General features: G+C 38.7%; 4 protein-coding genes across 11 annotated transcripts in view; 1 reads left to right on the top strand and 3 right to left on the bottom strand.

Moving 5' to 3' along the window:
• Window positions 1-31,099: 31,099 nt before the first annotated feature.
• Window positions 31,100-42,532, bottom strand: LOC149227422 (ran-binding protein 1 homolog c-like). Of its 8 annotated transcripts, none has more exons than XM_089377785.1 (4): window positions 42,111-42,525; window positions 36,102-36,261; window positions 31,585-31,677; window positions 31,100-31,412 (listed from the first exon to the last, which is right to left on the bottom strand). In XM_089377785.1, the coding sequence occupies exons 3-4, from the start codon at window positions 31,594-31,596 to the stop codon at window positions 31,215-31,217; spliced, it is 210 nt and encodes a 69-aa protein (XP_089233911.1). In that variant the 5' UTR covers window positions 31,597-31,677; window positions 36,102-36,261; window positions 42,111-42,525; the 3' UTR covers window positions 31,100-31,214. The 8 variants fall into 8 exon arrangements, 6 of the variants coding, with proteins under 6 accessions (XP_089233911.1, XP_089233910.1, XP_089233912.1 ...); XM_089377784.1 differs by lacking the exon at window positions 36,102-36,261 and adding an exon at window positions 31,771-31,857 and having other exon boundaries at window positions 42,111-42,524; XR_016247799.1 differs by having other exon boundaries at window positions 31,273-31,412; window positions 42,111-42,532.
• LOC149227423 (uncharacterized) lies at window positions 37,315-41,746 on the top strand. The gene is made up of 6 exons (XM_089376853.1): window positions 37,315-37,904; window positions 38,525-38,688; window positions 40,211-40,431; window positions 40,664-40,713; window positions 40,850-40,924; window positions 41,143-41,746. The coding sequence occupies exons 1-6, from the start codon at window positions 37,315-37,317 to the stop codon at window positions 41,744-41,746; spliced, it is 1,704 nt and encodes a 567-aa protein (XP_089232979.1).
• A 27,155-nt stretch (window positions 42,533-69,687) lies between the features above and the next one.
• On the bottom strand, window positions 69,688-70,911 carry LOC149227421 (uncharacterized). Its single transcript, XM_089380496.1, has one exon. It carries the CDS (start codon window positions 70,909-70,911, stop codon window positions 69,688-69,690), a length of 1,224 nt encoding a protein of 407 aa, XP_089236622.1.
• Window positions 70,912-71,063: 152 nt separating this feature from the next.
• Window positions 71,064-72,089, bottom strand: part of LOC149227420 (uncharacterized) — a 1,789-nt gene continuing 763 nt past the window's right edge. The window contains exons 1-2 of the mRNA XM_089380495.1: window positions 71,736-72,089; window positions 71,064-71,320 (exon numbers count right to left, since the gene is read on the bottom strand). The exon at window positions 71,736-72,089 is cut by the window's right edge and continues 763 nt beyond it. Coding sequence (XP_089236621.1) covers window positions 71,064-71,320; window positions 71,736-72,089 — 611 coding nt within the window. The remainder of the gene's footprint in view (window positions 71,321-71,735) is intronic.

Here is a 72,089-nt window from a genome sequence, read left to right as displayed (position 1 = left end):
TTTGATCCTAGGCCTTGCGCAAATTACTCCAAAAATTACCAATTCACCATGGTAATTTCTTTTCTTTACTAATAAACAAAAGAGTTATCATCGTGCATGGTAATATAAGGTATGGACTTGGACTAAACAAAAAAGAGGTATCATCGTGCATGGTAATATAAGGTATGGACTTGGACTAAACAGAAAATAGGTATCATTGTGCATGGTAATATAAAGTATGGAATTTGACTAAAAAAGAAAAGAGGTATCATCGTGCATGGTAATATAAGGTATGAACTTGGAGTTATGAGTACATCAACTTGCTCAGAGGGTTCAACGCACACAATTTTCAAGTCTTCCTAGTTTCTACCGTATGTCCTTATAGTTTTAGTAGGTTCTCCCTTATCCTATCTCTAGCTAGTATGTGCTCTCCTAAATATATGGTAAAACATAGGTCACTGAATCGACATAAACAATTGAATCCACTTATGTTGTCTCAATGGCTTCGTTGTGGCTTCATTGAAAGAAACTGCTATTGCATCCATTGCTAGACCACCTAGTTTTGTCTATGGGAATGTTTATATAAATAAGGATACTTCCCAACACCCCAGATTCCTAGGGTTATGGATATATTTTAGTGTGATCTAATTCACAATGTTCTTAAACACTCTTTTATGGATTGATATAGGATAGTGGAGACCAAAATGGATTCTTCAACAATTTAAGTGTGACTTCAAAGTATCTTGATGACTATGGGTTGGTCGTTGTCATCCATCATGGCGGCGAGAAAGAACACTCCGTCTGATTTGATTCCCATATTAATATCCTACAATTCTTACATTTTTTAAGTGCTTGTATGCTAGGTGTGTTTATGTAGGATATGCCTTGAATAGTCCCTATTGATTGTTAGTGTTTATTGGTTTTCAGTGGCTACCAGTTCGCAGTGATGAGTTGCTATAGGTAATACTTGGTTATGCATCTATACAGTTGGGAAGTGTTAATTTGGTGGCATTGTTGCAGGAAACTATTTTAGGATATGGAGAGACATATTGGATTCTACATGATTTTTTGTTTAGGGTTTTTGTTAAGATTAAACTCTATGACTGAAAATCACAATAGGTTATTTTGAAGAAAATTGATTCAACTTTATTGTATTAACTAAAACAATCTAATTTAATTTAGTTTGTTGTCTGAGCTAGTGTTATAGATGTTATTAATTTGTGGGATTTTCTCTATCTCTTAAGTCATTTCTCCAAAGAAATTAGCTTGCCTCAACAGTCCGGTTGTTGTAACTTCCCTATTTGTTGCTAGTAGCATTAGTATTTCCTTACTAGATACACGTTCTTTGACATGGAAATTGACCTACTAAGCCTAGAGTATTTTGTACTAGTATTAAGTGTCAAGTAATGAAATTAAAATGGTAGACACTATACAAAAATAGGCTATCAAACAAACTTATACAAATCCATTGAAATGTTAAGGAATTGTTATAACTAGAATGATCGAAGAATGAAGACCTAAATACAACATTGAATTTCATGAATCATTTGCATATTTGCAAATTATTTATCTAGTAGAGATTGCTACATCTAAAGAAAGTAAGCTACTTGTTGGAACATACTACATCTGTTGCTATAATTTTGCACATGATTAAGAATATTGTTGAATTATGGTGAACCGGAAGTAGCCCCTTGCAAGGAAGTAATGGGTTGTAAAAATCCCCAATACATTCATATTAGTAGTGGCCTTTCTTTCATATCATTGGCCTGAATGTAATTGGATTTCAATGACCAATTGAAAAGTTCGACATAGAAGAAATGTCCAATGCATAAATTAAATGTTATGTAGGGTTTCTAAAGTTATTAAATGTACAGATCATAAAGCCACAATAACCATCTAAAATTATCGATCCTTCGTGCTCTTTCCATCTCTAGCATTTTTCCATCGTTCTACTAAATATAGCCATGAACTCCATTCCAACTAATTTTTTATTTCTATAGATTTCATTACTCTTCTTACACACAAAAGGAAAGAATGCGTGCCTATCTATTACAAAGTACACTTCTGATGCAAAAAATCATTTTGTCACTCATGGTGACAAGCTAAACGGTATAAGGCTAGGTGATTGAAAAGGAATGACCACCTTTCCCATAGGAACATACAAATGTACTAAAAAATGACTATCAGTTACATGCTTCTTTTTCCCTAAGTCATTTAGTTTTTATTTGTGTTTCAATTCAATGATTATAAAGTTCGATAAAAATTGGACAGTTAAAATTTTGAAAATAAAATTTGATATTAAATTTTACATACTAAAAAATTTAAAAATAAATAAATAAATATATATATATATATATAATGATAATGCTAAAGATTGTTGTAACTCTTCTTATTTCCAAAGAAAAAAATCTTTGTATTTCATTTATAATCGAAATAAAATACATTCCACACATGCTTTAAATCATTCTCATGGTTTGTAGCCCGTAGAGTTTCAGTTGCAAGGTTACAATATTTTGAAAGTTTATAAATTATTTTGTGTACAAAAAGCCCAAAGCGTGTGACATATCCAGTATGTTTCTCCACTCTTGTTTCCCCTATTTGCAATGTTTCAAGAATGAATTTGAGGAGATCAAACCCTTTTGAGTTTCTACTATTCATAAAATCGCAGGAGCGTAACTATGTATGCCTTCAATGATACTATAAACAAGTTATGAGCAAAATTTATTTATTGTATAACCCAAAATCGCCACTTGTGTGAACATCATCTCACAACAGTCAAATGATGTTCTCGGATGTGTTGTGAAGTGGTTTGTACAAAAAAACAACATGTAGGAACCAAAAAAAGGTTTGTAAAATCCATTGTTGAGTATATAATATATGTTATGTTTTCATCCTATTGGTCATGCATAATAGATTAGTTATGCCTAGGGGCATAGCTAGAGAAAGTTGAGCACACCTTCTTTGGCTTCTTGGATTTCCCACTGACCTTAAGCCAATGCCAATATTTTTGAAAGTTCATTTTCCTCTTGGTTATTCTTCCTATAAACATGAGTAAAGGAATAGCAAGTAAAGGTCCTCAACCTATATACAATATTTTAATAAAGGGGAAGAAGAGTGCGATTATTCAATTTTGATTTTTCATTCAACTAATTGATGAGGCTCATTAATGGGTAAATTATATGGACCTTAATGCCACTCTCTAGCTTACTAAAATCAAATTTCTCACATTTCTTTACATTTTTTGTTATATTTTGCTTAATGAGAAGGGTAAAGATGAGATGTCATGTCTTGCGGTCTAATGTGCATTAATTGTAGGTTTTGGAGCAAATTTTGGCTAATTAAAGTGCAGGAACGCGAAGTAGACAAGAAAGAGGGATTTTAGGAGATTGGATCTCCCTCCTTAACTCCTCACTCACTCTAATATTCCTCCACCAAATCTCATCAGCTTGGAGTTCCAAGCAGCCGAGCCATTAAGATCATTGGCAACCAAACTAGTGATAGTTGAACACTAGTTGATCTCGAGTTTGGCAGCTAAGCCTCCCTAAATTTAAGGAATTTGTTGGTAACTTTAGTTGTATAAATAAGAAGTCCTAGAGCCTCATTAGGATTCGACTTTTTTGTTGTATCTAAGAGACATTTTCGAGCTAAGACAATGTGACTAATGACTCTTATGTCTTTTAGATATTTTAATGAAAATGAGAAGCATTACCTTGATCCAGCACTAAGTTGACTCAGAGGGTTGAAGCTCTTGGGTTAGGGCCAAACCCTGGTAGCAGAGGTTCCTCTTTTTGTACATGTATGCGTAGATTACATTCATAGTTAACTGTTGAAGTAATTTATGTTTTGTTAATTTTCAAGTATTTGGATGATTAATTAGTTTTCTTCCATTTGTGGATAGTTAGATCAGTGGTATCATAGTGACAAAAGACACTTCAAAAAATTTGGTGACAGTGACTTTCACCTCATCTCCCTTATGGGATCATGACTTGAGGGTTCTATTCATCGAGCCAAAAAATAGATTTCTTGCTTTGCTACATAATCTAGGGTTTCTTGATGAGTAGGTCATTGTCTTTGAGTTTCTTAGGATGAGTTAAAATTGTCATTTTTTATCTCTTAAGTTTTTCATTGGTTTCAAAGAACTTCCATTCATGAACTTAGCCACTAGATGGTAATAACTCTGTTTTCTTCCATTTAATAAATTTTTCCCATGTATAAATGAATTTGTGCATAAATGCAGACAAGAATGTATGTTTTTGCAGGAGCTTCTAAATTGCAAGGAGACCTCATCTCATTCACCTCCTCCATACCTTATTCCCCCATCACATATGTTTCCCACACTTCATTTCACCTTTCCTACCATCTCCTAAGCTTTCGACATGTTTCTTGTAGTAAAATAGGGCATCCTGTAGTAGAACTAGGACATCCTGTAGTAGTACTACAGGAAACCTTGTAGCAGCCTGTTTTGAGCCTAAATTTAGCAAAATTGTCATTTAAGCTTGGATTAGGCCTCCACTTGGCTTCCATACCCTTAAGACCAGTCTAGACCTCTTCCTCCATACATGTCTCCCCTACCAAAGAACAAGTAAAGATTAGCATTTGCATTCATAAAATGAAAACATCAAAAAAAGATCTTTTTCTACAACTTCTAAATTAGCACATGCATGCAGTAGTTATAATACTCCCTAGATCAAATTCCATTCTCAGTTAGGTCAGATCATCACATGTTATAAATAAGGATAAGCTAGGTTTCCTTTGCAAGCAAAAGGTGTCAATGAGTAGCTAAAGGATTTCATGTCACTTTACAAGAATCTTCCAATTCAGTATTTCATTCCATAAAGTAGGCAGCATCCCTTCTCTTTCATTAAGGATAATTTTCCCTTCTCCATTTGGTATTCAGACTTCTTCTAGTTAATAGAGGACCGGTTTGAGAAACCCTAGTGCTCTATCAGCCCAGTCGAAAAGTGACAAAGAGTATACCATTACATCTATTTGTGTATACAGCATTGTCACCTCCAAGTTTGTACAAAGCCCGAGTTGATGAAGGAAATTTGGTAGTCCCAGGAGTTGTAGCATTCTTGCTACAAAACTGGCACTCATCATTAATTTATCACATTCATAAAATCCCCATAAATATTGATGTCTGAGATATGCGAAAATTCAACAAGTTGTAAGGAGTTTCAAAGTGAAAAACTCAACATAATTGTTTGAATCCAATCTAATACTACAAGAGAAATAAAAATAGTGTGAATCTAATAAATATAGTTGATTACCAACTCCCCCAATAGAAGGGTTTTGTTGGGAATCCCAGTGAAAGAATGCCCTAAGCTTGTCCTTTAGTATGATATGATATGGATGATCATGATTTTTTTGTATCATTTATTTTCTAAGCATGGAATCTTGAATAGACAACGTGTTTAAAGCCATTATGATTGAAGATTGTCCTTGGTCTTAAAAGATGACTATGTTCCTTTCCAACCATATACCCCAGTAGACTACTAGGGGAGATCCTTTTGAGTATCCTTGGGTTTGTGCTCTAACCATGCTTTTAGGCAGTCCTCCATTGAGTCTCCATCCTAGTAGGGACCACCCCAACAATCTTGCAAATTTTGGAACAAATGCTTCTGGATAAAGGGCATTGAATAAAGATGTGAGAGATAGAATCAGAATTAGATAACCAAGGAGAAAATGACTAGGTCCATGGAAAGATATCTTTGGGAGAACATCCCAGGTGGGAGCTTTGTTTTTCAAAAGGAGCCACATGAAGAGCTTTGATTTTTGTGGGTGGAAAAAATTGAATTCCATGTTTTCTTTTCCCATTAGGGGGAGGATTTGTAGTAGGATATTGAGCTAATGAAAGGTAATCATATTTTAGCTTGTATGTTCCATATGGAGCCAAGGACCATACTAATTGGTCCTTAGAAGGAGATAGAGAAACTAAACTATGTTCCAATGTTTTTGTATAACATTCCCATTCTTTAGAAAAAAAAACTCCTTGCAGCAACAGGATTTGAGCCCCCAACCACTACTAAGGTCCAAAGTATGTCGGTCGATTGGAGATTTGGTGTAAATATAAAATCCTTTTTCATTTAATGAATGAATTAGCATACTTGATAGGATGTGTGAATCTACACTTCCAATCCAAAGGTCCCTACCAATGAGGACTTTTGTATCATCCGCAACTTTCCACCAGAGGTCATTTATGGTGACATCGATAGAGTTTACAATAGCCTTCCACATAATAGATCCATTGTGTGTTATTTTCCTAGGCCTTCTTAGTCAGTCCAACATGGAATATGGATAAATGTACTTTTTCCTCATGATCTAAGCCCAAAGTAAGTCCTTTTCCATCATGATTTTCCAAGCACCTTTAGTAGCTAGTTCTTTCGAGAACCAAGATAGATATTTTAAACCCCAACCATTGAGAGCTTTTGGGAGAGATATGGATGTCCAAGTTGTTAAAGCAAAGGGCATGTGATCTTTCCTTCCAAGCCATAGGAACCTCCATGTGATTTGATTTAATTTTTTGAGTGTTCCTTTTGGAATCCACACTAAGGAAGCCCAGTGGACCGGAATGGGTTCCAAAACTGCTTTGCATAGAATAAGCCTTACTTCCCTAGAAAGTCATTTATTCCACCAATTCTTATTCTGAGTTATATTTTAGAAATAATCCAAGCCCAACCTTCCTTATTGTAATTGTTTGGTTTTAAATAGAAGCCTAGATATTTCATGGGATCCCCCAGTGGAGTAGGAATTTTTGAGAGGGATTCATGAAATAAATCAGAATGATTTTTCTCCAGCGCATTCCCGAAGAGATTTGATTTATCATGATTTATCATTATAAATGTGGTCATAGAGAAAGTGTCCAGTATATGTTTCAAAACTTGTAAACTTCCATAATCCAAATCTACAAAGATGAGATGTGATAGTGAGCAGTTCTAAGAAATACCAATTCCTTTTATTGTGTTTCTTCTTCATGCATCTAATAATGCCCTACTTAGAGCTTCTATAATTAGGAGGAAGAGGAGGGGAGAATTTGGACACCCCTACCTTGGTCCTTTATGTGGATTGGGTCCTTTGAGCCATTAATAAGAATTGCCATGGAGGAGGAACTTATACAACTAAGGACCCAATCCACAAAGGAAGGGTTCAAACCCAAATGAAGGATTAGTCTAACATAGTGTCAACACACCCTATGAAATCCCTTGGAGAAGTCCACTTTGAGAACAACGGCCTTTTGTTTTTGTTTATGAAGGGATTGGAGGTTTTCTTGTGCAAGCGCTATGGCTTCATGAATATTCCTATCTTTCGGGAAACCCAAATTGCTCCAATGAGATGTTTTCAAAGAGAATGGGCTTTAATTTGAGAGCAATAATTTTTGAAATAATTTTGTAGAAATTATTGCAAAGGGATATGGGCTAGAACTGATCAAAAGTGGAAGGCTTATCAGATTTTGGAATGAGCACCAAAAAGGTAGCATTTAAAGGTGCTAAAATTCCTCCATGGATCCTAGAATATTCAATCACATTTAATAAGTCATCCCTAATAAACTTGGAGCATGCCCAATAGAAGTTGATCGGGAGATCGTCAAGCCCAAGGATTTTTTCTTTTTGAAAAATTTGCATCACCATTTCAAGTTTTTCCTTAGTTACTTCTCTCATCAGTTCTTTTAATCATCTTCATTAATAAACCTCAGAAAGAAGCTAGTCATCTAAAGAATTTTGTCAATATTTTCTCAATATTAGTTTTTTTTAATGGGTTTGAATTATGAGTAGCCTTCCTTTGCAATAACCTTTAAATTTGTGGCGTTGGAACCATATGCAGGATTGATTTCCCATATATTGTTAATGTCTTTCCTATGGTTGTCTATTCTATGAAAATATTTGTTTTCTCATCACCCGCCTAGAGCCACAGTGCTCTGCTTTTTAGTCTCCGTTCCTTTTCTTTATCAATCAAGATGTTCCTCCTTTTCTCCTCTAGGGTTTTGAGATTTAACTTATGTTCCTTCGAGAAAGAGGAGTGATAAGAGTTGGATAGGATGTCTTGGAACTTACTTTAAACTTCCAAGAGTAGTTTTTCATCTTGTGATTTTTTCTCCTTTTCCCAAAGAGACATGATCCTTTTATCCTTTTTCTAGATTTTCCTAGAATTGTAAAGGGGGAGAAGATCCACAGTATGGGTTGAATGGAATCCACTCTCCCTTGATCCTTTCCATGAGATAAGGATGTTCCAACCAACCAAGATTCAATTTGAAAAGGCCCATAGGCTTGGAGGGCCTCTTTTCCAAGTTGAAGATAATAGGATTGTGATCAAAGTCACCATTGGTAGTAGTCCATAGTCACATTTGTAGATTCATATCCAAAAAAAAAAATCTGAAATAAGGAAAAAATCAAACCTTTTAGCTACATATGCATCCCGTGTTCTATTTTTGGCCCAACTTGGAAGGATCTTTATAGGGAGAGGATCAACCAAGTTGGTAGATTCAATGCTATCCAAAAATAAATTTTCCAAAGGGTCTAGTCGAGCAGAAGGCGCCCATATTTTTTAGTGGCCAACTATGATATTTAGGTATCCCCTTATACAGATGCGGTCATAATCAAAACAAGGTAGTTTGAAAAAAATTTGCTAGAAAGGCTTCCCATCCATGTAAAGACCATATACATTTATTCCATAAAAATATATGTATGAGTCCCTAAAAGTGAAAATTGTAACAATACAAGCCCATGAGGCCTAGGCCTAAATACACCACAACGTTGTGGCCTGCCACCCTGTAATAAGGCCTCTTGATCCTCCCAAGGCATCTGTGTGATGAAAGGACCAGGAGGGGAGGTGAGCAAAAAGGATGGATTATGCCCTAGATTCTTCCCCCATGGTTTCCTGTAATAAAATGACCTGAGGAAAGAGAGTGTTTATTATTCTACGAAGGCCAAGGGATTTTGAGGGGTTGGTGAAGCCCTTGATGTTATGAGAGAGAATCCTTTTTCCAAACCATTTGAAGGGGTCGATGATTTGAACGCCTTGACAATCGATTTCCTTTCCCTAAGTTTAATCTCTATAGAATCTTATTGATGTTGCAATGTCTCTTGCAACTACACAGACAAAATCTACACATGTTCAATCCTAATCCGATATGGTCATAAATTTTATTGAATGCGTTTAGCACATCTAATAGCAAGTTCATTATATCCTGGATAAATCCAATAAAAAGTACAAATTATGTCATGATCAGCATTAGGTGCCACATAAATTTCAAGTGGGCGACAAGGCCTAGTTGCATTTTTAGAAGGAACACCTTGTTGAAACCCATCAGAAGCTTCGACCACTCTAATATGATCCTTACAACATCACCAAGGTTGTGGGTGACAACTCTTTTGAGCTAAGTATCCCCCCATTCCTTGGCCCACACACAGTATTTAATGTGGACTGCCTTTGACCATACTTTCCACCATTATTGGACACATCAGACATTTTTGAGCAATTGACGCCAACAGAGCTCAATCCATATTGCATTGAATAGACCACAGTTGATCAAATCATGGGCATATGTATTAAGAACACTCACCAATAGAGTATCTAGTTGTATCAGGGTTCCAAAGTCGGCCAGCTCTCGCACCAAGGCAATTGGCTCACCAAGGGCCAAGTTCAGTAGAAGTTTCCCCATCTCATGGAGGCGCTCAACGTAATGGGTACCATTGCTTCCTAAGTGGGAGGACTAATCTAGGTGGATATTGGTGGCCAACCACCTATTCCACTTGGACCCCCGACACTATTTCCTTTCAGTTTTCTATTTTTCACAGTTTTTCGGGTCTTAAAATTTTGGAGCCATTTTAAGACCCTAAACAACATCTTTAGGGAAAACAAGAAAACATTACGTATGGATTGATTTTTGCAGTCAAAATTCATTTTCCTGGGATAGAAATTTCTAATGAGATATTTTGTGCGCCAAAAAAAATCGTATGCCAAAGTTACGACCCTGGAAAATTGATGTTCCAGCTAAACCCATCGAGGCCCACAATATTTTGGCACTCCATCTCCTAGGGTTAGGTTTTTGGATGTTTAGTGTTTCCCATTGTTTCTTCATGATACAAATGCCTCAAATCCTCATTGTAACTCAATTTAGAATGAATTTAGTTGTCACATCTCTTGTTAGAGATAAGCTACCATCTCCCAAACTAGTTTGTTTTGATTTTGCATGTAAACAATTTTCAACATTTTCTATTTATTAATTGAAGTTTTGTTTTGTTGTATCTTTGTGTTGTTGTTTAAATATGTATTTCATTTCAGCCCTTCACAATTTTAGATCAATACTATAGCATGAGAAACCATCTACTTTAATTGATATGGTTCCAAAGTTGTCAAATGATAGAGGAATGTTGTATGTTGATGATTGCTTAAAATCAAGCTTCGATGTCATCCACATATTATTGGTCCCCTAATCCAATAAAAATTGTTGGAAAGTCTCCCTTTTTCATGTTGTGCATATATTCCATGGCTTGATGATTGCTCTCTTGAAGGCATGACGATTTTGATGAGAGGCAAGAGAGAAACTCCTCGGTCTTGGGCTCTAGTATATGCTCTCCATTGATTTTCTCCTATAACTCTTCAATTTATTTGATATATTGACAAGGATGGTCAAGGAAGGCTCCTAGGTATTCTTCTTGATACATATCTACTTTTGGATGTTGTCCTCAAATCTCTTTCCCTTCTCTTTCTCCTTGAGCTGTAGTTATATTCCTTGTGTCTATTAAGATTTTCTCTTACGATATGCCTTGGCTCAATATTCGAGAGATCCCTTGGAATAGAAATTCTTTTAAGTATTCTTAGCACCCTTCTTCTGCTATCTAGTAGATCCTGTCAACACGTAAATTAGCATATAAGGGAGGGTTCTTACATCCCCCTAAAAATTAAAACCATTTAAAGAAATAAATAAAATATGCAAAAAGGGAATAAATTCAAGGAGAGATATGTCATGTACTTGGAGGCTCTCACGTTGTCAAGCCTTTATTGACATGAATTAGCTTATATTTTCCATGAACCAAGCACACTTTTCATAAAAACAACAAGAGATAAAAGAATCAAACCAGTCTTCTACTCCTGATGATTCTGACTCAGTTAGCATCAATAGGACTGTATTTGCCACTGAAAATCACACCAGCCTGGAAAAGGAAAAACTCACTTGCAGGAAAAGTAAAAGAAGAAAACTAGACTGCTAGCTCCTAATGATTTTGACTTAGTTAGCATCAATATAATGTTGTTTTCTTGAATCAAACCACATTGTGATACCAGCACAACAAGGGCTTGTGGGGCGCACTTGAGGTGGTAGTAGCGCAGGTTCTTACATCTCACATTACCTCCCCTCCTCCTATGAGTCTTAAATGTTAGGGAATTCAATCAAAAAATTTCAGGTCGCTAAGGTTCTATCCCTCTAGCACCTCCTCGGAAATGACACCAAAATGTTGGGTGGAATAATTTGCAAAAGGATCACTCAACATTTACTTTTCCAATCTTGGGTCTTATACTTAGAGACAATACACATTTTTTGCGAAGATGAGAACCACGGAGACCTGCTAAGCTAAGGACCTATTTATATAACTAAGGAAGTTTCCCATAGGACAACATCAAAACTTATGTCATATGTGTTTTCATTAAAGAGTCATGTCTTGGACTACAAATGATTGAAGTACCTTCAGTGACAGTCCCTTACTCAAAAAAATCAAAGACTCTAAACAAAGTAGCAATTAACCCTCATTGTTGACTCCTATTGGGTTAATTACCTACCGTCTTCTTGATTCTCTACGTGAAAGAGGACTTGGGACTCAATGCGAGTTCTAAGTGTTGGCTCCTTCTAGGCAGATTGACCTACTGTACTTTGGTTTCTCTAGTGGACAAAGGACTTGAGACTCACTATGGGTTATAAAATCAAACTGCAAGAAAGGGAGCCTAAGCTTAGCAAATATCTCCTAGATAAGTAGTGTTGTTGTAACACATGTAAAAGAAAGGATGAATTAGCCCTAATTTTCCCCCAAGGCTGCACTCATTGATGATCTAGCTTATAAAATAGACAAATCCATATGTGCATAGTCTACAAAAAACCCTATATCAAAACACCAATCATATCCACAAATTATCATTTATATATTAGCATACATTGATTTCTTTTTACAGTAAGGAAACAGAGCATTAATATTGTCTTGAGCTTAGATCTATCTTTTAACCACACTCAGTACTTATAAATATAATGCAGTCTTTGTCCTTAGAGTACAAATCCACAACAATTATAAATAAAGATCTCATATAAAAAGTGTGCAACATTTCTTAAAAGTTCTTATGTGTTAATATATGCAATAATTAAGTATATATAAGCTTCGTGAGGTTATATGTTATCCATGCATGCATAATCCATGTGCCCGTCGAAATACATAGAGACATAGGAGTTCAAGTTCCATTATGTAGAAAATATAAATGATTCAAGTTGCAAAAATGTGTTAAACAAGATCTTATATCAACAATAAATTTGTTGTAGAATGCTAATGATGACTACAAGTGTTAGGTTTGAAGGTTGTAGATGATGTTGTAGCTTATAGGGAATAGAACACTCGCCCATCAATCAAGAACACATTGCAACGACTTGTAATCAACTATACAAAATATGTGCTCCTAAACAAAGAGATCATTCATTAAATTATTGTTGATCAAAGGACAATTAAAACATGCAAGTTTTAAAGCTTAGATTTGAGACAGAGATCAAAAGTGCTATGATTTCAATCTGCATACACTCAATTGTAGCATTATATGATCCAAGTCAACATAAAATAATCCATGTTCAAGTAACACATATGAAAACTGATCCAATTTGTGATTTGTCTTTCATATAAATGATCTATTTGAAATAGATTAATTTCTACAAGATCCCAACCACACGCAAACTTAACATTCAATAAAAAAAATGAAGGGGAAATGTGTTGGGTTGGTCGGCCCTTTCCAACCAGCAATGTTTCCTCGTGTAGAAAAACTAAATAAAAATGAGATTAGACACAATGAATAGAAGCCTGAACATTAGCAATTGATATTTAAAACTTCACAGTTTGCATCAGAAATAATACAACAGGGCCTAATCCCAGAGGTCACCACTTGGTATCATCCCACATCCATGAAATAGTGACAAAACCTCTCCTTTAGAAGCCCCAAAATCTGGATTTTACTCATGAATTTATACACGAAATATCAAAGGCAAATTGAAACAAATTCCCCTAAAAATGGTCAATAAAATCTTAATTGATCAGCAAAGGATTTTAGTTGATACATGCGTAGTTAACGATATGATTACATAGGGTTTGTTTGGTATGGAATCTATTGAGAATAACTTGATCTAGTGAATTTGGCTAACTGGTGAATTGGTTTGGGGCGTAACTAATTAATGGCCTAACTAGAAATTACCCCTTTGAAAGAACCACAAATATCTCCCAATATGCGCACTTTTTGGAGAAAATTCTTCTTAGAAACCTAATTGGGGATGTCATGAACAAATATGAGTTTTATTTTTTCCAAATTCTACTCCATTTTCTTAGAAATCGCATCTGAAGTTGATGGCTCAATTATGCCTGGTACAATCGTTTTTAGTTGTTAATCCTTAACTTGAGCCTTCTAAAATCGACATGGGTGCAATGTGAATAACATAAACCTATTTTGTTAACACTAAAAACAAAATGCACATTCTGAAAATTCCCTTGGAGTGGCGCAGATATGCAAACCTCAAAGGGTAGTTAGCGAACTTGCATAGTGGTTACAAGAACTAGCTAGACAAAACCTTCATTAGTAATAAAGCATGCATTATCATTTCTAATATGTTAAAAATAAAGGAAATGACAATAATTAACTACTTAGCATTCTTAGGATCTTTTCGACCCATTCATGGGAAAAATGGGTAAGAAAGGCAATGAATGGGCGACAACATGTGGTAAAATTGCAAAGAAAAGATGATTTGAATGGCAAAAGAAATAGAAAATCAACAACCCAATAGATATAATGTGAATAGATGGGGTAATTGTTGCTTTGTTGAGGGGAACTTTTAATGCAAAGGAAAATAGAGTCCAAGAAAGTGATTATCTTGATTAAAACAAACAACTCTGGATGAGGGATCTTAACATAGTTAAAGGTAAGCTAAAGAACTCCTATCCAAAGGAAAAATGGAAAATTAGATTGGCCAAGGAGGAATTTCCCTAGTGGATCTTAGCTCAAACAAAATTCAATTTGTTTTATGAGGGAGCATCCAAAAGAAACCTAGGAGCAAGAGGAGTGGGGGGAGTGATTAATCATTCTGTGAGCAAAGTTGAATACAAATTCGCATATGGCTTTAGCACAACTACAAATAATATGGAAATCATATCCAATGTATCAAGTTATGGTTCAATTGAGAAAATTTTGAGCTCAATAAGTGCTAATCATTGAGGATGTTGCAACTCCAATCTATCATTTATTTGCACTACAAGGAAAATACCTTCTAGCGGAGGTTATAACATAGGATTTTAGTGTTATAAAATTGGCAAAATTTGTCAAAAAAACATCTTCTAAAACATTCATTTGTGATAGCGGATGTTTTAGTGGAGATTATAACAGAACTTCATCACAACTAAAAAAATATGGGTGACCAAAGGTTTTAATGGATGTTTTTTTCGCAGTGCACTTCATGGAACAAGTAGCACTGGTGCGCTACATATATAAACGCATTGAGTCGCATAACTAAAATCACCGAGGCACTAAATGAAAAGAATGTTGGTGTGTAATAATACATATCGCACCAGTGCATAATAATACATATTGCATCGGTGCTAATAGAAAATAATAAAAAAAGGCTCGCGTCATTCTTGTAGGGAACGACATCGGGGCACGCAAAAAATAATTGTTGTGTCGGTGCTTTTGTTTAATCTTGTAGCGTCGATGCATATCATTTGTATAAATGCACCAGTGCATTAGTTATATAAAAGGACCGATGTTTTTAGTTTTCATAATGCACCAGGCCTGGAAATAATATTTTGTAGGACCGGGGTATTAGTTCTATGAAATCACTGGTGCGTTAAGAATTACAATACATTGGAGTGTTAATTGCAAACAATATCGCTGCTTGAAGAAATTAAACACCCCAGTGTTTTCATTTTCCTAAAAGGCATCAGTCATACAAAAAAGATGTTGGCATGGTGCTTTTATATAACATAACACAACGATGCATTTTTATGTTATGGACGCACCAACTTTTTGTATGATATCTTCTCTTTTTTGGAAACATCAACCTGTGATAGTGCAATTATTGTAATTTTTTTAATTCATTATTCCTCGAAAATTTGACATATATCTTTTTTTAAGGGTGGTTCACGAACACTGAGTGGTCGCTACATCCACAGGAAAATCCAGGTAAATCAACCCAAAGGGATCTACTCGCCGACCAAACTAGAAAGGCCTAACCCCAAGGGCGTCGAGGAGATTTGACCCCGTGACCTCCCGAAAGGTGAGGTACTTAGCAACATGAACTCAACCAACTAAACTATCCCTTGAGGATAATTTGACATACATCTTATAATAATATTCATATAAATTAAAATTTGATTAGTGCCTTTGTATATCATGTTTGAATTAATTTGTTGTATTACCAGATTTCACATCTCTTCATTATAATATTTAATCATCCATATATTTAATCAACCATGTAACATTTCACAGCGACATTGGATAACACAATAGAATAAATTAAAATGTATTTTATTATATATCAATAAGAGGCTCTTTTTCATACAAAATGGGATTGTTATTGGTAACCCCTTATCTTTCAATTGGGACACTATGTCCATTACATTAAATAAAATGTCTGATTTTCACAGACAATTATTTAAAAAAATACAACAGGTTGCATTGATATCCAAATAGATCATCATTCTTTGTTGCAACTATTGTCAGTGCTCGAGCTACTTCCATGACTTGGGTTATTTGTGATGAGCCCCAATTTTGGTACAATTTGGGCTCATTTTGGCCTATTCTACTTGCTCAAACCATTCATTTTTTATTGCTTATGCATGCATTTCTTAGTTTATTCATGTTGTTTGTAGGAAGAAGGGTAGGCACTCTCTCTACGTGACTAATGCATTATGATTCCAGGTTTTGGCATTAAAAGGGAGCAAAAGACAACGAAAAAGGAGATAAGGAGACAACGAGGTGGCACTGCGGGTTTTAGGAGAGGTTGTCCACGGTTCTAGGGACATCCCTCGTGATTCCCACCAAGAACTCCGAGCTCTAATCCATCTCCCCTCCGAGCTTAAAAGCAGCCAGTTGTTCTACAGGAACAGCAGTTATAAACTGCTCTACAGGAACAGCAATTATGACCATCCTACAGGATCAGCAGTTAAACTCTAGTTGGACAGCCGAGCTCCTAAAATGAAGGACACTTGTTGGATCATCATTTTTGTATAAGTATGGAGGCCTTAGCCTTAGATAGGTTGTTGAAACTCTCGTATTGCTATTGTAATTTTGGAGCACAACTCAGTTTTCGTTCCTTTTTGTAAGCCAATTTGGCATGATATCAGATTATGAATAAAGAAGGCAGATTCTGATCTAGTTCTGAGTTTTTCTTAAGGAGACTATAGCTCTTAGGTTAGGGCCCAACCTGAGAGCCATAGATCCCCTCTGCTGTAGTGTTTTTTCCATTTCATTTCAGCACTTTGAGCTTTTCATTTGCACATGCAATTCGAATTACAGGTTGTTGAGTTGGTCTTTTTCATGAGTTAGATAGGAATTGCTTATGATGAATTTGTTTCCACTTGCTTAGTGTAGCAGAGGATAGATATAATCTATTGGAGCTCCAACAAAAAGGTTGTTAAGGCTCACTGCCGTCTCATCTGGGATTGGAGTGAAGTCCATGACTAACCACCAAAAATACGCATTTCTTTCTTCCATGGTTGCTGCAAACACAGTCACGTTATGTTAGATGCTTCCACATGATTCACACCTGCACCACACTCCCTTACCACAGCTTCATGCACATTCTCCTTCGTGTTTAGATTGCTGCTCATTGAATTTACAAGCACAAGTAGTTTAGGTTAATGCATTTTTGGTTGAGTGACAGTCATAAGCATTTGTTTCACTTACACTGCTCTCTCTCGTTCCATCACTTCGTCCTCCATCTTGATCACGCATGCAGACATCTCTTTGACCCCTGCTCCGCTCTGTTATCTCCCAAAGTCTTTCACTCCTCACGTACTTCCATTCTCTAGCCCTTTCGTTGACATAGCCCTTTACCTTCCATCCTCCTCCCTACACTCACTTCCCATCCTATTCTTCCACTTCTAAAGCCATCACCGGCCTTATTCCTACCTTACACATCTCCCCCTACCATTCCATTACTCCTCCATCACTCCAAACACTCACGGTAGGTCATCCTGTAGCCATTTGTAGACATCCTGTAGAAAACATAGTATCCTGTAGGATCCTCCACAGCCATCCTGTAGGAGGCCACTCTCTCGGTTGCTGAGCATCTGAATGCGAGGAACCTCTGTGGATGGATGCTAAGGATCCCTAGGGACCTCTCCTAGCCTCCCCAACCTATCCCACGCTTTCCTTCCTTCTCCATCCCATCTGCACAACCAAACCCTAGTTAGCACAAGATCACCATCATTCCACACACTTAAAGGAAAAATACAAAAACATAACTTTCATGATGCAAGTAGTTTAGATCCATGCATTTTCATTTATTAGAGGTAGTGACAGCATTGGTAGAAGTTGCATTTACATTCCTTGCACTGTAGAGGTCAGACTAGTTAAATTAGGGTTCCCTAGGTTTACATGCTTTGATTTGCTTTCAGTTCATTTTTGTCAAGTAAAGTAGCTTTCCTTTGAGATTAGCTTTCGTCCATCAATTAGCAAGCTTCTTCTGAGAGCCCATAGAAGTTGGCTTGAGCCCTAGCGGACTTGTGCCAGCTGACCAAGTGACAGCTGCGACAAGAGCTAGTACTTGTGCATATAGCATCGTCGCTTCCAAGTTTGTACGAACTACCGGGTTGATAAAATGAGAGACAGGAAGCCCCAGGAGTTGTAGCATTATTGCTACAATACTGGAGCTCACCATCTTTTTGGCGTCGTTGCCGGGGAAGCGTCAGAGTATTAGTAATTGTTGCTTTTCTTCTACTTTCGTACTCTTACTTCTGCTCAGTAGTTTATCTCATTTCCATTTTGCAAAGGTAGCTTAGCATTTCCTGCTTTCCTAGATTAGCATTTCCTGCTTTCCTAGATTAGCATTTCCTGCTTTCCTAGATTAGCATTTCCTGCTTTCCTAGATTAGCATTTCCTGCTTTCCTAGATTAATATCTCTTGCTTTCCTAGAGTAATTTTTCTTGCTTTCCTAGATTAGCTTTCCAATTCTGCAATTTCATTTGAGCAATATAGTTAGTTGTAGATCACTTTGTTTCAGTTTTGCAGGTACCAAAGAAAAAGAAAAAGCACTCAAAAAAAAAAAAAAAAAAAAAATTTCCTTTCCATTTCATGCCTCGTAGGAACCGAGATAGATCAGGAAAATTCCTACCAAACACCCCCACCACATCACTGAGTCACCCTTCTCTCTTCTTTGGTGACAGTGACCCAGAGGAACCTATAGGTGAACATCCGGAGATATACGAAGACCCTATAGAAGAAGAAGAGTTAGAGACCACTCCATCTGAAGCCATGGCTGATAATAGGAGAGAAGATGAGAGAATAGAAGGAGCTTTCCCCATCCGAGAGACCAATGGAGACATGAAAATGAAAAACATTAGCCCCTCCGCCTTGCCTCACTTCCATGGACTGACCACTGAGGATCCTGATACCTTCTTGTTTGAGTTTTTTGTCCTTTGTAGAACCTATGACTATACTGAAGATGAGCAAAAGCTGAAGCTTTTCCCTTCCATTCTTAAGGATGCAGCCCTACGCTGGTTCATGGGATTACCTGGGAATAGCATAGCTACTTGGGCTCAGATGCAGCAAGCCTTCAATACCAAGTATAGGGATTATTGTAGGTCCAAGGAAACCAAGGGAGAGATCTTTCGAATGACCATGGGGAATGATGAGTCTTTAGAGGATTACGAGGAGAGGTTCCAACTTAGCTATAAACGGGCCAGGTGCACACTTGACCCTGAATCCCTCAAGTTGGTTCTACTCCGAGGAGTCCCTGAAGATCTCTTAGACACCCTTCACATGTTAGCTGGGGGGGACATTTACCAACTGCCTTATTAGGACATCAAGACTGTGTTTCGAAATCATTCCAGGGCAACTAGAAAACGAGGTAGAGGAAATCTCCTCTCCACTGGTGTCCCTTTCTCCAAACATGAGTTTACAAACCAATTAGAAGATCTTAAGAGTGAGGTGAGACAGACCATTGCCATGCAGCTGGACACATTCAGGATCCAGCAGAAGAAAGAAGAAGCTGAGAGAGCCTTGGCTGTCTTCTGTCCTAGGTGCACCAGAAGACACCCTAAGAACGAATGTCCATTGCATTCTGTTGAAGTGTGTTTCGTTTGTGAGGAGGACCACCCAACAAATCAGTGTCCAACCTTACCTGGGTTTAAAGCCATGTACCAAGGAACCGAAGCCCCCACTGAACCTCTCTACTTCATCAACCAAAGGAGGCCTCAAGGATCTAGACCTTATCAGCAGGGGATGCAAGGGGCATCTCAAGCTTATTACAACCCCAACCAGTCAACTCCTATGCCTTCCTGGGGTCCCCCTGCTCATCCTTCATGGTCCATGCCTCCTCCATGGTCTTATCCACCTCAGTACCCTACTCAACCTCCTTCTCATCCATATCACTCACATACCCAGTCGCAGCCTCAATGGAGTGCTCCTCAGTCGGGGTGGAGGCCCCAATACAACACTCCTCCTGCCATTTTGCCTCCACCACCAGTTCAACCTCAGCCTTTACCTCCTGCTCCTCCAAGGCAACCTCAGATGCCTGCTCAACCGAACCCGAACCCCAACAATAGACAGGCTCAGCAGGTATATACTGGGGAGACCTCATGCCCTACCTATGCTGTGGAGATCCAGGAGATCAATCTTAGATCTGGAAAGACTCTTCCAGATCGCCAACCTCCTCCCCCAGAGGATGAGGAAAACCATCAGGAGAGTGAACCAAAGCCTATTCCACCCTTTCCTGAGAGACTAACAGCCACCACACAACCTAACCCCGAAGAAGATGAGCTTTTGGGTGAGCTCAAACAGTTGTGTGTAAAAATCCCACTTCTCCAAGCCATCAAGGATGTGCCTATATATAACAATCTGGTTAAGGAGAAGTGCTTCAAACACCCAGGCAGACGGAAGAAAGATGCCTCAACTATCAATGTCATAGGACAGCTATCTGACCTTATGCTAGGACAAGTCATCTGCCCAAAGTACCTAGATCCTGGAAGTCCTGTAGTAGATGTTCACATCAATGGCACCATTATCCCCCACACCTTGATTGATCTGGGGGCAGCCATCAATGTGATGACCAGGGATACCATGCTTAAACTCAACCTTCAGGGTTCCTTGAGGAAGACCTCGACAGTACTGCAATTAGCAGATCGCTCCACCGTGACTCCCGAAGGGATTGTGGAGGATGTCTTGGTCTCTATTGATTCTTGGGAATACCCTGCAGACTTCCTGGTTCTGCAACCAAAGGCCAAGCTTACTGGATATCCTCTCATCTTGGGAAGGCCCCGGTTAGCTACTGCAGATGCTTACATAAGTTGTCGGGCAGGAAACATGACCATCAAAAATGGTCCCATGTCCAAGCAGCTAGTCCTATACCCTCCTGCCCAACCTTCTTTAGAGCATGATTTACCACTCTGGTTGGAGGAAGGAGAGGAAGACGAGGTGTACTCTGCACCTCTGTGCACCCTAGATACCACTAGAAGAGACCCTCCTACCGAGGATGATTTGATTGAGACCCTGATCCAGAATCCACCTTCCAGTGCACTATCTTTAGAGAAGTTGGTGGAGGATGCCCAAGCTAGCACCTCAGTGGATCTTTGTACAACCGGCCCTGTCACTCCCAGAGTCAAAAGTGTGGAGTTCGGCCCTGAGAGAGCATTAAATATCAGCTCCTCCCTATCTCCTTCCCAGGAGAAGGAGTTGTGTAGCCTATTGGCTAGCCACTTAGATGCTTTTGCTTGGAGCTATAAGGAGATGAAAGGAGTCCATCCCTCGGTCTGTACCCATCATATATACATCAAAGAGGATTGTAAACCAGTTAGGCAACCCCAGAGGAGAATGAATCCAGCCCTTAAGGACATTGTCAAGGAAGAGTTGCAAAAACTGTTGGATGCCGGATTCATCCACCCCATCTCAGATAGTGAATGGGTGTCCCCTCTAGTGTTGGTTCCCAAGAAGAATGGGAAGTGGAGGATCTGTGTAGATTACCGTGAGCTGAACAAAGCTACCAAGAAAGACCATTTCCCCCTACCTTTCATAGATCAAGTGTTGGATGGACTGGCAGGAAAGAAGTTCTTCTCTTTCTTGGATGGGCTTAGCGGGTACAATCAAATCCAAATCAGCCCGGAAGACCAAGATAAGACCACCTTCACTTGTCCTTGGGGTACCTTTGCCTACCGAGTCCTTCCCTTTGGGCTATGCAATGCTCCTGCTACTTTTCAAAGAGCTGTCTTGAGCATCTTCTCGGAGTTGGTCCATGATGCAGTGGAAATATACATGGATGACTTTACTCCTTATGGGGCCAACTTCCAGGAAGCATTGTCCAACTTGGGAAAGGTCCTAACCAAGTGCAGTGGTGCACCGAGATGAACTTGTCCCTTAGTCCTGAAAAATGTGAATTCCTAATGATTGAGGGGACCGTGCTAGGCCATACTATTTCTTCCCAAGGATTGCAGGTGGATCCCAACAAAATTGCTCTCATCAAGAGGGTTCCACCTCCTCAAAAAGTAAGGGATGTCCGGAGTTTCTTGGGATTAGCATGATACTACCGGAGATTCATTAAGGACTTCAGCAAGTTAGCCTCACCATTGTTTGGTCTGTTGGCAAAAGATGTGGAGTTTAAGTGGACTGACGATTGTCAGAGGAGTTTGAATGAGTTAAAGGACAAGTTGGTGTCAGCACCAATCTTGAGAGGTCCAAACTGGGCCCTACCTTTCCACATCCACACTGATGCCTCGAACAAAGCCATAGGTGCAGCCTTAGGACAGGTTGAGCAAAAACTTCCATATGCCATTTACTTCGTTAGCAAAAACTTGTCCAAAGCAGAGCTGAACTACACTGTAACCGAGAAGGAATTCTTAGCTGTGGTCCATGCACTGAACAAGTTCCGACATTATATTACTGGTTACCAGACTTTTGTACATACTGACCATGCTGCTATTAGATATTTGATGAATAAACCAGATGTGAATGCTCGTATTATTAGATGGTTACTTTTATTGCAGCAGTTTGATCTAACCATTGTTGATAAACCAGGGAGAGAAAATGTTGTTGCTGACTTCTTGTCTAGATTGGATTTGTCTGCAGATGAAGATGGTACGGTGGATGACCAGATGCCTGATGAGCATCTGTTTGCTATCTCAGTACTCTCTCCATGGTTTGCTGATATAGCAAACTACCTTGTTTCAGCTCAGTTCCCTCCGCACCTCTCTTCAAAAGAGAAGAGCAAAATCATCAGAAAGAGTGCCTCATTTACATGGATTGGGGGCAATCTGTTCAAGCTTGGCCCCGATCAGATCTTAAGGCGTTGTGTAAGGGAAGAGGAATTCTTTGGAATCCTCCTCACCTGTCATGATGGGCCTTGTGGAGGACATTTTGCAGCAAAGAGAACTGCCTTCAAGATCCTGCAGGCAGGCTACTATTGGCCCACACTGCATCAAGATGTCAGAAGATATGTCAGCCAGTGTGACCAATGCCAAAGAATGGGGAAACCGACCCAAAGGGATGAGATGCCTCTCCAACCTCAAGTGACTCTTGAGCCATTTGAGAAGTGGGGCATGGACTTTGTGGGTCCAATCAATCCCTCTTCGAGGCAAAGATCCTACATCATTGTGTGCACTGACTACCTGACGAAGTGGGCAGAGACCAAAGCCATCAAAGCAGCAACAGAAGAAAAAGTGGCCGAGTTCTTGAGAGAGAACATCTTCTATAAGTTTGGCTATCCAAGAGAGCTGGTCACCGATCAAGGGAGCCAGTTCACCTCCCACTTGGTTGAAGATCTCCTAGCTCATCACAAGATCAAGCATAGAACCTCCACTCCCTATCATCCTCAAGCAAATGGGCAGGTGGAGGTCACCAATAGAGCATTAGAAGGGATCTTGACTAAAGTGGTGAGCAGCAGCAGAAAGGACTGGGCAGATCGCCTGGTTGAAGCCACATGGGCTTACAACACCACTTGGAAGACTACCACCGGCTTCACACCTTATGAGCTGGTCTATGGGAAGAAAGCTTTGCTGTCCATTGAGTTTGAGTATAACACTTTGAGGATGGCAGCTCAGTTGGACCTAGATCTCAGCCGTGCACAGCAAGAAAGGTTATTGCAGCTGAATGGACTGGATGAGCACCGCATGCAGGCCCTCCTTCACTCAGAAGTGGTTCAACTTCAGAGGAAGGTGTGGCCTGACCAACATCTCCATGACAAGCAATTTCAGCCGGGAGATTGGGCTTTGTTGTATGACTCCAGATACAAAGATTTCAAGGGGAAGTTGAGAACCAGATGGCTAGGACCATATTCAGTGGAAAAGTGTCATGACAATGGATCTGTCCTCATTCGAACCATTGATGAGGAAGCCATTCCCATGCTTGTCAATGGGCATCGATTGAAGATCTACAGGAAGCCTCCCTCAAGACAAGAGTTCATCAAAACAATGGAGAAGGCAGTATTGGTCATAGAGAAGGGTCCTGCCCCTGCTTTGGGCACACCCTGAAGCATCTAAAAAAAAAAAAAGGAGAAAAAATAAAAAATAAATAATAAAGATCCTTGGGTGAAAACCTCTCTGAGGCGCCCAAGGCAGGTGGTAGGGGTGAAAACCTCATTGAGGCACCCCTGCTATCTTTCAAAAAAAAAGACAAAAAAAGAAGAAAAAGAAATGAAGATCCTTGAGTGAAAACCTCTCTGAGGCGCTTGAGGTAGGTGGTAGGGGTGAAAACCTCATTGAGGCGCCCCTGCTATCTTTCAAAAAAAAAAAGAAAAAAAAACAAAAAGAAAAAAACAATAAGTCATTATGTGAAATTTGCATGCAGATTGCAGGTGTTCTAAGGTGGAGAGGAAGCCTCTCAACTCAAAGCCAGAAGTCCTTATCATGCAGCCAGGACACCTCACCAGCACCTCCTCCAAGAATGCCTATGTTGTTCAAGGTATGAGCACTTTTATTATAAACTGAGTCTTCTACAGGAAGACACAGATTTTCTACAGGAAGGTGCGATTTTCTACAGGAAGGTGCAAGTTTCTACAGGAAGAGCTGTCTGTCTACAGGAAGCTCTGTACTTCTACAGGAGACTTCCTGTAGAAGCTCAGAACGAGCCAGAATGCGTTGCATGAGCAGATCTGATGACTACGGGTTGGTGTGGACGCATGCAAGCCTCTTTTGGGCCCATGCACGACGCTGATACCTTGCTCCACCATCCTCGTCACCATGCAACTAAGATCCCTGCACCAGCAAACCAGATCAATGAGTTCTCATGGAAAAATCAGTTGTCAGAGAAAAATGAACACCGAGAGCTCATACCATGTCCATGACGAGCATCAGAAGCTTCGGGAGCGCGACTAGCAGGTCATCTCCATTATCAAGTAGCATGCACCCAAGGAGGTGAGACTGTTGCAAGGCCCCCGCGGGAATCCTGTAGCAGTCAAACCTGCAGGAGTGGATACCATTCATCGCCCAGCCATCTGCAAGCAACACGCGGGCGCATGCAACCAGAGCGTCCACCACAGCGCCAGCATCCTGTAACCACGAGCCTCCGGGACTGTGTAAGCCACATGCAGCAGGTAGATCCGTCGTCCAAAAATCTGAAAATCATGTGCAGACGCACGCAGGTAAGTGTTCTAATCCTTCCTTCCATCAAATCGCATGAGTATTGCTTTGATTTGTTTGCATGGCGTAGAAATGAATGGTTGAGCGGCCGTAAGGCCAGTTGACTGGCCACGTTGGCTAGTGAAGTGATAGTCAGATGATGGGGTGGCAGCCACGACAAAGGGAACACGCAACACGCACGTGAAGATCAGTCCCGTCAACCAAAAAAAGAGTTTAACCGAAAAGGGCGGCGGCAGATCTGTGGGAATGAATGCGGCAGCAAGTGAATGTGCAGGCGGATGATGGGCGACGTCACCCAACGGTCCGACGGGGACAGCTCACCCTCCGCGCCACGAGCTGCGCCGATTCAAAATCTAATCGGCTAGATTGTGCGCGTATATCCATCCACCTCCACTTCAGAATGTGAGTAACTCTTCTGAATACCTCTGCATGTTGATACGCCAAGCTTTCGGCTGACTGAACACCAGCGAAGCGCACCTCAACCGCAATCCAATTGCAGTCCTCCCCGAAGTTTGCACACTGCTCCTACAGGAACAGTTCCTACCGGAACAGTTTCTACAGGAACGCAGTCCTACAGGACGCAGTCTTCTATAGGAACGCGGGTGTTCACGAAAAAAGGTGGCCGAGTAACGAGGTAACACTGGACCTCTCATGCAATTGCTCATTTAAGGTGGTAGGATTATCAGTTACTGTCAGGGTAAAGGAGAAAGTAGATCAATTGCTGTCTGTGTGCCCATACTGCAATTCTACAGGATTGTTGCGTGGTTATACTGTGTTGTAAAATTTCTGTGGGTTATACGCATTGTTCTGCACTCTGTCACCGAAACTAAACTCTCTTCCACCATCACCACCTCCGGTTAAGAAAATTGTGCATCATGCCGGGTGGATTTATCAGGCGAGAACCCACAGATTCCGCCAAATTAAGGAGAAATCCAGCAGTGGTAGATCTCTTTACCAGGGCACAATGGATGCCTTTTTGTGATAAGCTACAAGGCTACGATGATGAAGTAGCCGAGGAATTCTTGCAGGCCTTGAAGCCTAAATCCCTGACACTGGCCACGGTAAGCTTCAGAGGTCTCAGCCTCCAACTCACCCCAGAGCATATAAGTCGAATCACAGAACTGCCCATGGGTCTGCCGTGGGATAAAGAAGAGCAGAAGCAGAGCCAGCAAGTAAAGAAGGAGTTCTTCCCACCTGAAGAATCATTCACAGAGGACAAAAATGGGGTGAAAAGGACAAGCCTGTTGCCACCGTGGAACGAAGTCAGTTTGCAGATTATGAAATATATCACCTGTGAGGGTCGTTACAGCATCATATATGCGTATCACTTCAGGCTGCTTAATGAACTAAGACACCAGATTGACCTCCCTGCAGCACAGAGGCTGAGCATTCCTTACTTTTTACTGCAGTCCTTGATGGAATGCTCTACAAAGCTCAAGGACGGAATCCCCGATCAGATAGCCCATCATGGGTTGATAAAATTGCTTGTGGAGGATGCTCTCCACTCATATAAAGTCCCCCTCGCATGGGAATCATTTAGGAACTTAACAAGAGAAGGGGACATAAAAATGTTGCTTGAAGAAACGGGGTCCTCTAGCGGTGAAGAAGAAGAGCCCGTAGCCAAGAGTAAGAAAGGGAAAAGAAAAAAGGTCCCGACTCCAACACAGAAGAAAGAACGAAAGGAGAAGGAGGAGGGAAAGGATGACAGAGCAAAAGAGGACACCCCCATCCTGTCAACAAGGGAACAGAGGTTGAAAAGCAGGGCAGTCAAAACTGAGGTGGTCCCTGCCAGCCCAAGCACCTCGTCATCTCCTGCAGTCAAAGCCAAAAGCAAAATCCATGCAGCCAAGCAAGAAAAGGTGGCGAGAGTTGCATCTGCAGGAACGCAAGCACAGGCTTCTACAGGAAGCCCGAAAACACAAAAACAGGTTTCTACAGGAAGCCCGAAAACAAAGACAAAGGCTTCTACAGGAAGCCCGAAGATCAGTAAGGAGCAGGCTTCTACAGGAAGCCCAAAAGAAAAGACCAAGGCTTCTACAGGAAGCCCGATAACAGCTTCTACAGGAAGCACAAAAGTGCAAACACAGGCTTCTACAGGAAGCCATGCAAAACCAAAATCTGAGAAGTGAAAGGTGGATGTTTTAGCCCGAGAGGCAGCGGCTGTGTTAGCTAGCCTCAGTACGCCACCTAAGCCAAAAGGAAAGAGGAAGAGGGACCCCCCTCTCTACTTCAAAGCACGGAGAAGTGTTCGGATAAAAACAGGGAAGCCACAGAAGCAGTCCAGTAGCCCAATTGTCATTAAGGACACCCCTGCTTCTCCCAGAGAAAAATCCCCCTCAAAGGTCACAATTACCTACGAAAAGGGAAGTCCGAAGAAGAGCACATGGCAAGACCGAGTGGACCTGTTGGACGAGAAAACCAGGCTACAAGAAGCTGAAAACGTCCTACAGGATACCTTGGCTCGACTACAGGAAACCGAACAAAGAGAAGAAGGAGGACCCTCATCACCAGGGGCGGATGAAGTAGAACTACCTGAAGAAACAACAAGAGAACATATACCCGAACCTAGCCCTTCGCCCAATCTGAATTCATATTATACCTTCTTGGAGGCGGGCAAGATCATCCCACAAAAATTTACTGTACCCCTCTTCTTTGAATTAGAGAAAGAAAGAGTTCGCTCCCATACATGGATGCAAATTGCCAAATCAAAGGGGGTGGGGGACATAGGCCCTCTACAAGATCAGCTCAGGGAAGTCAGGAGCGAGTTCACCATGGCCAAACATGTGGCTAGTTGCCAGCAGGCACTGCTACAGGAAGAAAACCAGAAGTTAAAGTTGCAGCTACAAGAACTCAAGGCAGGGGCAGAAACATCCTCCAAGGGCATCACAAATGAACAAGAAGGCAAGAAGGAGCTGACCACCAATCTTGAAGAGCCAAAGACACTTCTACAGGAAGAAGAACAGCAGATAAGAATTGAAGTGCAAGCCTTAAAGGAACAGCTGCAACAAAAGGAAACACAATTGGCTTGCATGGCCAGTTGGGCCATGGAGGCCCTGCAATGCAGACATCCTGCAAAGTCTTATGGGTTGTACTTAAAGGATCAGTGGCTACAGTTCCAGATAAACACACTAGCACAAAGAGGTATTGAGAAAATCCATAACCCACAGCAATTTGCTGAAATATGCAGTACTAGCTCAGCAGAGGACAAAGCCAAGCTAGCAGAATTCTACATCCACAATTTGGTTTTGCCCAATGAAGTCTCTTGGGATCCCAATATCACCTTGGGCGATCTACAGTTGATGGCGTTTGCTTCGTGGCTGAATCATGAGGATCAGAGAGCCACTGAAGAAAAATCGGTCATGAGCCGAGAAGTGAGGGAGCCACTGTACATTCGGGCAGAACCAGAGGATCCGGTTGCCCTCATCTCAGCCCGCCAGCAGTTATCCAATGATCCCACAGCTTCCTTGAAATTTATGGACCAGCAAGCCCAAGCAATAGCCCACTTTGAGGACATGGACAGATTATTGGAGGAAACTGCTGCCCAGGCTTGTGCACGTAGGTGGCATGCCTTGGCACATAGTTTGAAGATCCTGGAGTACCATACCCCGACCAGAATGAGGGAAGCATTGGCAAGAGTGGACCTTTACAAGAGATCCGTGCAAAGACTTCAGGCCAGCTAGATTGGCCTTAAACTCAGCCCTCCATTGCTGCTAGGATTGGTCGAAGGAAGTACAGGAAAGGATGACCAGGCACAATGGGAAAAAGTAGAAACCACAGCTGGGTTTCATATCGACCAAGAAGACATCACCACAGAAGCTTGGGATGTAAGGGGAGCAGTGCAAGCCATGAAGGATGAGGATCTTGACTAAGTTGCTCAAGGATGAGCAAATGGTTCAGCTGGGGGGTGATGATGAGCCCCAATTTTGGTACAATTTGGGCTCATTTTGGCCTATTCTACTTGCTCAAACCATTCATTTTTTATTTCTTATGCATGCATTTCTTAGTTTATTCATGTTGTTTGTAGGAAGAAGGGTAGGCACTCTCTCTACGTGACTAATGCATTATGATTCCAGGTTTTGGCATTAAAAGGGAGCAAAAGACAACGAAAAAGGAGATAAGGAGACAACGAGGTGGCACTGCGGGTTTTAGGAGAGGTTGTCCACAGTTCTAGGGACATCCCTCGTGATTCCCACCAAGAACTCCGAGCTCTAATCCATCTCCCCTCACTACAACAAAACCAGCGATTTGCGCCAGATTTAGCGCCAGATTTTAGTGCATTTTTTTTGTAATTGTGATGAGCAACCTGGCGCTAAATCTGGCTCTATTGTACAATTTTTAAAGCGTCCTTTTTTGCACCTGATTTTGCATCATTTTTCACGCTACATTTTGCATCATTTTTTACACCAAACTATGCATCATTTTTTGCGTCAAATTTTGAACCAAGATTTGCATCTTATTTTATGACAGGTTTTGCTTCTAGTTTTGTGTCATTTTTTGCATCTATTTTTCATTCTCTTTTGCTTCCTATTTTGTGTCATTCTTTGCTTCCATTTTTGCACCATCATTTGCATCAAGTTTACACTGTATTTTGAATCCAATTTAACGTCTTTTTATGCATCTATTTTGTGCCAGTTTTTGCATCTAGTCTTACGCCAGGTTTTGTATCTAGTCTTACACTAGTTTTTGCTTCTATTTTTGCACCAGCTTTGGTGCCTATCTTTGCACCATGTGTTGAATTTGATTTAGCACCAAATTTTGCATCCATTTTTGTGCCCATTTTTGCATCTTTTTTTGGACCATTTTTTACATCCACATTTACGTTTGATTTGTCTCCGTTTTTCCCATCTCATTTTGCACCATATTTTGCGTCATTTGTTTCATCCAATTTTGCATCATTTTTAACACCATCTCTTGCATCTAATGTTACATCATTTTGAGCATCCAAATTTGCATTTATATTTGCATCTTATGTTGAGTCATGTGTTGTGTCCACCTTTGCATCTTATTTTGTGTCTAATGGTACATTCAATTTAGAGCCCTTTTTTACGTCTACTTTTGTATTTGTTTTTGCCCCAAGTTTTGCATCCAATTTTAAGCTATTTTATGCCCCTTTTTGCACCATTTTTTTGTGTCTACTTGTGTCGAATGTTGCACCATTATTTACACCGACTTTTTCATCCAATTTTGCATTTTTTTGGTGTCTAGTTTTACATCGTTTTCACCATCCAAATTTGCATCTTTTTTTGCCTCATTTTGTGTCCACGTTTGCATATAATTTTGTGTCTGAGTTCGAGCCTAAATTTGCATGTGATTAGAAATCATTTTTTACATCCAATATGACATCCTTGGTTTCAACTTTTTCAGCCCCATTTTGCATCTTGTTTTATGTCTTTTCTTACATCTTTTTTTTTTCTTTTTTTGCACCCAAGTTTGCATCCCAAATTTACACCATTATTTGCATCATCATTTGGCATATTAATTTGTAACGTTTTTTGCTTCTTTTTAACGCTCAACTTTGCATCTTATTTTACATCTAGTTGTTGTCTTTTTTTGCATCTAATTTGGTGCCCATTTATGTGTCCTTGTTTTTGCCCAATTTGATATCCTTTTGTATGCCATGTTTTGTTCCCTTCTTTGTGTCAACTATTGCACAATTTTTCACTTCTAATTTAAAACACTTTGTATGTCAATTGTTTGCATTTTGTATTAATTCCTAGTTTAACATCCAATTTTACTTTCAATTTTGCATCCATGGTTACATCCGCATTTGACTTCTTATATAGAGTATATTTTTCTTTACATATATGACCCCCTTTATAGATTCATAGTGAAATATATGATAGTTTCTAAATATCATTAAAGCAGATATCACAATTCAAAATCATTTGTAAAGAAATTTAAGAGAAATTGACAACATCCATCCAAAAAAATAACAATGTGTCATTAACAATTTTCAAAACATGTATAAAATAGCAACATAATACTAATAAAATCAGTATTATTTTTAATCAAAACAAGTAAAATTCAAATATGATTAACAAATCAAAATATTTCATGGATATCGTTATTCTACGATAAATTAACAACATACATAAATCAAACTCATCGTATGATTACAAAATCAAAATGTCTCATTGATATAGGGTAAATTCACAACACCCATCTAAACATAGCAATGTCATTCTACACAATAATTTCTTCATAAAAAACAATGCATGTGCATGCCTAACTACCACCACCAAGATCATCCTCATGATCATCTTGACCATCCTCATTACTCTGATCCACATCATCACCAACACCGCAACTATCATCATCATCTCCTCCTTCACCACCATCATCCCCATCCTCATCCTCATCATCTCCTGATATATGTTGAACATAATTTGGATCATCGTCTTGGCAATCATTACCTATAGCATTCTGACAAAAAAAATCAATATTACATGTTAGTATTAATTACATAACACAACGCATGTTTTTGTTATACAATGTTAACCATAAAATGAGGTAAGATATAATATCTAATAGTACTAAAAAATAAAATGAAAATATGGTTTAAAAGTATATTGGAAATCCAACTAAGATTACATACCATAGAGTCCATCCAAACAACAAATTCAACCCATCTCTTTTGCTGCAGCACCTCCTTTTCCAAATGATTTGGAGGTCTTCCATATTTTAGTTCCTATCAATCAGTAAATAGGGAGAAATTAGATAACAATGACTTTCTTCTAGTACAAAATTTATTAAAAAAATATCACATGTTTAATATACTTACAAAGGTTGTTATCAGTGCTTTTAAACCTTTCTGGCCACTACGATGAGTGACTTTTGTCTTGGTTAACCTCGCCTTGGATACCTTGTCCTTAAACATAAACCAATTCAATTTATTTTCACACAAATACATGTCTAAGATACTTATAAGTATTAATACATTCTAAATAATGTTTAATGAAAAATTCAATACCTGAATGCTCTCATTGTCGGCTTTTCTTTGTGCATCCAACTTCTCATATGATTTTACAAGTTCTTTCCATACTTTAAAAGGTATGTCAATAGGTCTTTGTTTCAGTCTTTGATCTTGAGGCATTTTTTAATTTTTTCTTGTTTGGTTAAAAATTTTGGTTAAAAAAAACCGAACAAGTAATTCACATCAATGGCAAGGGGACTCTATGGATATGTGTAAAAAAATGGCTATAAAGAAAACATCCAAAAAACATATGAGCTCTCCCTTTGATGGTCACTTGGGGCATATGGCTGGAAAGGAACAACTCCATTTTCGAAAATCAAGGACAATCCTTTCTCAAAGTCCTTCCTAATATTTGCTCCAAATGTCTTAAAATGAAAAACAAAATTCAAATGTCATCCTTAAACATCTCCCTTAATTATAACGTTGGACCATAAATTCTTCACTTTTATTGTTATCGGCTCTGGAATGAAATATGTGTGCACTAATGAAAAAACATTGAGTTTCATTTTTCATAATCACAAACAATGAAAAAAGAATCACACGTAACTAGCATCATTTTGGAAATTTTATATTTATTAAAAATCTTTAACATGTTTTCCTCCCATATCTCATAAAAAGGTGTGAATTTTTTTATATACTCTCCAATAAGCACTACAACAAAACCAGCGATTTGGAGGTTTTACACTAAGTTTTTCAACATCGAGCTTACTAGGGCTTGCACCACCGGGGTTATTAGTAAGAATCTCATGAGGTTTGCATAGCCATGATTATTAGAATCAAAATAGTAGGATTTGCACTAAAAAACAGTTCATAGAGCTTTCCTGCTGGGGAGAAAATCACAAATTCAACTTCTGCAGTGCAGAGCACCGAGAGCTCGTAAGCTTTCTTCAGCAATCCACCTACATTTCGAAAATGTAGCCTGCCTGCTGACAATGTTCTCAATCCTCTTCCTCTGCATCTTTCCCCTCCCTATTCTTGTATGTCCTCTTTCGTTTTTCCCTCCAAACAAACCCTCTCAAATTGAGAAAGCAGAACAACTCACTCGATGAGAATCCGAATCCAATTATCGCTTCTAACAATAACCCAATACGATACCAGAAGTGATTACACAAAACCTGATTGACTCTTCATTTGTTTGGAAAAGAGCCAAGCATATACTTCTGACGAGGGTTTCCGTCTCAAGTCTGGCTCGCAGGACGTCGCTTAGTCAATTGCGAGAAAAGTTTTCCACCTGCCTGTCACATACGGTTTGTCACACTATATATTAAAATAAGGTTGATCATACTAACAATAAGGTTGTATAGTTTAAAAGGAGGGCTCTCCTGACTGCATTTGGTTGGTTTATAGAAAAGATTGCTGGAATGTGTAATGTGAATGCTCTGCTAACTGTTTTTTAAGCATTTGGAAGTATTAAAACCCCCTAGGATAATTAATGTAAGACCTGTTAATTAATGTGTAAAGATGGCTATTGTCCTTGGGCTACCTTAGTTGTTCGTGTTTAGTGATCTGTGGTATTATGACTCCTCAAGTCACTATTAAACCATGAGAACCATGCCCAGGCAGACTAGTGTGACATTGTGGATGAGAACCAAAACTAGACTCCTATAACCTCCTTTTTCATCCTTTAAATTGCAGAATTAACTGACTGTTCTAGTAATCGTTCTTGAGCACCTGAAGATGTGCACCCTAAATAATAAGAATAATACCCTGTAACATATGAATAGTCCATCCTGTGCATGTAGGATATGCACATGAGGTCCAATAAAATCACTAACCAGAATACCAGGTGTTATTAAAGCCTCTACAGGTTGATATATATGAATGTTACAGTGTGCAGGAGTATGATTCAATTCCATACGAAAATACAAAACATCTGATAGGATTTCCTTATACCTCATAGGCAAACAACCATTGTCCCTTCTATAGATGAGCAGAATAAGTGCTTGGTTCTCTACACTAAATAAAGACAAAGTATAGTACTTATTGCTGACAAAATAGGATTTAAATCGCGGTTCAATTGCTTGACATTCAGCTGGTCACAGAATTGTAGAGTGCATAATCATAAGTGATGTTGCGAGCCAGTAGAAGTGCTCTCCTACAAAAGCCTGATCTAGCATATCTCTTACCTTTATTTAGTTGGGATCAGCAAGGTAGTTTTGGCTAGCATACTGATTTTCACATGAGTTAGTTGAGGCCAACAAGAAGACCTAAACCTGGTTAGGTACAGCTAGGTGATTTCTGTTGTAAAACTGTTTGTAATTTGTGACACTGAGAGAGGTATGCTCCCGTAACTGTGCTCCCTTATCATATCATTAGCCCTGCTTGGGTGTAACAGTCATGTAGGAATGTCTACGGCTGGGAGGTGAATCCATCCTTTGGCAACTTGTTTGACAGCCCTTGTCTTTTAAATGATAGGTATTGCGGTCCGGAGCCCATTTTGCATGCTGCTATGTAATTTATATTATGGTTAGAGATGAACTATATCAATGTGCTTAATCATTTGAGATGTTATAACTGGAATGTAATAGTTGATTTACGCTTCTTATATTCTTTCACGGTTACTAGTCTAGAATTGCATTACTGTTCACGCAATTATTAAGTTGGAACTTGGCACCAAAGCTGCTTATGAGAGCTAAGATTTAGGTCTGTGTGCCAGTTGGGCTGCCAGACCTAGTTAAGTGAATTTGGTTCTGTTATGAAAGCGAAGTTTTCATGAGCCCATTGTGATCTGGTTTTGAGAGTGCATTAGAGTTTGTCTATGTGAGAATCATTAGAAAGTTGTATGTGTATGTGTGTGAGAGCTCAATACGTTATAGAAGAAAGCGACAACTAGTGACTAAGACTTTAGTTGGTGTACGTCAGTCCAGACTGTTGGGTCGTAACCCTTCATAGTCACATGATCCAGAATGTTGGATCAACACGTTATATGTTGTCAGTCATTGTACCCAATGTGCTCAACCAATGAAGTCTATCTGTCTGATAAACAAAACAAACACCTCAAAATGGCTGACCATAGCATCTGTCTGATTATGACATTCACCCTATATTTTGATCAACCAATTAGGATGCCTTCTATATCGAGCACAGTGTTGAAAAAATTGGCATCGGCAAAAAATCGGCAGAGGGTACAGAAAATATCTTCTCGGAAACATCGGCAAAAAAAATTGGCAAAAATTGGCAAACTGCGGCTCGGATGGTACCGATGAAAAACCAATGATACCAATTTCATATCCCATGACGTTATTCAAGTTTCGATTGGACTCATGTAACAAATATGGGTGTTCCTGACAATCAGAGAACCTAGGGCTGCATGGCCTTGGCAAGCTCAAGATTAGCATGACATCTCCCCCTAAACACAGGGATAAGCGAAGGATGACCTTCTAATTGTTGGTTGGCAAAATGATCCAGCAGCAGTAGATGCACCGAATAAAATTGTGTCTATAAATGTTAAAAGCCATATACTGCAGCAACTACTTGTAACAAATTAACGTCATCAAATAAGGAAGATATTAGGCCATAGAGCAGCATCATTGAAATTGTAACACCACCCAACAGCCCAACATGGTCTCAATGGGTGACGCAGATATATAATCTCCTTAAACTATGGATTCTAACTACATCATAGAGGAAGTTATTAGTTTGGTGCAAAAATCGGTAGGGGTCATCAACTCGGAAAGCTCAGGAGAAAATTAGCAAAAACTGGGAAATCATAAACTCGGAAAACCCAGGATAAATCAAAGAGTTTTGCAACTCAGTGAAAAGTTAAAACATTGTACTGTATGCCAATAGACCAACATGATCTGAATGCTGGATATATATACAGTTTACCTCAAAGAACTAAGGAATATAATGACAGAGAAGCCAGATCACCAAATAACTTCTGTTCCCCAAATTTCCACTCAAATCAAGAACTTATACAGCATGAAAATAACCTAGTTTAAACTTTGACCTTTGTATTGAGGTCTTGAGATTCTATGAACTATTTTATTAGCTTCAGTAACTCGTTGAGCTTCTCAGATGTAAGTACCTGCTGGAGAGAGCTGTTCTTAGTTATAGTGTAGTGGACTATCAGATTTCCAAAACTACTAATAAAATAGAGCTGGTACAGACACATGGAAAGCCAAAATATAAGGATGTACCTGATATTGACTCCTCCATTGAAAGCATAGCGTACGACATTGTCACGAACCCACATGTCAGCAGCTTCAGAAGACGAACTGAGAGTTTCCAGCAAGTCATTAGTAATGCCGACCATGACTTGAATATTAGAGCCGATCAGAGCCTCCAAGACCTTGGGATCTGCATCAAAGAGCTTCACTTTCATAATGTGATTGGCCTGTAGCAGCTTCACAAAAATAGAGGGAGCCAGTCTTTGTGATGACAGAATTCCCCAGTTCACACCAATGTCACCCAACACACCAAAGCTGGATGCCCAGATTATCCATGTGAATGATACCAGTGTTCTTGCATTGTAATAAAACATCTTCATATGCTCTGTATGCCACAATGTCAATGTGCAAACTGCATTTCATGCTGTCTGTGAGGAAGACAGGGTATATGCTATAGCGTAAGATGTTTGGAGAGACCCACATTGCTGTGAATATCAGGTATGATATCCCCATCTGAATGAAACTGACCCACAAGCTTCCATTGGGACTTGGGCATGGTTCACTGTGACCCACAGTAAGCATAGTTTTATTACGTTCTATGATTGAAGGTGAAACTTTACAAACTTCCATGGGATCTGGAAATAGTTTTAAAAATGACACACTAACCATAGATTTATTATTTTTTAACTGTATGATTTAAGGTGATACTTTACACGAGGAACTACATCTGTTCATCAATTTGTCAAGAAGCATGGCCTACAATTCAATTGCTCTAAGCCTATCACTTCTTCAAAGACATTGAAAAAAGGATGGCCTATAGTTCAACAAAATATAAAAAGACTCGTCAAAATACAAAACCCCCAATGATAACAAATAAACCATCAAATGCATCCCCGAAAAAATCTTCATCGGCAGCCTATCAACATAGGAAAACAATTATTACAGACCATAATGAGATCAAAAAACAAAAATCGGGATAAAAAATCTAGAAATGTTATTATATAATTTATTAAGCGGTTTTGGAGGGATCTGAGTTGTGCAATATTAATTTGAACTTTACCCAATAAGGCTAAGGTCGTGATTTTTGAGTCCTATGTCTTAATCAAAAGGTCAAACGATAAATACTAGCCGTTGCAAAGGACCGTTAGAGTTCATATTCAAATCTCGATCTACATTTCCACCTCTTTTTCCTGGGCTCTGTTTTTTTTCTCCTTTTTAATTAAAAATTCCATTCTCAGGGTAAATGACTTGTATTCCTCTAACACTTGTGACAGAAATGAAATTACAACAAGATGCTTCCACCCAACAGTCCGAGCTCGCAGATTGCAAAACCTTAAACCAGAAAGACACCTCACAGCAATGTGTTTGTCTACCAAAGAAGTTTGCCATGGGCCAACAAGAGCAGAGCTTGGACGTTACAGAGAGAATTGAAGAAGAAACCGTGGGGAAGAGTCCTGAGATTGTGGAAGTTACAGAGGGCGAGGACGAGGTTGTTGAGAAAACAGAGGTTTCAGAAGTGATCGATCTTCAAACAAGGGGCAATGAGAATATCAGAGGAGGAGCAGCAAGAGGATTTATGAGTGCCCGCACTGTGCTTTTGAATGAGTCTCGAGAGAATATTCTTAGCCCTGGCTTCAGGTCGGTGGCTGCAATGGCCGGATGGGACGATGAGGCACTCTTATTGGCGAGTTTCGAAGAAGGGTCCTCCTCTCTGGGAAATTTGAACTTGGAATCTCTGGTTGTCGAGGATTCGCCTGTTAGGGAATCACGGCAAAGGAAGCGAGAGGCCCGAACCCCTGCTCTGGCTAAAACACCAGCAAGCGCTGGAAGAAGGTAATGATGAGCAGCTCTCTATTGATTTTAATTTTGAAAGAGTTAATCCCAGGGCTTAAAAAGTAGTTCTGTTGCTTATTAAACATCATGTTTTTAAAAAAAATGGTTTGCACACCTTCACCTGACACCCTACCCTTGGATGAAGGCGTGTATTTGTGTAGATAAATGCACATGGTTGCTTGGGTGGTCCACCCTCTCCTAGGTTAAGGTGTGCATTTGAGTACAAAACTTCACACTATGTCTTGAGAGTTCTGCGCCTGTGCCTCATTGAGATGAGGCTAGAAGGCCTCATTGAGATGAGTCTAAAAGGCCTCATTGAGATGAGTCTAAAAGGGTAGGTGTCCCATGTATCATCATGGGTATGTCTTTGGATATCTTGGTCTTTGCTAAGCCTTAAATTTCTTAACTTATGCTAGATTATAAGTTGTAGTTGCCAGCAGGGGTTTACAGTGAAAACCACTTCAATGACTCCCACTACATATCCTTTTGCTGCTAAAAAAATCATTTGTCATGGTTGAATGTCTCCAAATTTCCTTCAGAGCAGTCCTGGTGATCATTTTATTTTGCAGTATGAAATTGATGTTGGTGCTGATAAATTCAGCTTTGGTTCTTTTTTTCAGGCACCGAAGGGCAAGGAGGCAAAGTAAAGATATTGATCCCATCGACCTGCATCGTGTTGGAGCTCTCAGCCTGGAGGATGATCCATTCTCTCAAAGCAATGAACCTAATCCAGTCTCTCAAACAAATGAACCTAATCCTATTCTTCAGGCACAACTTGTGCAAGGTAAACATTTGATTTTGAACTCTCTAAGTTGAGGGCTCTAACATTAAGTCATGCTTAGTAAGTATTCATGTTCTCACTGGGGTTTGGGAGATTTGCACCAATATCTTATGAGTTTCCGGTCACCACTGTTTATAGATTCTGCATTTCATTACTCCAAGCCAAACTTTTCATAACAATACAAAATGAAATCAAGTAGTTGTTTTCTTTTTTCCTTTTTAATTGCATCTTATATTCATTACTAAACAGTGGGAAATACACCAGAATCACGCATCATTCCTAAAGCTTAGGTCTATAGATTCTACCCCATGGTAAATAGCAAAGTTAACCTCGATCTTAAGAGAATGTGCGTATTTTCCCAAAATTCTCATTTTGGCAGAATATATATACTTCTGAAAATCCTCATTCTGGCAGAAAACAGTGTGGTCAAATCTGATTTAAAAACTGCAATCTCATCGAAGTGAAAGGAATTGGCATCCTCATCAAATGTGGTACAACATCGCCCTTTCCACATAAAGGAAAAGGCTTTTCAATCTTATGGCATTCCAGATTCTTCTTCTATACTGTCAGACCATCCACCCTTGCCAAGAATATCCCCTTTCCAATGAAAGAGATCAACAAAAAGTTTTGTGAACTGAGCAACGATCCAATCCCAAAAGGCTCAGGCAACTTTGCATGCCCAACACAGAGATTTAATTGCCTCCTATGCTATGACAAAATTACACAATAGTCATTCATTAGGCCTTAGTTATGTAATCAACATTTCAACAATTGGCTGTTATATAGCACCAAACAATCCAGCACTCTGATCTTGAAGGAAGATAAGGATTCCAGTTATTTTGAGACTGCTCAAGTGACCTGTTTTCCTCGTTTTTTGATGGAGTGGCGAATTGCCCTATGTCTTTTTATCAAGATATTTATACATCAAGCCTTGTCAGTATTCCAGCAACCAAGTAGTTTTGATGTAGCATATTTCCCCACATCTTATGACCAATACATTGACACATCAAGCCAGGGACTGAGGAGACTTCCACCAAAGGCTTAACTGTTTATAGGCTTGATCTTCCCATATCAATCCAGGGACAAATGACTTGCACCAAAAGTTCGACTGTTTATAGGTTTTAAGTCCATTCTTTGCGTTACGAGCAATCTTTGGCTTTTGGAGAGTTTGAATCCAACACTCTAAGGAGAAAATAACAACTTAAGCTATTGGGCTGCATAGATATTGGGCTGCTAAAACCTAGGACTTGCCCAATACCTCCATACGATGCAGAGTACTGTCACTGGAAAACTGATATACGATGGTATAGGTATTTTTACTTGCTCAATACCTCCACAAAATGCACAGTTCTGCCACTTTAGAGTCTATCACAAGGGAGCTTTGCAATTTTTTGTCCAAAATTGAGTTCAAATATTTATGTACAACACAAGCATGTACTGCAAGGCCATAAGCATTGAAGATAAGAAGAAACTTGTTTTAATGTTTGGTTAATCTTTGACTGATATAGAACTTTGGCCTTGACAGGGAATGCGATACCAGATGAGTCTTCTACAGATGCTACAGCACATAATGAGAAAAAGAATAGTCCTTTAAAGCTACAAGGCGACAGTCCCAAAATTAAACCTAGGCCAGCTAAAAGCAAGGAAAGATCTCCTAGACCTGCCGAATCTAGTCCATATGGAAGTGAGAAGGGACTTTCCAAACCTAGTTGTTTGGAGCAATTGAAAGAAGAGCTTTCTTGTGCGGTAATTTAACTATGATTATTGTTATGTAATAACTACATATGGAACTTTTTTGATAGAAAGCTATAGTTGAGGTGAAAAGGGAGTGCTGTACTTGTTTTGTTATTCAACGAAAAGGAGTTTCATAACTCGATTGTGTACCTTAGTCTGGGATAATGGTACATTTGTTTTCAGAACTGGTATGAATTCTTTCTTTTATGCTTACTGTCATTGATAAGAATCCATCTTCTTGCAGGTTTGTCTTGATATCTGTTTCGAACCCTCCTCCACATCTTGTGGCCATAGGTAATTTTTTACTGCTAAAAAAACTCCAGCAGTCCCACCATGCAAGAAAATTTCTACTAAACTGTGTAAATTTATCTCTACTGAATTGTGTATATTAGAGCTGCTCTCAAATTTGTCTACCGAAACTTCTATGCAGTTTCTGTAAGATGTGCTTGCAAGATGCAATCGAGAAATGTGGTCCACGGTGCCCTAAATGCCGCCAGCAATTGAGGTCAGTCCAGGAAAAATTGAAGCTTGAGCAAATTTTATATTGTCAGCCATAAAGACTTTGAGACTTTTATATAGCAATTGCAAATCTTGAGTTTGGTTGATATTTATATAGGGAAGTTTACCACAAACCACTCCCCTGCCAATTGAAGCCCACAAGGGTTTAGAATTTCAAATCATGACGTATTTTTAGTGTATCTAAAATATTGGTTGTCATTGCAGGGGGGACTTTCAGAATTGTCAGATCAACACTGTACTTTGGAACACAGTTCAGCTTCTCTTCCCTAAAGAAGTTGCTGGGAAGATTAAGGAAAAGAATGAGAAAGAAGCAGCCTCGAAGCATCGACAAAAGAAAGAAAACTCAAACTCCTATATCAGTCAAGCTAACAGAGGGGCTAGGAACAATGGTGTCAGTTGGCAAGGTCACTCAACTCGGTCTATTGGACTGGCAAGGCCCACATCTTATGCAAACTTCAGGAGAGCCTTCCAATCTTCAGCAGAAGATACCCAAATAAGGCATATTTTAGTTCCAAGCGATGAAGAAATAGGACAGGAAGTAACCATTGTTGCAAATCTACAACAGGGAACGATGGGAACAAATGAACGAGCAGTTAGAAGGCAAGAGAGGCGTGGAAGAAATAACTATAAAGACATTGAAAAAAGGATGGCCTATAGTTCAACAAAATATAAAAAGACTCGTCAAAATACAAAACCCCCAATGATAACAAATAAACCATCAAATGCATCCCCGAAAAAATCTTCATCGGCAGCCTATCAACATAGGAAAACAATTATTACAGACCATAATGAGATCAAAAAATGCTGATCAAAATATCAATGGGACATCAAAACAACAAGAAACTCACAAAATACACAGAAAAGCAAAACCCTAATTACCCGATAAAACAAACCATAGCCCGCTAAATGCATCTACCATAGAGTTTCTTCAGCACCCCATTGAAATGACAAATCCGATCATCATCAACAGGCGAACAAAACATCGAGAACCCGATAAAAACAGATCTTACTAAAAAGGAGAAAAATTAGAAGTAAATAACTGCCCAAATGCATCTTCCTTATAGTCAAGGTCCCATTTATGTGCACAGGAAAAGGGCCACCGAAGAGGCCATGAAAACAACTTTCAACTGAGAAAACAAAATCATGAAATAGCCATGGATTAAGAAATTTACATGTCAAGAAGGACATCCTCCTCTTCTTCGCCCGTGGTGACAGTAACCTCCTCAAGCTTAACAATGGGTGCAACCTGAGCTCCAGTGTCCTCTTCCTTTCCGGCATCATCCTCGTTCTCTCTCGAATCGTCATCTACTGCCCGTGTAAGAACAGGATCCTCCTGAGTTCCAGCCATCCCAATACCATATAGTGCACAGAGGGAGGGCTCGAATGAAATCGATGGATCCAAAATATGCCAGAAACTCGCCCAATATCAGACACGAATGCGAAACCCCGAGGATTTTCGACAAAGGATTTAACTGTGCAAAAATGATTCGAAGGCAAAGGGCAAAGAGGTCGACGGAGAGAAAACACTCTATATAAGGGTTTTTGAGGTCGATGGAGAGAAAACACTCGGGTTTTGAAGAGGGAAGGCCGGTAGCTGTTAAAGATTGAGAGTAAAAGTAGCATCGTTAAAGATAATATAATAAATTATTACAGGGATAATATAATAAATTATTACAGGGATGGTTGGGGGTTTCAAAGGGAGAGAAGGCCATGGAATAATCCCTAAATCATCTCCAACATGAGAGGCCTACTTCATTCATGTTGTCATGTTGGGACTAGAGGTTGTTGTGAGTTTTTTATTTTCGCAATTTTGAACTCTTTCCTCGGTGATATATTATTGTGTTTATTGTAATAATAATGGCATGGGGTTGAGGGGTTTGTAAATGAGATAAATATAGAAAAGTAATTAGAAATATTGGTTTTAAATTATTATAATAAGTATTGTTGTGGTTGATCCATGATAAGTTGTAGGGTAGTTGGTTTGTATGGGGCTTAGTTGTTACGAGGTCTTAAGTTCAAATGTCATGGGGAGGGGTTGAGAATGGAAGTCATTTTGGGGGCATCAAAACTATTCTAAGGGGCATCTTCCACTGAGCTTTACACAATCCTCGATGTTGAGGATGAAAATAATATGAATATGCCAAGCTCACTCTACAGCCTAGTCCATCATTCCAAGGGGCATCTTCCACTGAGCTTTACACAATCCTTAATGTTGAGGATGAAAATAATATGAATATGCCAAGCTCACTCTACAGCCTAGTATGGTTACAGCGATGTTTGTCCATCATCAAAGTTGAAATTTTGCTAGTGTCGGCCAAAATAAATTTAAAAAAAAAAAAAAAAAAATTAAAAAAAAATACAAAACATTTAAATAATGTTTGCTCATAAAAAATAATTGCCGATGAAGAAATTGGATCCCTCTCCGCTCATATTATATCTATATTTAAGATGGGTCTATGCTAGTGGATAACACAAAAATCACAAAGTGAAGAAGAGTTTAAATCAAGTCAAAGCAAAACTTTGGGACTAGCGCAATTCATCTAACTTCTATTGAAATGTGGTATTTATACATGTAATGTGATCTATATATATATATATATATATATATATATATATATATATAGATATATATATATATAGTGTAATTGCTATTATGTTGTTAAATGGTTGTTTAATTAATGTTGGTTATTCGATGGCAAGATGGTTTTGTAACTCTTAATGATGTAATTGTTCATCTTCTTGGTTGTAGTGTGCCATGTTGTTGACATACAAATATTGTAATGGAGCCAAAAGAAAATGACAGTAAAGCATAGTTGGAAGTTATAAGTTTATCCTCCTGGAAAAGCAAAATTGTGGAGTTAAAGAACCACTTCTAGGAAATCAATTTCCATCACATCCATAGGGAGCTAAATACAACTGTAGATTCTCTCTAAAAAAGAATTATTTGTCTGGAGACAGGTTACATATATTATGATGAATTAGTTGGCAACCCAGTTCAAAGTTCTCATTCGATGCCCATATACTAATATGGATCAGCTTTAAGTCAAATTTTCAATTAGTTATCAACTAGCTTACTATAAATTTCAAGTGAGTCTACATTCAACTTTCAATTAGCCTCAAATACAATGTCTTTCTTTTTCTCTTGACAGGGGCCTCTTCATGGTTGTATAATACACTTTCGGGAATTTTTTGTTACAGGCTAATGTCATTTCTAGTCAATGTCTTCATTTTTCTCATAGTAGGGCCCTCTTCGTGGTTGTATAATACACTTTCTACAATTTTTGGTTGCATGCTATTGTCATTTCTAGTCAGTCTTATAATTTGCAGAAGAAAAAAAAATTGTAAAACCCTGGTTTTACAACAACTTCTTTTTCTCTTCTTCTGGGTCGTGATGCCTTGTCTTCTGGCAACCCATTGTAATGACAGAAGTTACAATCTTTTTGTCAATGTTTGTGCTTTTTTTCTTCCTCGTGAATAACAAAAGGGTCCTTTTTTTCTATAGTAATAAGAAGAAGAAGAATAAGAAGAAAGATATTGTAATGGTTATGTCATGGTTGGCATTCCTAAATATAAGCAGATATAGGATAAGCATGCATGCATATTAGAACTTGGTGCGCATGGATGGAATTCAATGTGCCAAATGATGTAGATGTTTCACAAGCATGGGGTGTGACATTTCAACCCTAGTTATCAATAGTGATGAGAGGCCACCAAGGACAATACCCCTTGGACCCTATGATAAGTGTTGCACATTTTGGTGTTAGGAGTGGAAGGGTAAGCTTGGTTCGAGGAGGTTGGTTATGGGATGTTTTTTGGTGCACATGAGGTTGTGCATCAACTACCATGGCTACACTTGAATTAGTGGGTCTTTACAAAAATAAAGTGGGAGAGTTAAGTTTTGTGAACAAAAGTAGCCTATGGGTGATATTTGCATTGATCACTTGTGTTAGGAACCTTTTTAGGCAAGTTAACTAATACTTGGAAGGTGTGAACCATGTAATTGAAATAATTCAATAGTGTCCTCCTTCCTTCAAATGAAGCAACAAAGCCAAGAACGTGACTATCAAATAAATATTAGCCCCCTATTGAGCCCTTGTTGCACATTTACAAATTGCTCAGACATTGATGTCATGGTGTTTCACACTAAGTATATCTAAGATTACATGTGATAGTATATGCCTCATTTTAGTACTAACAACTTCATTAGTTTTGTTCTTATATATTACATACTTTTTTTATTTGTGGTTGTTATGTATGTGATGTTTATAATAATTACAAAACTAACTATGTGAAAGCATCCCTAACATAAATTTTCATTTGGCACTAATAATATTTTCCTTACAACCCCCTTCCTTCATTGGCGGTGGGAAGGAAGCTGATCCTTCCTTCCCCCCACACCCCCCTTCCTTCCTTTGGAAAGAGAGGTAAGAGCAAGAGTTGGAAAGATGCCGGAAAGAATGCCTACCTTTGGTAGTTGTGTTGTCGTATCGAGAGAAAGAAAGTCAGTTACCTGTCGTCCTCCCTTCGGTAGATGAATGCCTACCTTTGGTAGTTACCTTCGGTAGGAGAGAAAGAAAGTCGGTTACCTACGCTTCGCTTCAGTTGCCGTATCGAGAGAAAGAAAGTCGGTTACCTACGCTTTGCTTCGGTTCGGTAGGAGAGAAAGTCGGTATGAGTACTTTGGGTGTTGTTGGTTGTTCTTTTTTTTCGAACAACTATTACTTGTTTGAAGAAAGAAGTCTATCTTACTCTGAAAGAGGTAAGGGGCGGCACCGCAGGAGAACAGAATGCTCTCCGGAGGAGCCATCAAAGGTACGAGTTCAAGAAAAAAGATAAGCGGTAAGCGATCATAGGGCGAGGATAGGGGAAGGCGCGCTTGAGGGCCGTCCGGGCGAGGGTGGGGTACGGGTAGGGAGAGGGGGGAAAGGACAGGGGAATAAGAGAAAGGAGAAAAGAAAAAAGAATAAGAGAGAGGAAATAAGGGAAAGGAGAAAGCAATCGACATTAAATTCAACAACTAAAAAGAGGCTCTTTGAGCCATGGCTAGCTCTCAGAGAATTTCATTCTCTTCGAGCTCTATACATATTATACTCGTCTAGACATATGATACTCGCATCTCTACGTTTCACTTCTTTACTCTCTTCTCTACCGAGATAAAGATCTAGATCTAGTATAACTTAGCCATTCCAATAGCCAATAGTCTTTAGTCCTATTTAGTACCCTTCTAATAGTCCCCTTGGCATAGTAGGTAGATATTGATTCCTTGCCCATGCATGAAGTTCCATAGCAAGAGATTAGACCCACTTCACCATTGACCTTAGCATATGGAAGGATATGGTTTCCATTAGCGGTGTCTCGCTTTTATGGATCTTTTTATCCATTTGCGTAGGCTTATCTCATAAAAGCTCACCTTTCTCTCCCATGAGGATTTTCCTCATAGAAGATTGCCTTTCTCTCCCGCACAACTTTTATGTTTTTCTCAATGGATATTTATCTCCAATCCATCCAACTTATCTAGAATTAAATCGAGAAGCTTTACCATGAAAGAATTATCCTTTCCCATTCACCAATGTGATTTGGCAAGAATCTCATCTCTTGGTGTCTCGCTTTTCCACGTGATTAATTTATTAATAATGTATTTACTTTTTATATTACACATCATACCTAACCTTTCTCAGCTTAGGTTTGCAAAGTTTGACACACAAGGGAGGGGTGTTACATTTTGGATCCCTCTCTTTCCTTAAGATCCCTCCAACTGCAGCTAGAGTTCTTAGATGACTGTAAGGAGGAAGCCCCTATTGGAAAGGGACAGACAGTTTGAAGGTGTCTATCTTGTTGGTAATTCCTATATCGAAAAGTTGTATTTTCATAGTCCAGGGGTTGGGAATACACAATTCCCATCCACTTGAGCTCAATTTTATCTCGCAAAACTTCATTGGGATCTACCTAAACACATATGCAAACATAGGTGAAAATGCCTTTCAAAAGTCTTTCCCTGTCTACTTTGACGAATCTTCCAATAAAATTGCCCACTTTTTCTAAGAGATCTAGATGGGTAAAGTGAATGGGAAAACTGGGAATCTTACCCATACTAGAGTAGTCATCGGCAACATAGTGAGAGGATTGAAGTTGGGAAACCATGGCTTCACTAGAAGACCAACTCATCCCCAAAACCATGGACCTTGGTCAAGGATTTTTTTCTTATCCTCAAGACATTTGAAGATCACCACAAAAAAACATGGGTCTACATCCACCCAAACCGGCGTTCATCCAATCCTATCATAATCGAACAGAAAAACGCTACTTTTTCAATAGAAAATGGGGAATAAAAGTATCACCCAAGGATAATGACCATCGCATCAAGCGCTCAATCATAAGGGAGGAGCAATAATTTGACAATCACACGTCCTTGATTTCTGTTGATTTAACTCTGAACACTCACGTAATATTCTCTTGCTTGGTGAATTAAACACCACTGCATGGAATGGACGAGGATTGAGCCGAACCCTGGATGAAGCCCACTTCATTCTCATCTAAACACAAAACTATATATACGTCAAAGCTATTACAATAGATTCTGACTGTCAACACCTCGAGGTTCTATTTATATGTGGCTACCTTTTATGGTTACTATTGAATGTGTGATTGGCAATAGTAATGGCAACTTAGGGCTGCCAAATTTCCTTCGACTCCCTCACTACATCCTAACGCAAATAGTTGTTCAATGCCTTGGTTGTCTTTCAAAACTGGTAGGCAGCGTCTTCTTTGATATTTCTCGATGGTTTTAATTCCACTACAATCACAACTTTCATTTACATAAACTTCGTGTTTTCGCACGAGCGACGATTGTTCCAAGGTGAAATGTCACTTGGATGGTTTCAATGTTGTTGACCCATCATAACTAACTAACGGATATGCCCATTACAATTTTATACCACCCCATTATCAATATCAATTATGCATGGGAACCAATTAAAGCAACTTTTCACATTAATTTTATATGAGCATGAGAACATGTGTTAACAAGCAGCCCATAAAGCCTCATTTTGAATGCCATAGTCACTTAGAAGGAATTCCTCTTGTAGTAGCATCCTCCCTACTAAACTTTGCTAGTGCTAACATTAGAACCACCATTACAAAAAGATATCTTTCTAGTGTTGACAACACCATTATAGTAAGATACCTCAAGAGAGACAGAAAATTTAAAAAGTATGATAGTAATATGTATCGAGAAGATGGTATTGAAACTAGTAATTGTTCACGAATCCATAAGATTGTAAGGTCATTCTCATTATCATAATCATTGTCATCATCATCACCATCATCCTTGTCATTGTTATTGCCATCATTACATTATCATCATAATCACCATTCATGCCATCATCATCATCATTATGGACATTGTTTGCAATTGTTCATAATTGTAGATGTTGTAAGAAATATCATCAACCCAAAAAATGTGATTAGTGCTAGAAAAGGGTTGTTTAGGACACATTGATATACGTAAGAGAAATAACAACTCTATTTTTGACAGATGATCGATGATGATCATCATCACCACCATTATCATCGTCATTGTCATTTTTATCATCCCCATCATCATCATTAATGTAATTTCTATTGACATTGTTGTAATCATGCATCATCATCATTCATGCCACTATTGTTTTTGATGATGACCTAGATGAAAATGATGATCATGACACCAAAGATAATGCTTATGATTATGACAATGACAACATCTAAAATTGGGAAGATTCGCCAATGTCATTAGCATCGTCATCATCATAATCATTGCCATCATCATCATTGTCATTGTAACCACTATCGTCTTTATCATCATAATCACAATTCATGTCATCGCCATCATCTTCATTTTCATCATTGTCAATATTATTGACATTGTCATCAATTGTTCATAATTGTCAATGCCATAAGGAATATCATCAATGCAGAAAATATGATGAGTGTTGGAAAAGGGATGCAAAAGCGAACATAGAAATGGGGGCAACAATAGAAATAAAATTGGATGAAAAGTGGATACAACATAAGTATATGCACAACAACATGAAAAACCTGACACAAAAGTGGATGCAAAAGTAGATGCAGTTGTCAATGCAAACTTGGATGCAAACATGAAGGCAAAATTGGAAGCAAACATGGGTCCAATGGTAGGTGTAAAACTTGGCACAAATTGTGGTGAAACAAATGTGGATGCAACAACGGAAACAAAAGTATATGCAAAAATGGATGAAATAAAAGTGGATGCAATAGGGGATGCAAACGTGGAAGCAAATGTGGTTGCAATGGTAGGCGCAAGATATGGTGCAACAAAAGTGGATGTAACAATAGACAAAAAATATGCAAAATAAGATGCAAAAATGGATGTAAAAGTGGAAGCAAACATTGATGCAACAGGCAAAACAAAATTGGATGCAAAAAATGGATATAATGTAAGTAGATGCAAAAGTAGATACAAAACGAGATGCAAAACCCAATGCATAAACCTGACATAAAAGTGGATGCAAAAATAGATGCAATATTTGATGCAAAAGAGGATGTGAACATGGATGCAAAATTGGAAGCAAACGTGGATACAACAGTGAGTGCAAAACATGGTGCAAATTGTGGCATAACAAAAGTGGATGTAATGATAGATGCAAAAAAAGAATCAAAGTATGATGCAAATGAAGATGTAAAAAGGGATGCAAAAAGTGAAATTTAAAATGGGTGCAACAGTGGATGCAAAATTGTGTGCAAAAGTGGATGCAATAGAAGTCGATGCAAAAGTAGATGCAAAACGAGACACAAAACCCGATGCAAATCCCGGTCCAAAATTGGATACAAAAAGGGATGCAAAAATAGATGTAGTAGTTGATGAAAACCTAGACGCAAATGAGGATGCAAACGTGGATGCAAAATTATAATCAAAAGTGGGTGCAAAAGGAGGTGCCAAACTAGGCGCTAATTGTGGCACAAAAATATTAGATGCAATAGTGGGTACAATAATAGATGCAAAAGAGGATGTAAATATGGATGCCAAACAAGAGGGCAAAGTGGATGCAACAAAAGTAGATGCAAAATTTTATGCAAAACTAGACACAAAACACGATGTAAAACTTGGCGCAAAAGGGATGCACAAATGGATGAAAAAATGGATGCAAAAAATGATTTAAAAAAGGATGCAAAAAAGGATGCGAAAGTCGATGCAAAAGTTGATGCAAGTGTAGGTGCAAAAAGTGGATGCAAATGAGGATGCAAAAGTATGTCAAACAAAATTAGGTGCCAAACTTGATGCAAAACCTGGAACAAAACCTGGTGTAAAGGATGACACAAAACTTGGCATAAAATTTGGTGCAAAACGTGGTGCAAAACCTATTGCAATACCTGGTGCTAAACTTGGTGTAAGATTTGGTGCAAAACTTGATGCAAATTTTGTGTCAAGTTTTGCACCATATTTGATAAATGGATGCAAATAGCACCAAAAATGGGCTCTAGATGCAAAAAAAGAAGTAAAAAGGGACGCTAATCGCTGGTTTTGTTGTAGTGCCTCCGAGCTTAAAAGCAGCCAGCTGTTCTACAGGAACAGCAGTTATAAACTGCTCTACAGGAACAGCAATTATGACCATCCTACAGGATCAACAGTTAAACTCTAGTTGGACAGCCGAGCTCCTAAAATGAAGGACACTTGTTGGATCATCGTTTTTGTATAAGTATGGAGGCCTTAGCCTTAGATAGGTTGTTGAAACTCTCGTATTGCTATTGTAATTTTGGAGCACAGCTCAGTTTTCGTTCCTTTTTGTAAGCCAATTTGGCATGATATCAGATTATGAATAAAGAAGGCAGATTCTGATCTAGTTCTGAGTTTTTCTTAAGGAGACTATAGCTCTCAGGTTAGGGCCCAACCTGAGAGCCATAGATCCCCTCTGTTGTAGTTTTGTTTCCATTTCATTTCAGCACTTTGAGCTTTTCATTTGCACGTGCAATTCGAATTACAGGTTGTTGAGTTGGTCTTTTTCATGAGTTAGATAGGAATTGCTTATGGTGAATTTGTTTCCACTTGCTTAGTGTAGCAGAGGATAGATATAATCGATTGGAGCTCCAACAAAAAGGTTGTTAAGGCTCACTGCCGTCTCATCTGGGATTGGAGTGAAGTCCATGACTAACCACCAAAAATACGCATTTCTTTCTTCCATGGTTGCTGCAAACACAGTCACGTTATGTTAGATGCTTCCACATGATTCACACCTGCACCACACTCCCTTACCACAGCTTCATGCACATTCTCCTTCGCGTTTAGATTGCTGCTCATTGAATTTACAAGCACAGGTAGTTTAGGTTAATGCATTTTTGGTTGAGTGACAGTCATAAGCATTTGTTTCACTTACACTGCTCTCTCTCGTTCCATCACTTCGTCCTCCATCTTGATCACGCATGCAGACATCTCTTTGACCCCTGCTCCGCTCTGTTATCTCCCAAAGTCTTTCACTCCTCACGTACTTCCATTCTCTAGCCCTTTCGTTGACATAGCCCTTTACCTTCCATCCTCCTCCCTACACTCACTTCCCATCCTATTCTTCCACTTCTAAAGCCATCACCGGCCTTATTCCTACCTTACACATCTCCCCCTACCATTCCATTACTCCTCCATCACTCCAAATACTCACGGTAGGTCATCCTGTAGCCATTTGTAGACATCCTGTAGAAAACAGAGTATCCTGTAGGATCCTCCACAACCATCCTGTAGGAGGCCACTCTCTCGGTTGCTGAGCATCTGAATGCGAGGAACCTCTGTGGATGGATGCTAAGGATCCCTAGGGACCTCTCCTAGCCTCCCCAACCTATCCCACGCTTTCCTTCCTTCTCCATCCCATCTGCACAACCAAACCCTAGTTAGCACAAGATCACCATCATTCCACACACTTAAAGGAAAAGTACAAAAACATAACTTTCATGATGCAAGTAGTTTAGATCCATGCATTTTCATTTATTAGAGGTAGTGACAGCATTGGTAGAAGTTGCATTTACATTCCTTGCACTGTAGAGGTCAGACTAGTTAAATTAGGGTTCCCTAGGTTTACATGCTTTGATTTGCTTTCAGTTCATTTTTGTCAAGTAAAGTAGCTTTCCTTTGAGATTAGCTTTCGTCCATCAATTAGCAAGCTTCTTCTGAGAGCCCATAGAAGTTGGCTTGAGCCCTAGCGGACTTGTGCCAGCTGACCAAGTGACAGCTGCGACAAGAGCTAGTACTTGTGCATATAGCACCGTCGCTTCCAAGTTTGTACGAACTACCGGGTTGATAAAATGAGAGACAGGAAGCCCCAGGAGTTGTAGCATTATTGCTACAATACTAGAGCTCACCAATTTGGAGGAATGTTTTGTTGATTACATCAATTGTTTTCGTCTTCTTGATCTTGTTCCATCTACAAACATAAAAATAAAGTGTAATGAGTGTACCTATATTGGTGAGAGTAATGAAAATTGAAATAAATAATATACATCAATGTAAATCAAATAGAAATGTACCATAGCAATAAGTGACTCAAAAACTATGCACATGGTTTCAAAACCAAGTCTCATGCCTTGTTGCAACAAATAGGTGCCTTGGCCTTGGCCTTGATGGGGACCCCTCCTTGATGGGGATCCCCTAAGTGCATCCTAAGAAATCGCCAAAGGTGCCAAGTATAAATGGGGCCCCTGCTTGGGCCTTGAGCCTTGATGGGGCCCCAAAGTGCATCCTATAAATTGAGCGTGGGATGATATGCTAAAACCCAGGAAGGTTGATCGAGCGTGGGATGATATGCCAAACCCCATAAGCGCAAGAGATAACTTGTCGTCAATCAAGAGGCCAGATGAGAAATTTATCGACTGACCTAATTAAGAGGCTCTGGAACGTTGCTAAAGCCCATTTTAGGAAGATTATGGCTGATGGAAGCAGACTTGTTCTCTACTTTCAGTACCACATGATCGTGGCTTAGAGGGGCCTGCTCATCAACCCAGCTCAATGCCTACAATATGAGTTGTCCCAACCTAAAATCAGACCCGCTCATTCTGACGTTAGGGACCCGGAACTGCTTGCCTCGGTCTACGATTAGCAAGAGCCCATGCAAATCATGTGGGTCAGAGGGGATAGCCCGGATCCCAATCCCTACCACAAATAGGACTGTCCATCATAAATTTAAGATGGGCGGTTAGGGAATATGGAAGCTGACTTGCCTAGGACTCAAGGCTCCACTTTCTGGTGGGCCCCTTAAGGAAAGCTCATCAACCCAGCCACTGGCTATCCTGACCTCATCCAAGACTCCATAAATAAATCAAACCATAAAAATAACTCTCGCTCTGGGGATATGCCCAGGTCCCTTCTCCCTCTAGGGGTGGGGGGTATCTCTTTTCTCTCTCTCTCTCTCTTTTTTCCATTACCCTAAAGGGTGACACTTTAGTGTATTGACTTAGTTCCTAACTTTTTTTCTTGCATGTTTTAAACCCCATTATAAATCATAGAGCTAATATAAAGGATTTTTTTGTTCTATTAATTATAAACTCGTAGAAGTAAAACAATATAGATACTTACAAATTCCACAATTAATTTTTGATATCCCAACATATACTCACAACCCTTATGTTGCCGTTTTTTCTAGCACCTGTAGCACAAGTGCTTCGAGAGACATAGAAAGCTTCCTAGAGACAGCCTCTAGGTTGATTGTAGACCAGTGCCTAGGACATCTTAAATAGAGGAGTGCGTGGAATATTATCAATGGGAGCTTTCTGTTGCACTCCAATTGTCACATCGTTTGAAAAGATAATAAAGGGGGGCTTGGTTCAATAGGCCTTCATTAAGGAAAAATTAAGTCGATAAATGGATCCAAATGCTCAGGGATGAATTGGGTTGATCTCTAGGACGAATGTCTAGTTCTGGTGGCTGACACACAACAATGAGCACCTTAATATTGAAGTTGCAGTAAAGGTGAAGAGGAGGAGAGAAAGGAGGGAAATAAATGCATAGGGTTGTAAACAAAACATAATCCTAAGAAACAATGTTCTGACAAAGGTATGGAAGATTGAAGAGGTGAAATGGTAGAAACAGTGGAGCACTTATTAAGGTTTCATGCCAGATACCTCATGGGTACCTTTATCACCAAACAACATGGGTAAATCTGTGCTTATACAGGTACTGCAGGTTAATCGAATAACACAAGTAAATCTATTTATACACAGGTACTGTAGGTTATAGACTAACAGAAGTAACTCTATCTTATACATAGGTATTGTTTGCTATTTAGCAGCCTAGATAAATCCATGAATCAGAGAGAAAACTTTAACAACTGCATTACACTTTCAGAGAAATAAAAACACATAAGAAATGAGATTTACAGAGGGGAAAACATACTGCACATTTCTCTGATAGGAATCAACAGAATAGTTTCATTAATCCTAGAGTCCCAATCCCTAGTCCATTACATTTAACATGTATATCGCTCTAGTTCCTCATGAACAAGAAATTAGAACCAAAATGGAACCAAAGAATTTGGACCATTGTGGGTGTAAAATTTTGGAACCTGTATTAAGTGTTTCTCCCCCTTATTTATACAGAGAATGGGGGCTTTGAATCCACATTTACAAAATATCTCAGCCAAGGGTCAACCTTCCAATTGACCAGCTACCTCAACCTATGATAGCTCTGCTGCCCAAAATGATTTCTAAGGATTTGATTCCTTTCTTGAAAATAAACAGAAATTACAGAATAATAGCAAAAGGGAAAACAAAAAGATAATGGAGGAAGTATCCCTTTTCCGTTTCTGAGATTGCCCCTGATCATGTCATGTCTTTGCCTTAGCGTGCTTCTCCTGTTGCTCCGTTGGTTCCTGTCACTTTCATCTTAACTGCCTGACTTCACCACTCTCTGGAGCTGATAGCGATCGACTCTAGTTGCCTGTTAGAGAGTAGAAGTAGAGTTTGTCTGGGCAGTCCTTTACATTTATTACCTAGCGGAGCTCCATGCTAAGGAATTAAGGCTTCCCGAGTCCCCATATTGATTTAACGCTGCACCATGAACTCAATCAATGCCTCAGTTTTCGACCCATATGCCTTCAAATCTCTGTACCATGTTATCGGGACATCGATGTATCACGACTTCTATGCTAAGAGGCGTTACAAAATAGTGAGTCTTGATCTCCTTTAGCCCCCTTTGGTTTATCCCCTTTCTGCATTTCTTCTCATATGATCGGAGGCTATGACCAGGTGCTTGGCCAAATATCAGAGCTCCTCGATCGGCAGATCGCAATCAGGGTTTTTATATTAGAGCCGCAACTTGTTTGCGATCTCTAATCGCAATAGTCCTTTAGTGCTTAGCCCTTGGTTCCTCAACCATTTATGTGATCGCGGGCCAGCCCCCTTATCGGAGCCCCTTTATCAGAGGTTCGCAATCGACAATTCCTTTTTGATGCACAACACAACCGCCAATCGTCGATCACCCTCCGTGCTTAGCCCCTGGTTCTTTTAGCTCTTTATGTGATTGTGGGATAGCCCCTGTATTGGAGACTCTTTATTGGTGGATTTGAGTCGGGGTTTTTATATTGAACCACAACATGTTTTCGATCTCCAATTTGTGATAACCCTTTAGTGCTCAGCCCTTGGTTCCTCGGATTTCTATGTGACCATGGGCCAACCCCCTTATTGGAGCCCCTTTATTGGCAGATCGCAATCAGGGTTTTAAATTCAAGGTAACAACATGCTTCAACCTGCAAACGTCGATTTGTGATCTCTAATGTGACGTCATCCTCTACCACATGTCACCTTGTGAGTGGTGACATGTGTCACCCTGTTTTGGCCCCTTATGACCCCTTAACATGTTGAATCTACATGCCATGTGTTTTTTGTACTACAACATCATGTTGACTTCAGCACCACCGTGTCTTTATTGGATCTAATAATACTCTACCACGTGGCCCCCTGGAGGAGAGAGAAAATGCTTGCCTAAACTTGGTTTTGTGTTGAATTTCTTTGTTAAATGATTTTCAGCCTTTCCATGTATTTTAACACCATCGACATTGTTTTCTCACAATTTATTTACAGTGATCACTTTGAGATCGTCGATTGCCGATTATTGACATGTCTTGTGTTGTTGCGATCGTCGATCGTGGATGTGCCATGTCGCTGGAACCTCTAATATGCCATGTGCCATGGATGAGAAATCGCTGATTTGCGATATCTGCGATCATTGATCACTGATTTCACCCCAAACCTTTGATTTCCTCATCGTTGCCTTAGACCTCCAATTTTGGATTTGTGATATGCTCCCAGACCTCCGATATGCTTTTCTCCCTTATTTCAACAATGAAAATACCCTCAACTTTAACAGGCCATATCTTCTAATTCCGAGGTCCATTTGAGGATTTCCATATACTGTTGGAAGGATTATTCTAAGAATTATCCAATGGAGAGGGCCTGATTTAGCTTTGAGAGCTTTTTTGGTGTTGGATATGGCTGCAACTTTTCTTCTCTTTTTCACCTTGGGCAACTAAAAACATATTTTTTCAATGAGTGACAACATTGGCTCCAACTAGGGATAATGTCTTGCTTGCAAGGTGCTGAGAACTTGCAGACCATTAGCCTTCACCATTGGGCATGGAGTTAAAAATATAATGAACTTATATAACCAAAAAATCTCCATGAAACTCTATTCGCAGAGGGTCCTTTCCTCATCAAACTGAAATGTAGAAAAAATAAATTCTACCAACTGGAAAGTAAATGCTCAGCTAGTGAGCTTATTTATATAAAACTCCTACCTACATATAAGGCTAAATTCACTTAAGTGAGTTCAACCCTCCAATGGAGCTAGGCCAGCATTTGGGTGATGGACCTAATGCCTCCTTGTTGCTGAAATTTAAAAATTAAAATAAGCATGCACCATGAAAAAACTGCAAATAAAAAGCTTGATGCATACTCCTGAAACAACATCTGATGCTGACCAAAGAATGTGCTCATGTAATCAGCTACAGGGTCATAGAACTAATAAGGAAAATTTGTAGTTGCCTTATTTTCATAAACATTCTGCTGACCAATATCTTCTTGGTCGGGGTAGCCACAAATACTTTTCAGCTCCTACGCCTTGGATTTTTCAAGAAAAACTTGTTGTTGGAATCCTTCTCCCAGTTTGCTGGTAAACCACTCCCTTTGAACATCCACGGCCATCTCATCCTCCTTTGAATAATATGAATCATAAATCAGAGGAGGTTCTTGAACTTGTTCTCCAGGTGAAGGATGTGCATCATGGACTGGAACCTCTTTATTAACCTCCTGGTGGGCCTCCTCTTCTTGCGCATCTTCCCGTTCCTAGGAGCGTTGTGGCTCTACATCACTTGACTCTCCATCAGAGTCATATACATCATAAGAAGGAGAAACATGAAATTTGACCGAATAAGATCTCTGAGGGTTTATTTGCAACTCAATGATGTTTCCTTCTTTGCTTTCTTGGTCATTGCGTGATGCTTCTTGATGCAAGTAGATGTTTTCTTGAAGCAGAGCTCCATAAACATCTTCAGCAAGGTCATCAACCTTGGGAATATCTTCATCATTAAATGTGTGCAACAATCTTCAAACTGAGCATTCGGTGGATATAATATTTTGCAATAATGATGGAATGCTATATGAAAACATTTTAATGAAGATATGTTGCCATGAGGTATTGTTCTGTACCAAATTCTAAAATCATCTTCTAAAGAGCATATGAACAATTTCATTTGTGCGTCTTCAAAAATAATACCCTGTTGTTCCATGCATTCATGAAAATCTTTAAGGTGCTAGTACGGCCTTCTATCTGTGTTTCCACTAAATCTAGGCAAATAGGTATTCCATTCATGAAACGAAGGGACATGATTGGGTTAACCAGTGATAGAAGAAAAATTCAGTGGGGAAAATTGGTTGGCCAGGAATGCAAGGATGGTCATTTTGAAAACGCCTTAGGTGAGCGATCTTCGTTTTAAAGGTAGGGAAAGATTTTGGCTGCTTTAGCATCAAAGTGAGTATGAGGTTGCTTGAAATCCAAGGCAATCAAATAGAGATATGGACAATGGATTCGCCAAGATGTTTACCATAAGATTGAAACAGTAGAGCCGCCAAGGTGAGAGATATTCAATACACACTTACCTTGCTCACCTAACAGAGGGAATGTAAAAAATTTCCATACCCAGGGAAAAATATTCTAATTTGTTCCCCGGAAACGGCGCCAAAAAGATGTTGTCACTTTTTCTGGCACCCGTAGAACAAGTTCTTTGGGAGACATAGAAATATTCCTAGAGACAACCTTTGGGTTGATTGTAGACCAGTGCCTAGGACATCTTAAATAGAGGAGCGCATGGAAGATTATCAATGGGGGCTTTCTGTTGCACTCCAATTGTCACGTAGGCTGAAAAGATAATAAAGGGGGGCTTGGTTCAATAGGCCTTCATTAAGGCAAACTTAAGTCGATACATGGATCCAAATGCTCAGGGATTGAATAAGGTTGATGTCAAGGAGGAATGTCTGGTTCTGGTGGCCGACACACAACAATGAGCAGCTTAATATTGAAGTTGTAGTAAAGGAGAGGAGGAGGAGAGAAAGGAGGGAAATAGATGCATAGGGCTGTAAACAAAATAGAATCATAAGAAATAATGTTCCGACAGAGGTATGGGAGATTGAAGAGGTGAAATGGTAGAAGCAGTGGAGCGCTTATTAAGGTTTCATGCTATATACCTCATGAGTACCTTTATCACCAAACAACATGGGTAAATCTGTGCTTATATAGGTATTGCAAGTTAATCGAATAACACAAGTAAATATGTTTATACACGGATACTATAGGTTATAGACTAATAGAAGTAACTTTGTCTTATACACAAGTATTGTTCGCCATTTAGAAGCCTAGATAAATCCATGAATCATAGAGAAACCTTTAACAGCTTCATTACACTATTTCAGAGAAAGAAAAACAGATATGAAATGAGATTTACAGAGGGGAAAACATATTGTACATTTCTCTGATAGGAATCAACATAATAGTTTTATTAATCCTTGAGTCCCAATTCCCAATCCATTACATTCATCATGTATATCTCTCTAGTCCCTCATGAACAAGTAATTAGAACCAAAGAATTTGGACCACTGCGGGTGCAGAATTCCAGAACCTATATTAAGTGTTTCTCCCCCTTATTTATACAGAGAATGGGGGCTTTGAATCCACATTTGCAAAATATCTTAGCCAAGGGTCATATGTCTGATTGACTAGTTGCCTCGGCCTCTGATAGCTCTCCTGCCCAAAACGATTTCTAAGGATTTGATTGATTTCTTGAAAATAAACAAAAATTACATAATAATAGAAAAATGGAAAACAGAAAGATTATGGAGGAAGTGTCCCTCTATCGCTTATGAGATTTCCCCTGATCAGACCATGTCTTTGCCTTAGCGTGCTTCTCCTGCTACTCAGTTGGTTCCTGTCGCTTTCATCTTAACTGCCTGACTTCACCACTCTTTGGAGCTGATAGCGATCGACTGCGGTTTCCTGTTACAGAGTAGAAGCATAGATTGTCTAGGCATTCATTTACATTTATGACTGAGTGGAGCTCCATGCTGAGGCATTAAGTCTTCTTGAGTCCCCATATTGATTTATCGTTGCACCATGACCTCAATCAATGCCTCAGTTGCCGACCCATATGCCTTCAAACTTGTGTACCATGCTATCAGGGCATTGTTGTATCGGGACTTTTAAGCTAAGAGGCATTATAGAATAGCGAGTCTGAATCTCCTTTGGCCCCCTTTGGTTTAGCCCCATTTTTCCTTTCTTCTCATATGAACACAGGTTATGATTGCATGTTTGGCCAAATATCAGAGCTCCTCGATCAGCGGATCGCAATCGGGGTTTTTATATTAGAGCCGCAACTTGTTTGAAATCTTCGATTGTGATAGCCCTTTAGTGCTTAGCCCTTGTTTCCTCGTCCATTTATGTGATCATGGGCCAACCCCTTATTGGAGGTTCGCCATCAGCGATTCCTTTTTTATGCAAAACACAACCATCAATCACCCTCCATGCTTAGCCCTTGGTTCTTTTAGCTCTTTATGTGACTATGGGCCAGCCCCTGTATCGAAGACCCTTTATCGGTGGATTCGAGTCAGGGTTTTTATATTGAATCACAACATGTTTGCGATCTTCAATTTGTGATAACCCTTTAGTGCTCGGCCCTTGGTTTCTCAGCTCTTTATGTGACCACAGGCCAGCCCCCTTATTGGATCCCCTTTATTGGTAGATCACAATCGGGGTTTTAACTTCGAGGTAACAACATGCCTTAACCTGTAAGCACTGATTTTCGATCTCTGATGTGACTTCATCCTCTGCCATGTGTCACCTTTTGAGTGGTGACACGTGTCACCCTATTTTGGCCCCTTATAACCCCTCAATGTGTTGAATCTGCATGCCACACGTCCACTGTACTGCCACAGCATGCTGAAATCAGTGCCACCATGTCTTTACCAGATCCAATAATACTCTGCCACATGGCCCCTTAAAGGAGAGAGAAAAGGCTTGCCTGAACTTGGTTTTGCATTGAATTTCTTTGTTAAATGCTTTTCAGCCTTTCCCTGTATTTTAACACCATCAACGTTGTTTTCTCGCAATTTATTCATAGTGATCACTTTAATATCGTCAATTGCTGATTTCCGACATGTCTTGCACTGCTGCAATCGTTGATATGCCATGTCGTTGGAACCTCTGATATGCCATTTACCATGGATGAGAAATTGTCGATCTTCTGATCTCCGAAATCGGCGATCATTGATCGCTGATTTCACCCCAAACCTCTAATTTCCTCATCGCTTCCTTAGACCTCTAATTTGTGATTTGTGATTTGCTCTCGGACCTCCAATATGCTCTTCTCCCTTATTTCAACGGTGAAAAAACCCTCAAATTTAACAGGCAATATCCTCTGATTCCGAGGTCCATTTGAGGAGTTCCATATACCATAGGAAAGATTATTCAGAGAACTATCCAATGGAGAGGGTCCGATTTAGCTTTAAGAGATTCAGTGGTTTTGGAGACGGCTACAAATATTCTGCTCTTTTGCACCCTGGGTAACTGAAAATATACTTTTTTTGTGAGCGACAACACCTTATTTAACCTAATGTCAATCAATTCTTCTGATGGCTCTTCTTTGTGTGTTAGCACCTATTTGAAGACATTCAAGAATAGTTGATGTAAAACAACTTTAAATATACAAAAAAAAAACCTTGAGTTGTTATATGGAAAATTAACAATTACTCACAAAGTTTGTAATCAACCGTTTTCTTCCTTGTCGTCATGTTTTATGTGTTGAATGAGTTCCATTTTGTTTTCTTTTCTGCAAGAAAATACTTGAAAAATAATATTTAATGCTAAATTATTTTTTTATATGTACAAATTCAATCGTGATTACATACATTTGAACCACGTTGTTGTTGAGATGGCTCCTCCTGTGATGCAATTATGTCCATTTCTTTGACCATCTCCTAGTACATTTTTTTGGACATTCCTACTGGTATGTTTCGCATATCAACGCATTGATCATTTGTAATTTTCATAATCTTCCTAAAAAACAAGTTATAGATTATTTTTATATTGATATATGAAAACTACATATAACAAAATCGATATTATTAAATGAATGGTTTATAGTAATATATAAATATAATTCTATAAAGTCATTTTAATTAGGAATATTACCTTTTGAATGGTTCTTTTTTGTTGTATGCTTTTACTATTTCAAGTCTGGCATGTCTCATTGACCATTGCTCTGGAAACGCTTCATGTAGTTTAGATATAATTTTGTTCTTAGAATAATTGGATAAGATTTTGTATTGTAAGTGGAAAGTATGTCTATACGTTTGTTCCACTAGATCCCTCATAGTTTTGTACAAAAAAAAAAAAAAAACCTTTCATTAACCTCCAGCACCACTCCATATGAGCTAAGGACCAATTCATTGTCATTTACATGTCCTATAATTCTTCTTTTCTTAGAACGACATTGATATTTTTCTTTGTTGTTTCTCCCTGTAGAACATTAAACATATATAAATTAATAGATTCTTTGAAACATGTTATCTAATATTCTTAAGTATATTATAATGAAAATTCAAAAAAAAAATCATATTGAATAGTATTTTCTCATTCGCCTAATTCATCATTCTGTAATTTTTCTATCAGGATTTTACGCTCTTCTACACTTAGATTAGAAATAATCTTATCGACCTTCTTCATTGTGTGGCTCTACATGACACATACCAACCAATACATAAATTTTAAATTTACATATAGTTCAAACATATTAATTTTTTAAAGAATTTACAAAGAACTTGTCTTCTCTATTTTTTTTTATGTGATATCATTGTGTCAATCAACATTTTTGTTACTTGACACCTTCTCAAGAATTTGTTTATCAATATACAACCTATACCATTCAATACATAAGTCATTAAATATATTTAACAAAATAAATCAAATAATTTTAAGCCAAAAAGAGCTCTGGTAACCAGTGTATTTATCTAAATAAAAGCATTGGTGTGTTTAACCCATTAAACGCATCGGGCGTTTAATTGTTCAGCACCATCATGGAAAACTAATTTTTTAAAATAATTTTAAATTACGATTGTGCGATTTGTAAGGTTAAATGCACCACAATGATTTAACAGTGCTATTTGGAAGAGGTGTATCGATGTGTTATATTACACAAGGAGCAATGATGTATAGACTGGACAAAATTGACAGTGTTATAATATAATTGTGTGTTGTATTACGAAGGGTGCACTAATGTGTTACATTAAACAAGGTGCACGGCGGAACATATATCCATTTTTTTAAACAAATAGGGCTAACGGGATTTAGATCTAATGCAATAAGTGATCCCCTATTTTACATGTCAAATGCACTATATATACTCATTAAATCTAAAATTCCTAAAATGGAAATCCTTAATTGTGAAGTGGTAGAAGAAGTTAAACCTTAAGGTGAAATTTTGAAGGAAGAAGTAAGGGTTTAAGGTAAGTATTGAAAAAGGGAAAAAAAATCGCTCTTTTTTTAATTTTAAAAAAGGGAAAAAAAACATTGCTCTTTTTTTTTCGATTTATCTGAACATCGGTGCATTCGATAGTCAAGCACATGGGTGTGTTTATACGAAAAGCACATTGACATTGTCGATGCACAAAAAAAATTTCAATGCACCTACATGATACAATTCTTTTTTTTATTTTTAAAATATCGAAACTGTGTGATTCATTTTTTTAATGCAACAGTGTGGTTTCTATTCAACAGCATCAGTGGTGTAATTGTTATAAGAGCACTGAGATGGTTGAATTAGTTTTTATTTTCTAAAATCCAAAAACAAGGGCATATAGTGTTGTTTTTTTTAAACGCATCGGTGCGTTTTTTTACAAGAACATCGATATGATAACATTTTGTTTTTGGAATTTCAAAAACCGGTGCAGGTATTTTTTCAATGCCCTAGTGTTGGTATTATTTAAATGCATCGGTGCATTGTGTTCTGATAAGTACACCAATCAAGTTTAAAAGCTATCTAATGTTTTATTTTCATATAAAATGACATATTAATCTCAAATTATCCTTTAGGATGCATCCACATGAGTTATATCAATTCATAGTATACATTTTCTGCTTAAAGTCACTTTTTTCTTGAAAAATGGTTTGAAAACTATATTGAAATTCAGATTGTGGTTATATGGTTCTCGAGATTAATTTTAGATATGCACACAAAATTTTATTCCTTGTTTTCTTAAATGTAGGGACAAAATCTCAATAATATCAAATGGTCAATTCTTCAAATTCCACCTCATTCCATATTGTTGATCAAAGTCCTTCACGAGTTTCTCCCTTTCCATCTCCAGTAAGTTCAGATTTTATTCATATTTTGATTATCTAAATTGAATTTGTCTTTTTTAATGCATGTCAATTTGAATAAAAATGTATCTAATTTTGCATAATCATGATTCAAAATTGAGTTTAGATGCAGAAAATATTCCTCCATTTCAAAATTGTTGGAAGCTCTTATTAGGAGCAGCATATCGCAAGAAGTTGGTAGATGAAAATGGTCAACCTCTTCACCTTGCCAATTGGAGCATGGCATCTTCCATCTGCAATCCTAGATCAACGATGGTAATAATTGTTTATTATAATGTAATTTCAACAAACCAATTGCATTGACATGCTTAGTAATATCATTGATATTATACTAATGACGTTCAATATTTTTTGAAATTAGGATTTTAGTGATGATGAGCGACCCACCTACCATCTTCTGATGCACCCCACTACAATGTCAACTCGAGAGAAGGATGCATTAAGAGCAATATTGAAGACGAAGCATAAAAAAAATGGTTGAATCAACCACCTATTCAATTCTCACTGCATCAAGATTCACCAATTAAGAATGACTACAGCAATAGTAGTTATTCATCACAAGTTGGCTATGGAGGCAATCAAATAGAGGTTGGTATAGATGATTACTTATGGGATACGACTGCCATGGAGGCAATGTTGTTAGATGCATTCCATAATGATGAGCTAGGGGATGATGTTCATATCAATGATACCTTATTCAAAAGCCTGAAATTTACTTCCACCACCCCTCTATTTGGACCTGGCGGCAATTCAAATTCTACTCGGCTGGGGACAACAATGTTGTTGTACAAATTGAAAATAAAGTTTGGCATGTTGAATGCATGTTTTTTGGCAATATTGATATAATTCACCTGCATGATCAATCAAGTCCCTTATATTTTGAGAAATCTTGTCACACAATCAACATTAAAAATGGTTGATTTTACAAATGTTAAATATTAACATTGTACAATTATATTCCCACCAGCTGCAAGTTATTCATAGATAAGGTTCTTTCGAGTGATAATGTCTTGTCAGGTAGTTGCGAAGAGGAAAATCAGTTGTTGAAAATTTATGGGGTTGAGTACATATCATATCATGCATGTCTGAATGATTGTATTCTATACAGAGGATAATATGCTGAAAAAGATATATGTCTAAAATGTGGGCATGACAGGTACCGTAATTCAAAAAAAAAAGGGTAAATGACACAGTCCCCCTCATAAGATATTGAGGCACACACCTATAATACCAAAGATTCAAAGGCTCTTTCATTGCAAAGAAGTAGCTATGTTACAAGGATGGCATGCCTCACACAAAAGTGAATCAGGAGTTATGTGAATCCCAACAAATTCAATAATCATGAAGCATATAGAGGATACATGGCCTGAAATTTTCTAGGATTTAGTACAAATTCTATGACTCAGCATAGCCATGGATGGCATCAAACCATATTCCCTCCAAAACACCAACTATTATGTTTGGCTTGTAGGAGTGATCAATAATAACATCCCTCCATGGTTGTTTGTGAAGAATGAACATCTTGTGTTGGCTCTCATAGTCCCTGGTAGAAGGCAAGTGAAGAATATGGATGTATACTTGCAACCATTGGTAGATGAATTAAAGGAATTATGGGAAGGGATACATGTCCACGATGTATCGAGACCCATCATAACAGAGATGATTTTTACATTGTATGGCATATTTTCTTACACCATACATGATTATCCAAGATTAGGATTTTGCTCTTGTAAATTACATTTTTATTGATTTGTTAATATACGCAACAATATAGTTTTGCATATTAATTAATTTGTTGTGATTTTTTTGATCTCCATGGTCGCTAGCGTGTTAGACTGTATACAATAATTTCACACTTCTTATAACAAAGGGGTATCACGGATGTAAATGTTGTGGACTTTATTTGAAGACTAAGTAGCCTGCCACCTACGAAAGCCAATGTATGACTACTTTAGGGTATTCCTCCCAAAAGAGCACCCTTACAGAAGAGAAACATCCACTTTCAATGGTAAACCAGAGAGAACCCAAAGGCCTACAATAATGACATCAGTTGAATGGCTTAGAGCATATGAGAGAGAGAAGGAGAAGGAGTTTACATAAATGTTTAATTCAAATGGGGAGCCTATGTTCAATGATCTAGAATTCTTCGACACCTATGTTGAGAAATTACCCACTGTGATGAAAAGGAAAATTTTCTTTTTTGAGCTCCCATATTGGGAGCATCTTAAGATTTCCCACTTACTATATCCCATGCATATATTTATAAATGGTGCATATTCTTTATGGAGGCACATATCATCGAAATAAAGTGACACATTGGTTGTTAAGACAAATCTTATTTCTTCAAAAATTAAAAAGAAACATTGGCCAAGACAAGAAACTAGAGGAGAGGTTTGTCCCTCTTGGTCTCTCAAAGAAGGTGATGTCCCATGGATTTTAAAGAAATATGATCTTTCTTTGGCAAATGAAGTTATAATGATTGTGAGGGTGCCTTCTTTATATGGGTCTTCACTACGGAACTGCTTTATTGTGGATTGTGCAATGTCATTATCCTCTGCTTGTGTGTGGGTGTGTGAACCATGACTTCTCGCAAGACCTACAACCTTTCATATATGAATTATATGCATTTATACGTTGAATCAAGAGATAGTTGAGATTGTTTGTATGTTTGAGACGGAATTGTCAGCGAGTTTCGTGGACTTTTAAGTTCATCTTCTAATTCACCTAGTAGATAAGGTTGAATTAGTTGGGGTGGTTTCTTGTCATTGGATGTTCTTCTTAGAGAGGTACATGAAGAAATTCAAAGGTTTTGTTCGGCAAAAGGGAAAAATCTGAGAGGTCTATGGCAAAGGGGTATATATCGTATCATTCTTTCTATTATGGCAGTGAGTACATCAAGCAGATTGACAACACAACAGGTGCGGCAATTTGGGACAGCAAAAGGGATGAAGACAAAAGAGAAGGGGATGCTTCTCGAAACGAATGGAAATAGGCGCATGATAAAAAGTAAGTGCAGGCTTATCATTTGTCAAATATAGTAACAATTCACATTGAACTTCATATTAATGCATATTTTAATCTCATACGTAATATATATATATATATATTGATTTGATTTCATCAGCAAATTCAGAAATTGAAGCCGTCAACAAATTCATTCTTTACAATATGGAAGCAATACAATCATGGGTCACATTGTATGAACAGAAGAGGAGGAAATGGGACAGTGACAGGAAAAAATTCAAATGGTTGAATAATAGAAGTGTTCCTTATCCTAATTATTTAGAAGAAATTATGCCAATGACATGCCCTAACAGTTGGTTTGTTGATTAAGTTAAAGAGAAATATGGTGCATCTGGTCATTACCCGCGTGCTAAAGCGGATGGGCTAAACATAGGGATTGGGTGCAGGAACTTGGTAGTTATAATCTCTTTATATATAGTTTAAACTTTAAACTGCACCTTTGAATTGTAACATCTATATATTTTTTATATTTTTAATTATGTTCGGGTTATTAGACACATGACACTGTGATATTTTCACTTTTTTATAGGTACATTTGTTCCCATCTATGTGTGCATATGGACATCATTTCCGCACAGAGGTTGTCGATGATGGATGCATGACATAATATTGTGGAGTGGAAGTCGAGTTCAACCAATCTAGTCGTGTTAGCCACTGCGATCAAAACCTAATGCAGGGAATGTTAGGTTATGTTGGAAAGATACAAGAGATCATTCAAGTGGACTTCCCTTCATTCCAATGTGTTATTTTTAGGTGCAAGTGCTGGGACACATTTGATCGGAATAATGTAAAGGAATATCGTGATAGTGGGTTGATATATATCAACTCTAGAAAGATGTGGCATGAAGCTAGGGAGCCTTATGTTTTCCCAAACAACTGCAACTAAGTGTTTTTTACCCAGATGTGTTGAATAGGGATTGGTGGTTCATATTAAGACACAACCCTAGATCAAAACATATTTTTTAGAACAATAGTGTTATCATGACAACCAAGGAATATAAACAAGGTGCTGACAATGAGGAGTGATATGAACTTGCATTTATTTGATCATTTATACTATTGTTGTATGTTTTTGTTTTCGTTATTTCACTAATTTTATTTTTTTTATTCGTCTTGTTGGAATTTTATAATATAATTGGTACCATTCACAAACATTTTTACACGTTTTTTTTGTAGTGGAAACATCTTTACACTTAAAACTAAGTATTTCCAATTGTGTACAACATCTATGATAATAAGGATTCAAGGTCACAATCCCTCTCAAATTGGAAAATGACAAGAAAATAGTGAATTTAAAAATACCATTGAAGATTTAGTCTCGATTTAGGTACTTATTGGTTATCAATTCACATGTTTTTTCTCTTGTTTAGTTCAAAATCAATATATAAATCATCATGTAGTGATAACTCTATGAGGACTTTACAATGAAAAAATTGTGTATTAATATGTAAGATTAAATTATTGACATGAGAGGTAAAGTCGTGTTTACTATATTTAAATTAAAGTTCTTGCAACATTATGTAAACTAAAAAGAGGTCTTATGCATGTATAAAATGTTGATTGCATTTTTGTGTGGATCATAAGAGAAACAAATGGGCTTACATGGATGCATGAGAGGTTTTAATTTTTTCTTCATGGATAATGGAATAGTTTTGACTTTTTTTTCAATGGTAATTATAAATATAAGTTCAATTAATAAATATTTTATGGCTAAGAATTAAATGATAAATAATGTGATGGTGATTAAGAGGCATTTGTTTGACTTTCAAATAGACTTGGTGATGCATTTTTCTTTCCTATTTAGATTATGTAAAATAAATATCTATTTTTATGTATTTATAAGTAAATTATTTAAAGTAGACATGTCTTTATCATTGTGAACATGATGTAATATTAGCTAGGAGAAATGTGAAAACATGAATTTTAGTGACTATCTCATGATAAGTATGTGGAAAAATTAATATTTTTTGAGTTGTTCATTAAGAAATAATCAAATATATTATTTGTCAAAAGTTTAAATCTAATATACTATCATTTTTGTATTATTTAACTCATATTTATTATTAAAGATAGTTAAATTTAAACCATTATATCAGCGAATACCCAACTACAAGTAACTTCACAAGCCTTCTTTTACATTCCTTAAAACTCATCTTTAGAGAGAGAAATTTCTAATTTAAATTGGTAAGAGCTGTTATAAATATTAAATTTAAATTTCTTGAAAATCTCTTAACTTTTTTTTTCACTGAAACGGGTATGTTTTATTAATTTGAGGAATAGATTGGACTCACGTCATGGCAGCCATCATTACATTACTTCTATTTCTGTTTCTTATGCTGATACAATATTCAGGATCCTCATGGATTACATGGGTGATAAGAGCTTTCGCCATTTATGAGGAGTTGTCCTTTCCCAAGCGTGCAGCCTTTGTTTGCCATCAGATTTGCTTCACTATTCAGGCTTCTGAGAATATGGAGGAATTTGTAGGAGTCAAAGTCAAGCAGGACACTCTTTAATCTGTTTAGAGATTTGTTGAGACTTGCATTGTTAAACAATTTGCCCATGTTTAAATTTTTTATTAAGATCTCTAAGTCTCCAAAGGCTTGGAACTCTTTGTCACCTCTATCTCTAGCTATTTGACAAGCTATAAGGAGACCTTGAAGCTCTGCCTGGTTGTTGGTTTTCTGCCCGATGCCCCAGCAAAAATTGTCCCTTCTTGTGCCATCCGGGGCATAGATGACCCCTCCGGCTCCTGTTGTCCCGGGGTTGCCTTTGGAGGCTCCGTCAAAGAAAATCGTGGTTATTTTTTGTTTTCACCACCATTCTTGGAAGTTGGCTTCGGAGTCTCTTTTGCGCCATTCCGGATTCACTGAATGAGGGGTTGTTAACTGCTTCTGAGAATGAGGGGAGAGGGGGCCCAGCCACCTCTCTTCTTCGGGAAGGAGCAAAGAGTCTTCTGGAAAATGTTGCTGTTGGACTGCTTCAAGGAGAAGGGATTTGGCCTTTACCGCTGCCACGAAAGGAGTTTGCAGCTTATCATTGAATATCAAGTCATTCCGGGTCAACCAAATCTGCCAGCATACAAACTTGGGGATAGCGTTCCAGACTTTTCTCCAAATCGACTTGATGGGAATTTTGCTGGGGTAGCTTTGATTCCATGAGTCGAACAGGTCAACAATAGAGTTATAAGAGGGGGCTGGGATTTGTAACTCTTGTAGAATGAGACCCCATACTTCTTTGGCAAACTTGCATTCCATAAAGAGATGCCTGGCTGTTTCTGAGCTACTTCTACACAGCTCGCATCTATACGGCCCAGCTATGCTTTTCTTCATCAAATTGTCTCTAGTTAGCAACTTGTTGTGGACCAGCGTCCAAAAGAAGAAGTTTACTTTAGGTAGAGCTAGCGGTTCCCAAACTTTCTTCCAGAATTCCGGCGGTTTACTACTGTTCCTGTTTGGTTGAAGGGCATTATAAGCTGCAGCTGTTGTGTAAATTCCAGATCGCCCCCATCCCCAGCTATCCTTCATCTTTCTGTTCACTAGGGCCGCTTCCTCTAACAGTTCTTCAAGGATGCTCTTCTGCTGATTTAGTCGCTCTGGAATTCCAAAAAAATCCCAGCCTTGCCAGTCATCGTGGCAATCCCAGTTTGACAGATCATAGAGACTTTTTATACCTGCGCGTTCAAGCCAACATTTTAACTCTGCTATTTCATCTATTTCCACGAGGGGGTCACGATTCATAATTCTGTCGTGCCACAGGTTTATGTGTTTGCCGCTCCCTGGGATCCTGTACGCGCTGCGCATGTAGAAACTCAATGTTTTACTACATAATTTCCATACCTGGGAGCTGTGATTTGAATGAGCTGTCTGGATATTTCTGAGCGGCACGTTTTGAGCATATTTTGTTTTCAGCATGTCACAGACAGGGTGTTTGGGCTCTTTGAAGAGTTTCCAAATGATCTTGCCTCCCAACGCCAGATTGGCTAATGCTGGATCACAAATTTGGAGGCCTCCTTCAGAGATTGGGCGCTTGACCATGTCCCATTTCACTAAATGAAACTTGTTTTGATTTCCTTTCCCCCCCTTCCAGAGGAAGTCCCGGAGAATTTTAGAGATTTGATCTGTTACGCTTTTAGGGGCGAGAAGGAAGGTTGCTTGGTAGATAGGGAGCGTCGATAAGACAGTCTTGATCAAGATGACTTTTCCTGCTTTTGTGAGCCAATATCCTCCCCAACCTGTAATTTTTGTTTTAATTTTGCTGATGATTTCAGACCACAACGACCTCTTGTTGAAGTCGTTTGTGATGGGGAGACCAAGGTATTTAATCTTTTCCCATTTAGCATGTCCTTTAAAACCAAACAGATTGGAGATACTTGTGAGCTCTTGCTGCCCAATGTTCCAGCCATAGACTTCGCTTTTTTTTTCATTGATAGAGGCTCCCGAGACCCTGCAATAGCAATTGAGAACAGAGTCAAAGGCTTTGGCTATTCTGACTGAGGCACCTCCCAGGAGGAGGGAGTCGTCCGCGAAGAGAGCATGGTTCTGAGCTGGGGAAGAAGAGGAGGGTTTGAGGCCAGGGAGGGAGCCTGAGGCTTTTTCGGCTGATAGCTTTCTACTGAGAGAGTCCGCCATCAGGATGTATAGGAAAGGAGAGAGTGGGCATCCTTGCCTGAGACCTCTCTGAGCTTGGAAAAAGGAGGTGGGTCGACCGTTTACAAGAGGGGCAATCCAGGGGTTGTGGGTGCAGGCAGTGATGAGATTGACAAAATGAGGAGAGAAGCCAAAGGAGAGGAGGACTTTGTAAAGGAAGGAGCGATTGACACGGTCAAAGGCATTGGCCATATCAAGTTTTATCAGCATACCTTTTTCTTTACGCTGATTGCTTGAATGGATTATCTCCTGCACCTGGATGACATTATCCAAGATGTGCCTGCCTTCTACAAAGCCACCTTGATTGCTAGAGATCAGCCTGTTGAGCAGTGGCTTGATCCTGTTGGCTAGAAGCTTTGCCAGAATTTTGTATGAGGCATTACAGAGCGATATTGGCCTGAATCTGGCGAATGTTTCTGGATTGGTTTCTTTTGGGATGAGGGCGAGATAAGTGGAGTTGGTTCCTCCCCCTACCTTGGCTTTTCCCATGAAACCTTTTACCATCTTTAAGAGATCAGTTTTGATAATGTCCCAGCAGGTCTTGTAAAAGTGAATGGTGAATCCGT

Source organism: Pinus tabuliformis, chromosome J, assembly GCF_031772625.1.
Source record: "Pinus tabuliformis cultivar Carrire ecotype Pingquan chromosome J, CPIR1, whole genome shotgun sequence".
In the NCBI taxonomy this organism is placed as follows: Eukaryota; Viridiplantae; Streptophyta; class Pinopsida; order Pinales; family Pinaceae; genus Pinus; species Pinus tabuliformis.
Note: the sequence above shows the minus strand (reverse complement) of the source record. Positions and strands in the feature narration are given on the sequence as shown.

What these genes read in the sequence shown, in the direction of transcription:
- LOC149227423 (XM_089376853.1), top strand. Translation starts at nt 37,315, where the DNA reads ATGACTTGTATTCCTCTAACACTTGTGACAGAAATGAAATTACAACAA. An exon ending in AAGAAGAGCTTTCTTGTGCG is followed by an intron (nt 40,432 to 40,663) that starts GTAATTTAACTA and finishes ATCTTCTTGCAG; the next exon opens with GTTTGTCTTGATATCTGTTT. An exon ending in AAATGCCGCCAGCAATTGAG is followed by an intron (nt 40,925 to 41,142) that starts GTCAGTCCAGGA and finishes TTGTCATTGCAG; the next exon opens with GGGGGACTTTCAGAATTGTC.
- LOC149227421 (XM_089380496.1), bottom strand. Translation starts at nt 70,911, where the DNA reads ATGGTCAAGCGCCCAATCTCTGAAGGAGGCCTCCAAATTTGTGATCCA.
- LOC149227422 (XM_089377782.1), bottom strand. Translation starts at nt 42,286, where the DNA reads ATGGCTGGAACTCAGGAGGATCCTGTTCTTACACGGGCAGTAGATGAC. An exon ending in GAGGATGTCCTTCTTGACAT is followed by an intron (nt 36,634 to 42,110) that starts GTAAATTTCTTA and finishes TGTGGGTCACAG; the next exon opens with TGAACCATGCCCAAGTCCCA.